This window comes from Rattus rattus, chromosome 9, assembly GCF_011064425.1.
Source record: "Rattus rattus isolate New Zealand chromosome 9, Rrattus_CSIRO_v1, whole genome shotgun sequence".
Lineage (NCBI taxonomy): Eukaryota > Metazoa > Chordata > Mammalia > Rodentia > Muridae > Rattus > Rattus rattus.
The window spans coordinates 55027346-55098114 of record NC_046162.1 but is presented as its reverse complement, the minus strand read 5'-3'; the positions used below and the strand labels follow the sequence as shown (position 1 = coordinate 55098114).

Genomic DNA, 70769 nt, shown 5'->3' with positions numbered 1-70769 from the left:
ATTTGTATAAGCTCCGAGTTTTCTCAGTAAATGAGGTCTCCTCCATATGGTTTAAAATGGATAAACGGACAGAAGCAGAGCAGAGAAGAACCCCCAATGGCCCGAGGAAAAGAGGGAGGTGCCAGGGTAGCTTTTGGTCTGTTTTAATTTGGCTCGACTCACTTCATTCTGAAGTCATCCGCCGTCAGTCGCGCGTTGTCATTTTGCAGGACGATGTTGGCGTTTTGTGCAGTTGCAGAGATTATCTGATGAATGGAGAGGTAGGTAAGAGGGAGGACATCGGTAAACATTCAAATTTCCCTGCAATTGAGTTGCACACGAGATCACACTAATACTTCTCGCACCCGGGATGATGATGATGAGAGTTTTGGAAATGGGGACTCGAAATTTTATAGTTTATATTTTAATTTTATATTTTAGTTTTAGTTTATATTTTAATTCCTACTTCATCACTTTAAAAATCCCCCCCCTGTAAGCTTATAAATATCTAGTTGGAGACATTGGGCAGTTCTTGATATTTCTGTGTTACTAAAAAATGTATACAGGCTTGCCTGGTTCCCAATGATGGGCGGGTCGTGCTCAAAGGTTATAATTGTAATATGAATTCTTATTGCTTTAAAAATTCACTTTTCCATGTGTATCAGTGTCTTTCCTCAGTGTATGTTTATGCACTATGTGTGTGCCCGGTGACCCCAGAGGCTGGGAGAAGACGTTGGATACCATGGAACTGGAGTTACAGATTTGTGAGCCATCATGTAGATGGTGGGAATTAAACCCCGCAGGGTTCTTAACTACTGAGCCACCTCTCCAGCCCAGAAATGATTTTGAATCTTGATGATGAAGTCCCTGAAGCTGGGCTCCATGTCCTGCTGTGACTTCTATGTCATTGGACTTCTTACCTGGGTCCTGAGGTCATCAATGATGGGGAAGTATCTACTGTAGTCATGATCGAGACCGCGGCACGACCCAGGTCCAAATTTTTCATACCAGTCCTTGATCTTCTGCTCCAGGTCAGCGTTGGCCTCCTCTAGAGCTTGTACATTCTCCAGGTAGGAAGCCAGGCGGTCATTGAGGTTCTGCATGGTCACCTTCTCATTGCCGGAGAGGAGGCCATGTTCATTCACAGTGAAGGCCCCACAGGAAGCACCGCCCATGCCGAGACCCCCTGCCAATGAGCTGCCCCCAAAGGCGCAGGAGAAGCCGCTTCCGATGCCCGGCACTCCGCAGGCATTTCCAGCCCCCAAGGCTGCTCCCGGGCTGGAGAGCCTCACAGAGCCCAGGCGTCTGGATGCGGAGGAAAAACGAACAGACATGGTAATCACTCTGCAGTGCTGCCCCGATGGTGAATGTCCTACTGGGTGAAGACTGCTTTATATATGCATCGTTAGGGTGTCTCTAGATGAACTCTGTCTCGCCTAGCAAAATGGTGTTTGCCAGCTCATTGAGAATTATCTGTAAGTGGGTGACATTTTCCCTTAATGAATGTCTTTACTCTGCTGTGTCCACTTCCGTAGGTGGATAGTTACCTTGATGTTTGTTAACCCCTGGGAGCGAGCAGGGTGGAGTATTATCAAGGTTATTATAGGGATGCCTTTCAATTTAGTGTGAGCAACCCTTCTTCCTGCCTTCTGGGCCTCAGCAGTATAAAATTCCTTTAAAGAATTAAAAAGAAGCGGGGTAGATACAGTTCTTTTTCCTTTGACTAACATCTGTAGTTCTCTGGCAAGTCAAACATTGCCAGCGTCGTTCTCTATCAGACGCATTGAAAATAATTTCAATACCATAAGCCCTAGTTTCCAGAGGAAAAAAAAAGTGGAGTTTAAAATGGAAAAAAAATCGATCGATCAATCAATCAATCAAAAGATCAAACAAATACAGGTTTCTGTTTTTGGAAACAGAAAGTTTCCCCCTGATCTTTATCCTTCTCGAATTCCCATTTATTCTGCGCAGGTTTTTACAGTGGTATCGCTAGGCAGGTCACGCAGGGGGATTGGTTAGCCTTTGAAGCCCTCAGTGTCTTTAGCTGTAAATGAAGGATCAAGGTTACTAATATTTTCATATATCTTCTTTTTCTTAGGCTACTTCTGCGCCGGTCTCTTCCACGTCTTACCTCTAACTTCTTCCTAAACTTTGGTTCAATTATCTTAGAGATTTCAGGTTTACCACACCTCCCATCCAGCCCTTCCCTCCCCCTCCCCGTCCCCCCTTCTTCCCCCTCCTCTTCTCTTCCCTTCTTCCATTTGACAGGGTCTCACTATGTTGCCCAGGCTGGCCTCAAACTTGTGGTCCTTCTGCCTCAGGCTCTGGGGTTCGGGGATTGTAGGTGTGGGCCTCCCTCAGTGTCCGCCCAGCCACTGTTTCTTGTGCTTATTCTCAGTCATCGCCTTGGTTCCACTAGCTACTGGTGACGTCAGTCAGCCTGAGTTTTAGACAGCTGACCCCTGAGAATCCCTCCACATCTCTGGCTGCCCCCTTTTCTCTTCTATTCATGTCTTGCCTGTTAATGCTAGATGCTTGCAGTGTTCTGCTTGCTGTCACCTGGCTGGCTTACCATCGTATTTCAGGAGATTTTCCCCTTCCTGTCTTTTGCCTTGGTTCATGTTCTTTGCATTGGTTTTCTTTTTGTGTTTGTAAGAATTTAAAATGTAAGATCTCACGTTTTCCAAGGACATTGGACATCGCTTTCAGTTGAGAATATTCGAAACAAACGAGCCAAGAACATACAATTTCATAACGGAGTAGATGGGTTAGCAGAAAAGGAAGCCAAAAAATTTGAATCAAGAAATCCAGTGACTGGAGAGGTGGCTCAGCAATTAAGAGCACTTGATACTTTTCCAGAGGACCAGAGTTCAAATCCCAGCACCCACACTAGCAGCTCACACCAACCTGTAACTCCAGCTGCAGAGGATCTAAAGTTCTCTCTGGCCTCTATGGTCACTTGTAATTACATGCACACGCACGTGCATGCACGCGCGCACGCACGCGCGCCCACACACACACACACACACACACACACACATGCGCACGCTCGAATAATTCAAAATGAGATAAATCCTTTAAAAAGGAAGTCAAAGAAAAAGTTCAGAACAAACCACTTCTAATTAACTTTAGAAGTCACTAAATATTGCACACTCAAAAGATGGCTAGACAATGAATAGCTAGTAAGAGCACCAGTGGAAGGGGAAGCCCTTGGTCCTGCCAAGACTGAACCCCCAGTGAACGTGATTGTTGGGGGAGGGCGGTAATGGGGGGAGGAGTGGGGGGGGAAAGCACATGAGGCAGGGTAGGGGGGAGGAGGATGTTGGCCCAGAAACCGGGAAGGGGAATAACAATCGAAATGTAAATAAGAAATACCCAAGTTAATAAAGATGGAAAAAAATGGCTAGAGTATATCAAAACAGAAGAGTAAACACAAGAAAAGCGTTGAAGTTATAAAAACGTGTCTGAGGGTTTGGGGTGAGGGGTATCATTTTTTCATTGCTACTCCAGCTTAGTTTTTGAGCCAGAGTCTTTTGCTGAAGCAGGGGATTACTCTTTTGTGTCCCCTGGCTGCCAGTAAGTAGCAAGATTCTACCTGTCTCCTCCTCCTCAGTTTTGGGGTGACAGAGTCCACTGCTGTGCTGGGGTCACAGGCGTGCCCTGCTGTGCCCTGCTACTACAGGGGCCTGTAGTCACAGCACTTGGAAGGTGGAGGCTAGGTGACCGGAAATACAAGGTCATCCTTGGTTACTTGTGATTCCGAGGCAACAACAGCAAATAAACAAAGAGATGATCAATTTCACTACATTTCCAAGATAAAACTCTAGTAGTGGGCTGACAAAAAACAAAACAAAACAACAACAACAAAAAGACAAAAAAACAAAACAAAACAAAAAAAACCCAAAAGAAAACAAAAAAATAAATTAAAAAGATAAAAAAGCCCTTTAAGAATGTAAGCTGATCCCCAAAACTGTTGCCTGTCTGTGGGATACGGTCTTCTACCTGGGCTGCCTTGTCTGGCCTCAGCGGGACAGGATGCACCTAGCCCTGCAGACACTCTAAGTGCCAGGGTGGGGGGTATTCCCAGGGGGTTCCCACTTGCTCAGAGGAGAAGGGGAGGGGGAAGTGGGAGAAGGGTTGTGGGACGGGGTGACTGGGAGGAGGGCAGTGAGAGGGATGTAAATGAATAAGTAAGAAAAAAAAAAAGAATGTAATCTGACTGTGGTGGTGTGCTCCACTTAGAAAGCGGAGGCAGGAGAATCATAGGTTCAAGTAGAGGCTAGCCTGTTCCAATAAACACATACATACATGTATACACACATGCATACATAAAGGATAACCTTGATTTAATAAGGGGGTGCTCTGAAAGTGAAAGGTTTTAGTTGGGATGGATTTTCTTCCTTTCTTTCCTTCTCTTTCTTTTCTTTTGTTCGTTCTTTCTTTCTTTCTTTCTTTCTTTCTTTCTTTCTTTCTTTCTTTCTTTTTGAGATAGGTTCTCTCTGTACAGCCTGGTTGGCCTGAACTTTGATGTAGACCAGGCTCAGACTATGGAGATCCACCTGCCTTTGCCTCCTGTATGTTGGGACAAAAGGTGTTGGGATAAAATGATTTTGATGCTCAGGAAGCTATAGGGAAGACAACATACTCAGGAAACCAGGTTAACGCCTGTGGTCTGAAAAAGCCCAATCCAACGAATTAACTTAGAATTTACGTTCGTAGCACCGGGGATCTGAACCAGTCAGTAAAGCAGCAATATGGCCTCAGTCTGAGACCCTGCACCCGTCTGAAGAAGCCAGGAGTGGCAGCATGTGCTGGTAACCTCAGGGATGGGGAGGCAGAGACAGGTGGATCCCTGGTGTTTGCTGGCTAGACAGCTTAAGTCTATGGGGAGTCCTAGGCCAGAGAGAGACTACGTTTCAAAAATAATTTGGATAGGGGGTGGGGTCGCACCTTTAATCTCAGCACTTCAAAGGCAGAGGCAGGCAGATCTCTGGGTTCCAGGCCAGCCTGGTTCTACAGGATGAGTTCCAGAACGGGCAGGGCTACACAGAGAAACGCTGACTTGAAATAAAAATGTGGATAATGTTCATAAGGAACACATAAACGCACTTGTTTACCTGCGCATGTATGCACACGTACAAAACAAAGTTAGTGGTGTTCTGTAATACTTGAGAAAGCATTTCAGCCCAGGTCCCACAAGGTCTTAAAGTTATGTTTCAACCAAGCTAAACAAACAAATGAAGGAGAGAGAAGGTCACATGACCAGGAGTCAATGTTAACTATAGTCTGTGGAACATGAAAGACCAACAACTGTGAAATTTCAAGGAAGTACATACAAAACACAAACACACACACGTGGCTTTAATGCCTAGGAAGCAAAGGAACTGGAAGTGTTCCCAACAAACAAATGACTAGCAAAAAAGACACGGGCCTGAATTCATTCCTGGTCCTGGACACCCTCATGCCTGGTTCTGTAAACCAGTCAAGAGCCCGTGGCTGGGGGAGGTCACAGGCCTTGGGGTGGATCTCACTACAGTTGTTTTGTTAAATGGCCTCGTTGCCAAAGTGCCTTCTAAATACTTCTATCTATCCCTGTAGATGAGTGTTGCTCTCAGCCTTCGTCAGCGAGGCTCCTTTATGCAATGCGTGACAGGTGATGCAGGGATTCACAACCGGTGGTAAAGCGCTAATACTAAGTGACTGAGTACCCAGCATCAAATGGGACCGCCATATCATCCCCTCCATGGCTGAGGGAGCATCCCGGAAGAGTGGGCGGGACATCTGAATAAGGAGCCAATAGGGAGAAGAGTGTGAACCGGTGTCTTCTGGAACCGACAGAGCTGTTATACTCGGACTCACTGCTGTTCTGGTTCCCTGCATGAGAGCAGAACAAGTCTGGGCGTAGCAGCATTTCATCCTATACAGCGAAGGGATTCACAAGACCTCATCCCTCCCTAAGGAACTATTAGTTAATGGCTGCTGGAGGCGGGGGTGGGGTGGGGGCGGCACAGCATTCAGCAGTGCAGCCAGGCTCCACTAAATAATCCTTCCCCCATGCTCAAGCAAGCAACACAAATTAAACTCAGTGGGCTCACACACACGAGACATCGAGGTGGAGACATCGAAGTTGGAGACATCGAAGTTGGAGACATTGAAGTTAGAGACATCGAAGTTGGAGACATCGAAGTTGGAGACATCGAAGTTGGAGGGGAACTTGTTGAGAAAGAGGAGGGTTGGGTGGCGTGATGTAAGAGGATAATGGAGAGCAGAAATGACCCAAATCCATTAGATGATGTATAAAATTGCCTTCCTGCCCAAGTCCAAGCCCTCAAACTTATAACCTGTCAAATTGTGAGAAACTGTGAGCCCTTGTTTTTTTTCCCATCTCCATCCAGACTGCATTGCCCAGATGGCCTGGAACTCACAGGGGAGATAGACTAAGGCTGATTTCAAACTCACAGAAATCCATCTGCTTCTGCCTCCTGAGTAGGTGCATTAAAGATAAACACCACCATTCTTGGTCCACCTCGACTTTTGATATATCATCTTTGGCAGGTCCAGTCTGCTGCCCTTTGGATCCTGTTAGGGCCAATTAACGTGTGAATTTTCAAGGACTTTGTGTAACAAATGGATTCATTGGATACAATCAGATTTTTTTTTTTGATTAAAAAAAGGGAGGGGGTCGAGGAGATGGCTAAGTGGATAAAAAGCCTTTGCCATGAAAGCATGAAGACCTGACTCTGAATCCTATGTAAAAGCCAGACTTGCAGAGCAAGTGTCTGTTATCCCAGTGTTTGTATTCGGACATGGTGCTGAGACAGGGAAATCCCTTGAGCTCTCAGGCCAACTATCCTGGTAGGCACAGCAGCACATCGACAAAGAGATCCTGACTCAACCAAGTTGGACCTGAAGTACTGACACTCCAGGTTGTCTCTTGACCTCTACAGGTGTTCCGTGACACCTGTATACGCATACAAGCACACACACACACACACACACACACACACACACACACACACACACACACACACACACACACACGCAGGTAAATCTGAAAAGTACATAAAAAAATATAATAACTAAAAGCGTAAATTCAGCTGATGGATTTAAAGAACGGATGAGGCACAACTGAGAAGTAAGTTAGGTGTAGGAAAGCTTGATGCTGGGCTGGAGAGATGGCTCAGTGGTTAAGTGCACTGACTGCTCTTCCAGAGGTCCTGAGTTCAATTCCCAGCAACCACATGGTGGCTCACAACCATCTGTAATGAGACCTGATGCCTTCTTCTGGTGTGTCTGAAGACAGCTACAGTGTACTTATATATAATAAGTAAATCTTTAAAAAAAAAAAAAAGCTTGATGCTATTTTTTCAGCATGTGTATAAAAGCAGGGGTTTTGTTATGACAGTTTCTCTCTCTCTCTCTCTCTCTCTCTCTCTCTCTCTCTCACACACACACACACACACACACACACACGGATATATTGCCATATTCCCTCCCTGTTGTTCTCTTTGGCCCTCTCCTCCCCCTGGTCTCCCTCCTCTTGTACTTCCATGTATATTTTTGATAATTATAGATAGATAGGTTATTCTAAATGAGACAGGAGAAGGAGAGAGAGGTGAGGGGAAGACAAGGGAGTGACTGGAAACTATGGAAGAGATGTTCAGAAAAAATAGGCAACGATGACAGGAGTTCTTAAAGCCATTTCATCAGAGTCCAAGCAGAACAGATAAAGACAGGAAAAAAAAATCTAGAATTCTGGGAAAAGGTGGCAGGATTTCAAAATCCTTCCATAAAAGTCACGCAGAACATTCATGTCAGACAACCAAAGCCTACGTACAGTGTTTATAACCGATCTACAGGTAACCATATTGGCATGAGTCCCAACACAGAAACATGTAGGACGGACTACAGAATTCGAGGGAAGAGGAAACACAGAGAGGCCTCTAAAGACTCTGATCATAAGACATCCCCCCCCCCAAAGCCAACCAGAAATCATAGCAGATCCCAGAGGAGGAGGGGGTGGGGCTGGAAGAATTTAGCTTTTCCCAGCCGAGTGAAGAGATCTTCTACGAGCTCCAATGGGAATGAGACTGTCCAGGGCTTGTGAGCTCTCAGAAGTGCCCAGCTTTGGCTCTTTGTCCCAAGAGCAGTCCCAGGTGAGGAGAAGCAGCTCAGGGAGGGGCCAGCTGACCAGGTCATTGAGATGCAGGAAACAGGAGGGCAAAGTACCAAGTGGGAGGGGAGATGGGAAACCTTAGAAATCAAACCGGCACCTCGTTAAAACGAACGTGTTTTAGTTTACGGAGGAAAGGGTGGGTTCCACGATCACATTCTCACACATGTGTGTTATGTGCTTTCCCGGCTCTCTTTTGTCCGTTCACTTTCTTCTTCCCCACTGGACACCTCTTTCCCTCACATAGTCTCCCTTCTGTGTTCCTGGTTTATGTGTTCTTTTGAAATGTAGATGCCGCATATGAGAAGGCATGCAATATTTGTTTTTCTGGGCCCATGTGTTTTTTCTTAATACCATTATATACATGATTTTCTTTATGAGTAAACCATACTCCAGAATCGAGTTTGTCTTTAGTTGTCTGTGGTGGTTGAACGAGTTGTCCCTTGTAAGTCTTGGGCATTTGAGGACTTGGTCCCCAGTGGGTGACTGCTTGAGGAGAATTAGGAGTCAAGGCTTTGGTGAAGGAAGTGTGCCCCTGGGGGTGGGTTTTGAGGTTTCAGAAGACTCCCCCCCACTTCTTGTTATCCCTCTGTGCTTCCTGTTTGTGGACAGAGAGGCAAGCTCTCAGCTACTGCTCCAACACCATGCCTGCCTGCCCGCTGCCATGTTTCCCGCCATGGTGGTCACGGTCTCTTATCCTCCTGAAACTGTAAGCTTCAGATAAACTCTCTCTTCCGTAAGTTGCCTCGGTCACGGCGTTTTATCACGCCAACAGAAAGGCGACCAATACGCCACCCATCTGTTGATGTTCATGTGGGTCGATTCCTTATCTTGCTTCTTGAGAACAGTACCTTAGCAGACACGAATGTGCCTGTGCTAGGTTGACTCCCCTGCCTCTGTTTTCGGGATCTGGACGACTCCCCATGCCGATCCCATCGCCTCACACTAGTTTACACCCCACCTGCACAGTATGAAGGACCTGGCTTCCCTCGCCTGCAGCAGGGTTATCGATGTCTGTTTTCTTGACGAAAACCATGCTGACTGAATGAAGTGGAATTGTGAATTTTGGTGTCAAACACCTTTCATCTGTCTGCTTGTTCTTTGCTATTTGTATTTCTTCTTTTGAGGATTGTCTGTTCAGCTCACGTGCCCATTTACTGAGTGGTTCCTCTATACACATAGATACACACATGCGTACACACACATACACACACACACACACACTTATATGCATTTATATGCATTCTCTCTCTCTTTCTTTCTCTCTCTCTCTCTCCCCCCTCCCTCTGTGTGTGTGTTTATACATTGTTGCTATAAAATTATAAAAAAAATTCTGTCTTTTACCTCTCCCCCCCCAGGTTCAGCACCGCAGTGCTCCAAGATATCCTGTAGATAGTTTCATCTCGGTCAGCAAAGCGTCTCACCCATTTTGTTCTATCCCATATCACACTGCCGATGACTTCTCTCTGGGCCTGGCAGCAATCCCTCTACCCATCTAGTTCCCAAGGCAGGCTGCCATCAAGCCAGAAACACACATTCCAACTCTGTGGTGGCCCAACGTCTCTAGCTGCTGCACGCCCTCTTAAACTTAAATCGCCACATGAAAGAACACACAACACAGTAACCTCTGATCCAATTGATAAGATATAATTGTCCACCTAGACATACAAAGCCCTGTACACATCCATCCCTTAAGAACATTCATAACAACCTGTAAATGTGCAGAGAGGAATCTTTTTTTTTTCCGGAGCTGGGGACCGAACCCAGGACTATCACTGAGCTAAATCCCCAACCCCTGCAGAGAGGAATCTTAACATCAACCTCCATGTTCTCTCCGTGGCTTCTTCCACAATCTCCTTCCGTTCCAGTCTCCTCCTCTTCCCTCAAACCTTTCTCCCGCCCATCCTTCCTTCTCGTCCAATGGCAGGCCTTGTTCTATCTTGTACCTGCCTTCACCTGCATAATGACATCATCTCACAATACTATGCAGCTTTTTTTTTTTTTTTTGAAATATTGTTTGTATTTTTTATTTATACTTTATATTTTTGTACATATTGTTAGGAGTCGGCCATTTTCTTTCTTTTTTTCGGAGCTGGGGACCGAACCCAGGGCCTTGCGCTTGCTAGGCAAGCGCTCTACCACTGAGCTAAACCCCCAACACTATGCAGCTTTTGCTGCCTGGAACTTGCTATGTGGATCAGAATGGCTTTGGATTTCATAGAGGTCTGACTGCCTCTGCCTCTTGAGTGCTGGGATCAAAGGGCACCACGCCTGGCATTTGCTTTGATCTCTGACAGTTATCGTTACTGAGTTCTTCACAGATTCTAGATGTTAATCTCCCATCAGATGTTCGGCTGGCAAAGGTATTCTCCGATTCTCTTGGCTGCTTTTCCTCCCCTGATTTTTCTCTCTGTTATGCAGGAGCTTTTGATTTTAATGGGAATCCCATCGGCAAATTATTTCCAACTGTTGGAGTCTTATCAGAAAAATCTTTTCCCAAGCTTAGACTTGAAGGTGTTTTTCCTAGGTATTTCAAGGTTTTAGGTTTGACGTTCAGATCTTTACTGAATTGGTTCTTTCCCAGAGTGAGACATAGGAATCTAGCTTTGCTCTACCTGGGGGATATCCAGTTTTCCTAACACAGTTCATCGAGAGGGCTTTCTCCCATATGTGTTGTCTCTTTGCCAAACATTGAGTGACTGCAGCTGTGCAGTGCATTCTGGGTCCTTCGTTGTATTTATTGTTCTATGAATCTGTTCTTAGAGAGGTTTGTTGTAAAGGCTTATTCTCTTTCTAGTTGTGTTTATACGTGTGTGCCTGTGTATTTGCATTTGAATGAAGATGCTCTTGGAGTGCACAAGAGGGCACTGGGTCCCTGGTGCTGGAGTTACAGGTGGTTATAAACACACCTATATGGGTGTGAGGACCAAATTCAGGTCCCCTGGAAGAACAGAATGTACTCTGAAGCACTGAGCCATGCTGGGTAGTTGTGACACACACCTTTAATCCCAGAACTCGGGAGGCAGAGGCAGGTGGATCTCTGAGTTCAATGTCAACCTGGTCTGCAGAGTTCCAGGACAGCCAGGGCTACACAGAGAAGCCCTGTTTCAGGAAACCAATAACCAAACCAAACCAAACCAAACCTAAACTCCCAAAACAACAAAACAAAAGCCCAAAAAACCCACTGAGCCGTATCTCCAGCCCCAAAGCCAACAATTTTGAATCCTGTATCCAAGCAAAAGAAAAGAGAATTCTGAGAAATTAAAGAGTCATTTGGAATGGCACCTCATTTTTAAAAATAAGGAATACTTGCTTGGAGAAAATGAGTCAAAGAAACCACGTGAGGCGAAACCCCACAAAATGTTAATACACAGCAAAGAGAAAATGTAGAAATGAATGTATTCCTGTGTAAAACATTTTGTGCCTGCTAATAGATTAAGACATCATCTATCCCTTCAAAAATCTCCTGAAACGCATGAGAAGTAATAGAAGAAAAAGAAAGTTAGCAATACCTAGGCACGAGTTAGTAGACATAAGACACACACATTCACAGGAAGTGTGACGTCCAGGGAGAAGCAGTAACCAGAGGAAAATTACAGTTTGCAACCACACCTAACATGATTGTATCAAATTACCAGCAAACACCATTCTGTAGCATGTGAAATAGCACAGAATGACTCTTGGGAGCTACTTCCTGCCCTTACTGGAAACCTGAGGTAATTCACTGCCTGAAAGGGCTTCCACACATCTTAGATGTCTGTGACAGTTTTTTGTTTGTTTGTTTGTTTGTTTGTTTGTTTTTGGCAACAACTAACTGCTGAAAGCCAGATGTGGTAGTTCATGCCTGTATTTCCAGTACTGAGACAGGAGGATTGCTATGTGTTTGAAGTCAACCTATGTTATATATTGAGTTGTAGGCAGACCTGGGATACAGAATGAGATCTTCTGTCTCTCTCTTTCTCTCTTCTCTCTCTTTCTCTCTTCTCTCTCTTTCTCTCTTCTCTCTCTTTCTCTCTTCTCTCTCTTTTCTCTTTCTCTCTCCTCTCTCTTTCTCTCTTCTCTCTCTTCTCTCTCTTTCTTTCTCTCTCTTCTCTCTCTCTCTTCTCTCTCTCTCTCCTCTCTCTTTCTCCTCTCTCTCTCTCCTCTCTCTCTCTCTCTCTCTCTCTCTCTCTCTCTCTCTCAGATTTTATTTACTTTATTTATGAGTACATCGTCACTGTCTTCAGATACACCAGAAGAGGGCATCAGATCCCATTACAGATGGTTGTGAGCCACCATGTGGTTGCTGGGATTTGAACTCAGGACCTCTGGAAGAACAGTCAGTGCTCTTAACCGCTGAGCCATCTCTCCAGCCCCTCCCCTCCAGGTTTTGTCTTAACGGCAGCAGCAGCAACAACACCCCCAATAAACCAACTAACTGTTTAAGCAGAGTGGTGGAATTCCTTATCCTCCAGATAGGTATTGATTCTTCAGAACCTTGAAGTCCACAAACTCACGACAGTAAAAGGCAGAGGGACTCTGCAGGGACTGGGGGAGAATATGTGCTTAGTCGCAGAACTTCGTCAGGGTCCAGTGCCCTAATTTCTGCTGACCTCAGGAAACCACAGAGCTGAATGGCATAGTCATTTTCTAGGAAGAACAGATTTACGACTCTAAAGTCATGATACTCCCTTCTACCCTGAGAACTCAACAGAACTTAAAGGAAATTCACTAAGGGAACCAATTCTATATCCACTGCTTTATGAATAGACGCCTGGGAAATTCTGGGTCATTTCTTCAGCAAAAGGTGCAGAGTTAAAGAATTTAGCTTTCCTGTGAGTCCTTCTCACTGATAAGTGCATCTCGTACTTGCTGAGCCTTCCTGGCCATCCCTACACAAAGGGAATCTCATTCAAAATGTTTTCAAAGGGCAGTGGCCCCTGTAAGGTAGGAGTTGCTTTGAGGGCTTCAGACAAAATTCTGTTAGAAGAGTCCCGTACTTGGTTCAGCGCTCTCTGTTCCTAACTTGAAGTTCCCAGTAACTGTGTCTTCAAACCTGTGCTCTGAAAAAGCGATTTCTGATGACCATGGGGCAGGTGGGTGCTTGGGGGTATATGAACTGTTTGTCTGCAGTGGTTTTTACTGCTTCTGTAGCACATAGCACAGGCAGTGCCCACGCACACTGGATTCTGGTCAACAAAGATGTATGGGAGTCCAGCCCTGGGTGAATGCTCGCTATATAGTCTCCAAGATGGAGTAGGCTGGGTCTGTGGCAATCCCAGGAAGCCCAGGCCTTCCATGCAGACTAGAATTTGCTTCCAATGTCACAAATGTTCCAAGAAATATGACTGACTGAAAAATGCAGTATACACGAACTTTTTTGAAGTCTACATCTGGATGTGGTGATGTTTGACTTTAACCCCAACACTGGAGAGCCAGAAGCAGGCAGGTCTCCGTGAGTTGGGTAACCAAGGCCATCTCTAAAACAGAACTAGACTGAAAAACAAAAACAAAAACCCCCAAACAAAAAAAAACAAAACCAAAAACAAACAACCAAAAATCCGCTTAAAACTAAACCAAACGACAGCAGCAAAGTGAAATGAAAATAGTTGAGTTTGTTTTGTTTCGTGCTTCTTCTGTTTGGTAAGAGAAAACTACGTAATCATATGCGAGCTAAAAAAAGAACAGATAATAAAACCGTAGTATTTTGATTTAAAACTGGCATTGCTGGGCATAAAAACAAGTGGTAAAAATATGTAATAACTTAATGGGTATTTTTTCCTCTTTACTTAGAATATTAGATGGCAAAGGCGGTAAATCAAAAGCCAAAACAAGAAAGGAAAAAAACGCTACAACCTCCCCCCCAAACAGCAACAGTAAAAAAAAAAAAAAAATCCCCAAAACCCCACCCCTCAAAAGAAAAAACCTCCCTAAAACAAAATCCTGAAAAAAAAATCCATGGTAAATCAAGAATACAGTTGAAAGAGCCTGACAGGAAGTTGCATATCTTTAACCCCAGCAGGGGCGGGGACGGGGGCAGAGGCAGAGGCAGAGGCAGAGGCAGAGGCAGAGGAGGCAGAGGCAGAGGCAGAGGCAGGAGGCAGAGGCAGAGGAGGCAGGCAGAGGAGGCAGAGGCAGAGGAGGAGGCAGAGGCAGAGGCAGGAGGCAGAGGCAGAGGCAGAGGCAGAGGCAGAGGCAGAGGCAGAGGCAGAGAGGTAGGTGGATCACTGAGTTCCAGGACAGCCTGGTCTACAGAGTGACCAACCAACACAAGAAACCAACCAACCAACAAACAAACCCCAAACCCCAACCAAAAAAAAAACAAACCAACCAAACAAAAAACAAAAACAAAGCAAAACAAAACAAACAAAACAAAAACAAAAACAAAACCAACCAAGTAAGCGAACAAAAAGAGAACTATAACCGAAGAAGAAAGCAGAGTCATCGTATTCTAGAACCTTCTGTGCTGTGAATTTTGAGCATGAGGACCTGATATTTCTATCTTCTTTTCACACTGAGTCAAGCAAGTTATATAGCTGGTCCCGTGTGTTTGGAAGTCATCCCCTCATAACGATTAGAACTTCCTTCACGTGGTGAACTTGGCAGAAGATTAGTAAGTATTTGTTTGTTTTCTCCACTCCACAATGTTCCGTTGTTGGGTGGGAAGCCCACCCTTACAGGGGTTTCTCAGTGAAGTCAGGAAGATACTTAAGAAACAAAAGAGCAATTCTCCCAGGGCAGAACGACCAGTGACCTCGGAGATCACCCGCTTCATGAGATTTTGTACCTTAGCATGTGACTCGGTGTGGGGAAGATTGAAAGCCGACTTGTGTTTTTGTGCAGCTCCAAGTTAATGTCTTTTACATTTTATGTGTGTGGGGTTTTGCCTGTTTGTATGATTGTGCACCTCATAAGTACCTGGTGTCTGAAGGACCCAAAGAAGAAGTTGAATGCTCTGGATCCCGAGTTGCAAACACTTGTGAGTGCTGCCCTGGTCTTCTGGAAGAACAGCTAATGCTCTGAATTGCTGAACCATCTCTCCGGTCCCTGGCTTTTACATCTTAAACGGTTGAAAACATGGGAAGAATAGCAGTTCATGAAACGTTAAATTATTTGCAATTAAAAAAAAAAAACAATCTCAGCGTCTCTAAATAAAATTTTATGGGAATGTGGTTGTGCCCATCAGTCTACTGCTCTTTATGTTAACAACTTCAAAGCTGAGTATTTGCAGTGGACCCTATGGTTGGCAATGCCTAAATTTCTGACTGGGGCTTCCCGGAGCAAAGCTTCTATAGTCTTTCCTGGAAAAGCCATCAACATGGGCTTGGTTGCGGTAGATCTTTTCAGAGATCTTTTTTTTCTGGTTAGATGGGGGTATCCCAGAAGTCTGTGTGGCAGCTTGAGATAGTTTGAGCCATTTTAACAAAAACACCAGACGTGCGCCATCTAGTGGTAGAATGTGTCAGTTGCAGGAGAATTTTCTGACAGTACCCTCGACCCCCGTGTTTACTTCATGCAGATGTGGTGGGATTTGAAGATTATGCCTAGTGAATATTTATTATTAAATACCGTGTGATCGAATTGATAGTTGTTGTTGAAAACTAGAGTGAAGGGGTTGGGATTTAGCTCAGTGGTAGAGCGCTTGCCTAGGAAGCGCAAGGCCCTGGGTTCAGTCAGCTCCGAAAAAAAAAAAAAAAAAAAAAAAAAAAAAAAAAAAAAAAAGAAAACTAGAGTGAAATTCGATAAAGACGTTTTCCATAAAGGTCTACCTACGGGGGTGAAAAAATCACAACTCGTTATTAGTCACCAGCAAGCAGAAGTGTATTGCCATCAGTTATTTTATTTGGACACAAACACTCAGCATCCTTTGACAGTCACTAAGAAAGCAGGTATTTTGTCTAAGGTCACTTATCTGTAATAGAAGAAAGCGTTTCCATTCTCCCTGAGTTTTAGAACTGTGCAGCCATGCTGGCTCCGCCCCCAAATTATCCGCCCCCCCACCCCCAGCGTGGCAGCTAGAAGGGAACCCTCTGCTCAGCCTTGCTGTTGCTTATCTTGGTCATCTTTTCCTCGATGGAGTGGATCCTGGAGGACAGGACCTTACCACGCGGATCTATTTCTTCAACCACCGTCTTCACCAGTGTGGTTTTGGATACATCTAGAGAAGAAAACACAGGTGAATGGCCGTATTCTGCCCCGAGAGTTTACGTGAAGAAGGACACCACTGCTTGGCTCCTTGCACTGCATTGCACATATTGGGGAGGGTTATGGGCTTAAAATAAGAGTTTGGGGTATTTGGAGAACATTTCTAGTACAGAGCACTTTGCTTAAAACTTCCTAACTGTAGACATTGCTACTATGCGTGAGAGCCATTGATGTAAAGGGATTTTCTGCTATAGAAATCAAACGAGGTTTTTGTTACCTTTGGATGAATTCCCCGAGCTTCCAGATTCAAAACCCTTTGAGCTAGAGCAGGAACTGGAGGGAAGAAAACTTCGTTATTTTATATTGGTGTCCATTATCACTTAGGAAACTTTCATTGAACTAATGACTCAACAGATCTCAATTTTACTTTTGAAAAAATATGATCTGCATGCAGGAGCAGGAAGTGATTACAAGTTATCTAAAGAGCAGATTTAAAAATATTTCCATTTTTTTCTTTTTGGTAGTGGTAGTGTTGGTAGTATGTGTATGTGAATGTGTATGTGTGTGAGTGAGTATGTTTGTGAGTGTGTGAGTGTGTTTGTGAGTGTGTGTGAGTGTGTGTGAGTGTATTTGTTGAGTGTGTGAATGTGTGTGTGCATGTGTGTGAAAGTGTGTTTGTATGTGAGTATGTGTATGAGTGTGTATATGAGTGTGTGTATAGATGTATATATGTGTGTGTGTTTGTAAGTATGTGTATGTGTGTGAGTATGTATTGAGTATGTGTATGTGTATGAGTGCGTGTAGGTATGTGAGTATGTAGGTGTGTGAGTGTGTTCATGGGTGTGTGTGAGTGAGCGTGTATATGTGTGTGTATGAATATGAGTGTGTATGTGTATGAGTGTGTGTGTTTGTGTGTGCTTGTGTGTGTGAAATGTGTATGTGTGCATGTGTGGGTATATAAGTGTGTATGTATGTGTGCATATGTGTGAGTGTGTGCGTGCGCGTGTGTATGTATATGAGTGTGTGTATGTGTATGAGTGTGTGTATGTGTGTATGTGTGTATATGTATGTGAGTGTGTGTGAGTGTATATGTGTGTGAGTGTGTGTGTGTATGTGTGTGAGTGTGTATGTGTGTGAGTATGTGTATGTGTGTGTATGTGTGTATGTGTATGTATGTGAATGTGTATGCGTGTGAGTATGTGTGTATGAGTGTGTGTATGTGAGTGTGTGTTAGTGTGTGTATGTGTGTGAGTGTGGCTGTGTGTCGGTTGGCATGAGGAACCTTCCTTCATTGCTCTCACCCTTTGTTTTAGAGAGAGACTTATTAATTTTTATTCTACATGCATGAACATTTCACCTGCATGCATGGGTTCGCACCATGTGCATGCAGTGCCCTCAGAAGCTAGAGGAGGGCATCAGTTTCCCAAGAACTGGAGGTACAGGCTGGTGTGAATCCTACAGGTGCTGAGAACTAAACCTTGTCATCTGCAAGGGCAACACGTGCTTCCTAACCTCTCAGCCATCTCTCAGTCCTTCTACCCTGTTTAAGACAGGGTCTCTCCCTGAACCGACAGCACACATATCACCTCGATTGGCTGACCAGGGAGCACACAGCATCTGCAGTCTCTCCCCTGACACCAAGTACAGCCATTGCCCTCAGCATTTACAGATGTGCTGGAGATCAAAGGTAGGCTCTCGCCGGACAAGCACTTCCCCCACTGAGCCATCTTCCCAGTCCCTCCCATTCGATTTTTTTAATCCAATAATTAGAAAAGTAAGTTATTAGCTTAAAAGCTACACATAAAAATACGCAACAAAAATATCCCAGGAGCCACACATACATATAGAATGTGTCCTGGGGCTTGTTCAGGGACTGGGGGCGGGGACAGGGGTCAGGAGAATCTTCAAATTCCAAGGCTTAACGTGGACAGTAGTGGGGAACTTGTGCAGGAATGACGGGAGTCATCCGCAGTAGATAAGGGGACTTTGTGATGTACAAAATATAGAGGAAACGGTTCCTCTATTTAGAGGCAGGAGAAGGACGTGCGTTTTTGTGCAGTGGGACAGAGAAACCAGAGTATGAAAGCATTGAACGCTGAGGGGTAGAGCACGGTTGTTGTTGGGGACTTCCCGCGGATCTTACTTCTCGTCTCCATCTATGAGGCGGCAGTAGGTCTCGATCTCCTTCTCCAGGTGGGCCTTGATGTCCAGCAGCTGCTCATGTTCCAGCTTCTGGCCCTCGGTCTCCGTCCTCACCTGGTGCAGCTGCTCCTCCAGGGCGCTGATCTGAGCCTGGATCTGAGCCAGCTGCGAGCAGTAGTTGCCCTCGGTCTCCGCTAGGGTGCACTCTAGAGAGTGTTTCTGAAACATCAAAGGTCACAATAAGGGATGAAATCACCAGAGGAGCACCAGGTCCTGGGTTTCTCAGTACCCTGCAGGACCTCTCCCCAGGCAGGTTAGGGGCTCGTCACCGTAATACAGGAGGTGGAGCCTGTTATTAACCTTGGGTGAACAAGCCCTGAATGGCCTGAAAAGGGATAAATGATCCCCACCCAAGACTTTATTTTAATATTTATGTGCGCCGCGTGTATATGTGTGTGTGCGTGCGTGCAAGCGATTGTGTGTAAGCATGTGCCACAGCAAACGTGGAGATCACAGGACAACCTGCAGGAATTGATTCTTTCCTTCCACCATATGGGTTCTTGGGATCAAACTCTGGTTGAGAGCCTTGGCAGCAAATGCCCTTGTCCCCTGAGGCATCTCACTGCTCCTCCCCCAAGATGTTTGACTGTTAAGATTTTGTTAACAGTTTTTGTTTAGACAAACACGTATATAAAAGCACTTTTGGGGCACAGCACGGTAAGAAATCTATAAAGGATAATTTTTTTCTTTTTTCTTTTTTTCGGAGCTGGGGACCGAACCCAGGGCCTGCGCTTACTAGGCAAGCGCTCTACCACTGAGCTAAATCCCCAACCCCAATATAAAGGATAATTTATATTTTAAAATAGCTTTGGAGGGTTGACTGTTATACCAAAACTTCACTTCTCAACAGCTCTTGTCCTATCCCTAGACCCACTGGACTATTGGCTTCTTTTGTAATCCATTCTTGATTTTTCTGTCATTCACCACAGTCCTCTTTTTAAAGCTGTTCAGACTGAATAAATCCTTTAGCAGGGTGGGCGCTCAAGGCCCCGGCGCTCATTACATGCAGGTCATGGTGTCTACACTATGTCCTAAGAGTACCTCTCTCCTTAGACTGTAATTTGTCCTGCCCCATGATTCCTCCTTCAATTACGGTAATTTCCCTCTTTGTCTTATCATACGGAAATATATGTGTCCGGGCAGTTACTACCTCTGATATCAATCATTATCAGAATGTCTACTGCCTCTTCCACTCTCTCATTTCCCTTGTCTTCCTGTGGCATGACTACTGCTCTTACGTCACAGGACATAACGTCTCTGTTAGAAGGAGGTGCAAGCCTCTGCCTGGCATTTTTGGGGGCAGTTGATTCAAGCGTTTACATAATAAATGCATTTGAATTTTAAATGCCTCTCTCTCTCTGGCTGTGTGTGTGTGTGTGTGTGTGTGTGTGTGTGTGTGTGTGTGTGTGTGGAGAGAGAGAGAGAGAGAGAGGAGACAGAGAGAGAGAGAGAGAGAGAGAGAGGACAGAGACAGAGAGAGACAGAGAGACAGAGAGAGACAGACCAGAGGGCATTCTTGGGTATCATTCCTCAGGTAATACTTTTTTCTTTTTCTGTTTCCTTACCCTGTTTCTTTCTTTCTTTTTCTTTTTTCCCTTCCTTCCTTCCTTCCTTCCTTCCTTCCTTCCTTCGACAGCCTGGGCTCACTGATTAAGCTACACTGGCTGGTCAGTGAGCCCCAGGGATCCTCTTGTCTCTATTTCCCAGCACTGGGATTCCAAGCTCATGCCATCATGCCTGGCTTCTTTTACAGAGTCCTAGAGATCAAACTCATATCCTTATTTATGTTTGCCCGGCAAGCCCTTTCCCAGCAGAGCTGTCCCCCAGCTCCCTAGCTTACTTCCTTTTTGCATCAATAGCATTCTAATTTTAAGGATAAGTTTGTGTATCACCAACATATGATGAAGCGACTCAATCCTAGGGTTGCAAAGAAGGAGTTATGTAGTGAGATAATCATCACAACAGGCAGGCACTCGAGGGTATAAGGGGGCTGAGACCCTTAGGATCCTGATTTACTCTGGTTGTAGCATTTGGACAGGTTCCTGGGCTCTCCAGGAGCAAGCGAGCAGAAGGTGACGGAGATGGTAATGAGAAAGAAAAGGTGCAGGCTAGCAAGGTGTCAGGGAGGGGCATAACCGCAGTTCAAAGCCTCAAAGCCTTTCTTCCCTAGGATATTTTATAAGATGGCTTATACCCTGGGAAGCCGGAAGGGGGCAGCATCTCTCTTAACTGCCTTCCACTGGGAAAGTTGCTGATGAGAAAGAACCAGATGAACTTGGAAGTTGGCGCAACACAGGAAGCAAACACGTGGGTGTTTACACAGAGCTAACCTCCAACCTGTAATTGACTTGTGTTCTCCCTGTGGGAAACTGAACTTGCGATTTATCTTGACCAAAGAATCTTGGGTATGGAAGCTAGGTTACAAGTATTACTTTATAGCTTGGTTGCACTGGCTGTTAAACGGATTTTGCAGGGTGGGTTATTTCCTGACCCCAAAGATTTCCTGACCCCCGCGATGGGTGATCTGAGCCGAGAATCTAATTGCTTCACGGCAGCATTGCTTCTATGTGAAAATGCTTCTAATTCTGATGAGGACATTTGAGAGTTTATTTCCTATCCTGTTTTTTCAGAAACAGGGAGGCTTCATCCCTGCAACAGCATAAGATCATGCGGAGTTCTGATGCTTTTAGGGAAGAGAGAATACAGAAGGAAGGGCTAGAGAGGCTGCTGAACGGAGAGTGAGGGGAAGAGGGGCATGCTGGGTAAACCGAGGCTCAGCCAATGGTAAATCTTCTGTCTAAATACTAAGTGATAGAACACTGGGACCCTGTTTTCAGGTTGGCTAAACCAAAAGGTCTTTCTAGCCTACTGAGCCGTGATTTCCTTTGTGGCTGACTCACTGTTCTGGTTTTTATAGTAGCACTTTCTTTGTTCATGTGACACCCTGGTGTCTTCAGGGATTGCAAAACCTTTTGTAATGGGGATGGGGAATCCTTGGGCCACCGGCTTGCCACGCTTCTCAAAGTCAAGCCTTACGGATGCTGCCAGCTCACAGCCTTGACAGAAAGTAGGTTTCTAGGTTGTTTCCATGGTAACTATCGAAGTCGTCTCCGTGGCCCAGATATTCCTAAGAGGCTGAGTGCTAGGCTGTGGGGTGTGTGCCGGGGTATGAGAACTTTACTAGAGTAGGTGAGAGGAAAGATAGACCCCACGTCTGGGTTGACGTGTACTTTTCTTTAAAAAAATTTATGCGTTCGGCTGTTTTGCCTGTATGCGTGTGCACTCCGGTATACAATGTCTGCAGAAGACAGAATATGGTATCAGATACCGCGAGACTGGATGAAGCTACCGATAGTTGTTAGCTGCCTTATGGGTGCTGAGAATTAAATTTGGGTCCCCTAAAAGAGTGGGTTCTTTTAACTGCAGACCTACCTCTCCAGCCTTGTGTACTGTCTCTTAATATGCCTTTCCGAGTAGTCGGAGATGATGGCCCGTGTGGACAAGGAACGCTAGTCCTGTCCCTTAATGTTTTAACTGAAACAACACTGCCCAGCATGCTCTGGGGCGCTGAACGAACCATATACAGGGTGGAGCTGGGCGCCAGATTTTTTTTTAACCACAATGAACTCTGGGCGCCGTCCAGGAAGGAACTTAGCAGTATCAAGACGTCTGCGAGGAAGACACTGCCTCTTTCTGTCTCCTAAGATGCTTTTACTGCCGTTCCTCCCCCAGCCCCCGTGCGCCCCTTTCAGGAAAGAAAAGAAAAGCTTCTCTTCGGTTTTTGGGAACCAGAAGTTCAGGCGATCTGGGGTCAGCACCTACCGTTGCTGAAAGTGACTGCAGCTCGATCTCCAGCGTCTGCAGGGAGCGCTTCAGCTCTGTCAGCTCAGTCCTGGCTGAGGTGGCTGCGCCCAAGTCATTGGAGATCTGCTGCTGCAGCGTGGCGCTCTGGAAGGAAGGGTACACAGGGTCACACTGAGTCTGGCCTGCTAGGGTACCATAGACAGAGCAGGTCTAGCTCCCCTCACCTTCTCTTGGAACCAGGCCTCGGCGTCCCTGCGGTTCTGCTCAGCCAGGGCCTCGTACTCCGCTCGCATGTTGTTCAGCAGGACGGTGAGGTCCACACCTGGGGCTGCGTTCATCTCCACATTCACATTACCTCCGGCTGCGCACTGCAGAACCTTCATTTCCTAAAGTGAAATGCAAGTGACTGTCCACATGCCATCTGAGAAGGGTTTAGAGGTCCCGAAGTCCCCAGAGTAATGAATAATTTATGGGTGCTATTTAGTTTGTGTTCAAGGCTGTCGTCCATCCATTCATCCATCTTCCTTCCTTCCTTCTTTCCGTCTATCCATCCTTGATTTTTATGAGACAGAATCTCACTCTGGAGCCCAGACTAAGCTGGAATTTACTATGTAACCCAGGCTGGGCCTTGAATTAGGGAATTATCCTGCTTCAGCTTCCAAAAAGCTGGGATTATAAAGTTGAACCAGCAGGTAATGGCTCACGTCTTTAATCCCAGCACTTGGGAGACAGAGGAAAACCCAGCCTCCGCCTGCCCCCAATCCCAGCCACTGTGGAATCTCACCCGAGGGACGCTAACAGGCATTTATTTGAATGACCATTGCTCAGACGTTGCTCTGAGCAAGTGCTACAAGTCTGAGCATCCTTATGAGACAGGCACTCCCTTCACAGAGGAGGGGAGTGGAGCACAGAGAGGAGAGGACAGTTGCCTAAGTTGTTCACTGGGATCTGGCCAGAGGCAGAATGGACAGGGCTCCCGACTCCTGTTCTTAGCGGTTACACCCTTCAGCTGTGGCATCCATCCCAGTCCACTGAGTAGCTGATCTTTTCATTTGGATTTCACAGTGTTAATATCTCAGATTTCTCCCCTATCCCAGGACAGGGACTTGCTATGTAGCCCAGACTGGCCTCCAGGTCCCATGCCCCTGCCTGCCTCCACCTCCCAAGTGCCCCAGGTATGTACTGCCTTGCCTGGCTGACTTTTGTTTCCTTAAACTAGAATCTGACTTCTTAGTTAAGATCTCTCTCTCTCTCTCTCTCCTTTCTCTCTCCATCCATTCCTCTATCTATCTATCTATCTATCTATCTATCTATCTATCTATCCATCCATGTGTATAGATCTCCCCTAAAAAGCTACTATTAATGTATTTCTGTATTTTAAAGTTTTCTGTAAGATTCCATACAAAGGAAAATTCTTGTCGCTGTGGATTTTCAAAAATCATCAAACTAGTTGCAGTTAGACTGATGGCACCTGCCACAGAGAGTGTGGTAAATGCTCTCAGGGTGGCACAATGCAAGTGCTTTTTCTACCCCGCCCTCAGTGCAGTCAAAGCTGCCTTCTTTCCGTGGCTGTGCCTTTAAGAAGACATGGATCCTGCAGTGTTTCCAGTCCTTCCCCGGGTCTTGTCATTCCTTCCCTTCCCTCTCCTGGTTTCCTTGGTGTGTGTGTGTGTGTGTGTGTGTGTGTGTGTGTGTGTGTGTGTGTGTGTGTGTTCACTGTCCTGCCAAACACCCCTGGGGCCTTCCAGTGCTGTGCTGTACAAATCCCCCTCCTTCCCCTCTATCTCTTATCTATGTCTGTTTCGTAACTCTTCTCGTTCTCTAGCTCTCTCTTTCTGTCTGTCTCCTAACTTTCCTTCCTCTAATGTTCTCGTGGGAGGCAAGTAGATTCTGTGTGTGGTCTCCTGAGTCCGGATTCGTGCTGGAACAGCAACAACTTCCCTCCCTAGACTTTTCACGGGCTGAGCTGTGTTGGTTAGAGGGAAGCTTCTCCTACCTCCTCGTGGTTCTTCTTGAGGTAAGTCATCTCCTCACTCAGGGATTCATACTGCAGCTCTTGGTCCGTCCTGCAGAGCGTCAGCTCGTCCAGGACGCGCCGCAACCCATTGATGTCGGCCTCCACATTTTGGTGAAGGGTGAGTTCGTTTTCATACCTTGAGGGGAGGGAGTGGATTTAGGTGAATTTCAGTGCACGCTAGACCTCTTCAAGAAGTCGAAGATGTCAGCTGGAAATCTGAAACCAGACCAGGACTCTAAATATAAAAATCCACAGAGGGGTTGGGGATTTAGCTCAGTGGTAGAGCGCTTGCCTAGCAAGTGCAAGGCCCTGGGTTCGGTCCCCAGCTCCGAAAGAAAAAAAAAAAAAAAGTAAAAAATCCACAGAAAAATACCCCTGTGGGGTAGCTCATGTCTGTATTCTAAGAACTCAGGAGCTGGAGGCGGGAGGATCGTGAGTTCCAGACTAGCCTGGGTTACAGAGTGAGTCCTTGTCATAAAACAAAACAGCTATGCCTAAAGATCTGTCCCTCCAGCTCTGGGCAGGACAAGGAGCAGCTAACCAATCACAGAGATGGAAATGCCCGTTAAGTGACAGCAGCCATTTCATAATCCTATCTAAGCTAACATCTTAGAAAAAGTTTTACTTATTTTTTATATGCATTGGTGTTTTGCCTGCATGTATGTGGATGTCAGATCCCCTGGAACTGGAGTTACAAAGAGTCGTGAGTTGGGTGCTGGGGACTGACCGTGGGACCTCTGGAAGAGCAGTCAGTGCTCTGAACTCCTGAGCCATCCCTCCAGGCCCTAGGTTAGCATTCTTAGGGAGTGGACAGTAGTCCCTGAGTCTCTCCAGCCATTCACCTATCTATCTATCTATCTATCTATCTATCTATCTATCTATCTATCTATCTATCTATCTATCCATCCATCCATGTGTATAGATCTTCCCTAAAAAGCTACTATTAATGTATTTCTGTATTTTAAAGTTTTCTGTAAGATTCCATACAAAGGAAAATTTACTGAGCATTTACTGCGTGCTTCAAATTACTTTAGGCAGACGTGGAGAAGCAAGGGCAGTTTTTCCAAGGACGGAAGGCATAGGTAACATTCTCACTTGATTGTCATTTTCTAACAGAAATCCTTTCATTCCTTTAGGCTGTAATTTTACTTGAGATGAAAATGAATTTTTTTTTTTTTTTTTTTAGCAACATTAACACATAGGGACTCAGTTTTGGGGCCACGACTGTCACTGTCACTTACTTTAGTCGGAAATCGTCAGCAGCCAGTCTGGCATTATCAATCTGCAGAATTATATTAGCGTTAGCAGCCGTGGAAGAGATGACCTAGAGGAAATTAAAAGGAAGTTAACAGAAATATCCTTGCTTTTGTTATTTATTACTTAGAACATAATCAAGCCCCTGCATCCGTTTTTTAGACTTATGCAATTATCAGAATGTTTATAATTTAATTTTAAAAGAGTAATGTTTTAAATTCACTCTCAGATAATTGCATTATTTTTAGAATATAATGATTTATTATCTATAAGTGCATTTCAAAGTACACAGTGGGATTAGTCTTTTAGCTACATTGAAAGTATTGAATCAAGGCTCCTAATTTTGAGTAACGGGAAGAATTATTTGTTAAAATTAAATGCAAGTTAGAGAACAGCCACGAAGCATTTCCCTTTGTGGTTTTATATACTTTTGCCGAAAGTTATTAAGTTTTAACTACTTGGCCAGTTTCAAGTTTGTGACCTTACCTTGCTTTTAAGGTCCTCAATGGTTAGATGATAATTGCTGTAGTCACGGTCAAGCCCACGGCAAGATCCGGGTCCGTATTTCTCATGCCAAGTCTTGATCTTTCTCTCTAGTTCAGTGTTCGCTTCCTCCAGAGCTTTCACGTTATCCAGGTAAGAGGCCAAGCGGTTGTTGAGATTCTGCATGGTGACCTTCTCGTTTCCAGAGAGGAGCCCTCCTTCACTTCCAGCGAAGCCAACACCAGTGACATTTCCCAGGGCACCAGTAGCGTGGCTCCCACCAGGAGCACTGCACAGTGTCCCTCCCAAGGCCCAAGAAAATCCACTACCAGCAAGTGAACCGCCGGCCGCACTGCTCCCAGCAAAGCCTGCGCCTCCGCTGGGCGGCCTGAGGGATCCCGACTGTAGGCTGGCGTGCCTGGATCCGCCAGAAAACCGGAGAGACATGGTGCCGGGCAAACGTTCCACGGGTCCGCGGGCAGTTGTAATTTCAAAGGAACGTTGCCTGCTTGTGGGTTCTTTGAGCTTTTATACACGGTTGTGGGGGCCGTCTCGAGTTGAGTGGTGTCTGCTGAGAGAGAAATGGCATCATTTAGATTAGCATGAAATGATGCATAATTGGGTGATTTAAAAAGTAATTAATGCCTAGCAACCCCCCCATAGCTTCAGGCTATTTGTTATCGTACACAAAGTAGGGTTTAGTTCTATATTAAGCTTATTATTTTGACTTTTAATTTTGAATGACTAATCCTTTTCTTTCATCTAGAGACCCTGTGAACACGCTGTCATTATCCCGTACAGGGGCTGATCCAGGATCACAGGCTAAGTGAGACAGAGACAGGCCCTGTCTTCCTGCTTTACTATGCAGGTGGATGAAGGACTATTAGCTACAGAAACAGGTATTTTATCCCCTGAGAACAAAAAACCGTGTCATTTAAATAAGTACATCCTTGGTAATTCCTCCTTTCTGTAGCTGTGACGCGTGGGCCGGTGACACAGTCCGTGGCTACCATGTCTAGTATACTGTGGAAGAGGTGGAGCTCAATACTGCAGACACGAAGAGACGCTGTTACAGTCCTTTTATATATATATATAAAAAAGAAAAGAAGAGGAGGCCAGGAACCTAGTAGGGAGTAGGAGTGAGGCGGGGGAGGGGGAGGGGCGAGGGAGGAGTTGAAGGAAAGAATTGAATGGCGGGAAATGATGCAATTATATCTTAATAAAAATGTAGCAAAGGAATCAAGCTGAAACGAGTTGATAAGGCAGAGTACAGAAATAGAAGAATGGCCAGGTGGGAAAGAGGAAAATGGTACAGAAGATGGGGGAGTAGGGAGGAAGTGGTTATCGATTAGCTGGGTCTGGGTCTGGGTCTGGGTCTGGGTCTGGGTCTGGGTCTGGGGCTGGGGCTGGGGCTGGGGCTGGCTCTCATAATTGATTTCATAGCTGGGAATTCATAATGTTGACTGAGATGGGATTAAGGTGGGAACACTAAGCTTAATTTCGGACTAACTGAATTTGAGAGGTTGCTGGGATACCCCAGATACAGATGGCTGCCAATAGGGAGAATCAATATTTAGAGTAAGCTCATTGCTCTGGGCAAATGCTTGGCCAGCAAGGTGTGAAGGGGTTGTCGTGCAGAACTGAGGGCACAGTTCTCATTTCAGTTGATGCTCGATGATGTATTTGGAAGGAATAGTGTGGTGGAGTAGACAGAGTGATGTAGGTTTCAGGGGATCTGAAGGAAAAGACTGCCAAAGAGATTCCTGGTGCTCTAGAGAAAATGACCGGGGTGTCTGGCTACATAATTATAAAGAAGGAAGGATCAAAATCAGAGAGACAGATAAGCTGATGAAAGAGTTTGAGTCATTGGATGTCTTTGTGTCACAGAGGAGGCCAGAATGAGCGTGGCTTGGATAAAGTTGAGGGGAGGTTGGTTCAATGTTAATCGACTTCTGTTGCTTTAACAAGACACCCGAGGCCGGCTGTTTTATAAAGAAAAGAGTTTTGGAAATTGAGAATCTGCGATTGGGCAGCACCATCTTTTCAGCTTCTGGTGAGGGTTCCTTTGTCTTCATCACAATGTGGTGGAGAAACGGGAAGGGAAAAGCTTCTGAAGAAGAAGCAAATACTTGGGGAATGGCCTTGCTTTAAAACAGCCCTTCCACAAGAGCTGACTGGGTCCCACAAGCAAAGCTGTGGGAGTCTTTTTTGAGGCAGAGTCCCTAATGAACACTGAGCCATTGCCTTCCGCGGCGTGTAACCTCTGAAAGGTTCCACTCCCTCAAAACCATCACCTGGAGACCAAGTTTCCAGCACAGAAACCTCAAGACATACGCAAACCACATTCAAACTCTAGCAACTGGAGAGGGGAGACCAATGTACAGAATTTTAAAATAGGTAGATGCCGTTCAAATCCAGAAACCAGCCACAGGGACTGGGCTCAACGGATCTGGGCTATGGAACGAGGAACAAGTGGACCACGATGGTAAGTGGACATGGAGTCGTGGTGTCGGAGGTGAGAGAAATGGACCAGCAGCCAGTTGCTGATATCCTTTGATGATGGGCTGACAAGAGTATGTGGTAAGGGGCATTTGGGTGCCATCTTCCGTAAAAGCATTGTAGCATATCCCAAAACAAAACCAACGAGACCCTACATCAAACAAAGTTGAAGGTTAGGGTTGACACTGGAAGTTGTCTTCTGATCTCTATATGGAGGGCATAGCATTGCACAGATACAGACATAGACACAGAGACACACACACAAATAAATTAAAAAAGAATTAAGCGTCACAAAGCTGGACGTAGCATTGTGGATGGAGGGAAGATGGGGTTATTTGTATTATCTGTCTTAAAGTCCATAGATGGGCGTGTGGAGTGGAAGTGAAAGGAAAGATTCAGGGTGACATCAGAGGAGGGAGAGAAGACAGAAGCTGAAAACTGGGAGGAGAGAGTGCACCGGTAGGGAGAGAGACAGGGACGGGGCTGGGAACCAATGAGGGGCTTCTGACGGATGTCACTGCTAGGACATCTAGAGGAAAGACACATTGAATAGTTAATGCTGTAAGGCAGATTCTCCATTAAATGCTCTCTCTCTCTCTCTCTCTCTCTCTCTCTCTCTCTCTCTCTCCCTCCCCCCTCCTTCCCTTCCTTTCTTTTATCAGAGATGCTTTCAGAAACATTTCAAATAAATTGTCAAAATGTACTTTAAAAGTTTCCATCTCATCAGTCTAGAAAGTGGACTGATTCAATAAATGGCAGCCCTACTGATTGATGGTGGGGCTGGGTGTGTGTGTGTGTGTGTGTGTGTGTGTGTGTGTGTGTGTGTGTCTGTGTCTGTGTCTGTGCACACGCTGGGGAAGTGAAGCTGAAAGTGAAGGAAACTTCCCTGGGGCAGTGGCCCAGAAGGGTGGGGTGAGGATGGTTGAAAGGACAGGAGAAAGGAAGGGTTGGGGGGACTTTGAAATGACCGGCTTCAGTTTCAGGTGGAGACATGGTATGGTCTTGGTGTCATCTCCAGGATACTGACTGTCCTGATTGGTGTTGCCAGGACATGAATTACCACCAACCTGGCCGGCTGGTGCTGTGGTTAGCATTGGTATGGTCTTTAAATGCACGACCTGGCAAAGCTGCAGGACATCATCACAGTTATGAAGAGCCCCAGATACCTCTTAACTTAGTTCCTTATTAGTAGGTTAGACAAATAAGACTCATAAAGACCCAATAAAATGTCAAGCATTTTATTCTGGATTACCAGGCACATACTGGGCGTAAACTTGTCTGGTCACGGTGACTTGGAGATTCACTTACTCTTTGAGAATTTCAGCGGTGAATGCAATGTGCTTCTATCACGGCCATGCCCCTCTCCAAACTCCTCCCAGACCTAGGTGCACACATCCCCTTCCCAACTTCTTGTTTTTCTATTTTCCTAAACCCGGTGTGTCTGAGGTATCAGTGCCCGAATCACAGACGTGGGGCCATCAGCTAGAGCACAGGCAACCTAGCGGGGGACCACACCCTTGAAGAAAAGTGACTCCAGGAGACTATTTTACCTGTGAATAATTACTCGTGATGCACGCTGATTTGCATACCTACTTTACATATTGGCATCCACAGTCTGAATTGTTTATGCATTGTAAAACCATTCTTCTGATTGAATTGTTGAAATCTAAACACTAAAGGAGCACATTAGCATATATTAATAATTAAAGTATTTTCAGTGCTTGATTATTAATAAATGGCTACTACTACTATTGCTTCTAATTATTATAATTAAAATTATGTAATGAGCAGGCAACTAAACTTTGTTTTATATGATTCACATACAAATAAAACATTTCCAAGAGAACATTTTGTGTCAAAATAAGAGGGAAAACAACACATTTTATACAAGTAGATTTTAAGTGTCCCTATCATAAAAAAGGTATGTGATAGGTCAGTTTAATTTAGTCATTTCTCAATTATACATATTTCAAGACAATACAGTATATAAAATATATGTGTGTGAGCATTATTCACCAATTAATAATACAATGGCACACATACAAATCAAAAACTCCTAAGAAGCACATGTTTAAATAAATAAGCTCTCTGACCACCCGTTGGTGGCTATACTTGCCCCTACCCGCTATTTCCACCAGGGGGCGGTGCTGCCCTTCAAATGGATGTCACTGGTCTTTAGGGCAGAACCGTGGCCCTCAGCTGGAAGAGATTAAGACCAGACTGCCTTGTATTGATAGTGTGCTGTACAGATTCCAAAGGAGCTTCTAGTGTATCATCTCGGATGAATCTCGAGAAAGCTGGAAATAAGAAAAGGAGAGGTTTCCTTTTGTCAAACTAGTGCCACCTGGGAAGAAGGATCCTAGACTGAGAGAATACCTCCATCAGATTAGCCTCTAGGCAAGTCGTGTGTGTGTGTGTGTGTGTGTGTGTGTGTGTGTGTGTGTGTGTGATTGATGTGAGAGAGCCCAGCCCACTTTGGGTGGTTTCACCCCTAGGCAGGTGGTCCTAGGAGGTATAAGAAATAGTTGAACCAGAGCTTGAGAACAAGCCGGAAAGCAGCAGTTCCTCCATGATCTGGCTTCAGTTCCTGCCTCCGGGCTCCTGCCCTGCTACTGTGATCAGGAGCTGTAACACGAAATAAACTCTTTCCTCCCTCAAGTTGCTTTTGGTCACAGTGTTTATTTTGCAGTGGACCTGAATTCCCAGCACCCACATATGAGTTGCCCTGTTTTGGCCTTCAAGGCACTGCATGAGTGGCATGCTCAGACACATGGAGGCAAAACGCCCATACTACATAAAATTAAACAAGTCTTAAAGAAATGGTCAGTGAGCATTTCTGAACCAGGCTCTGTGTTAGCAGCAGGTAATGCAGAAAGAAAAACAGACACATTCTCAACTTTATGGAGTGTGTGTGTGTGTGTGTGTGTGTGTGTGTGTGTGTGTGTGTGTGTAGAGTTGTTTTAATAACCATAAAATAGAAATTGTGTTAAAAATTTGGGAAATAAACATGTGTACCTAGTTTAGGTTGGGGCAATCTTTTAAAGAAATAACATTAAGCACACAGAAGAAACATGAAAAATTATTTTCTAGGCTGGCACATGGATGGGGCAGTCTTAGAGGGGAGTTATTTTATTTTATATAAATATAGCAAGCTACCAGAAACCCAATACTTTATATTGAAGGGAATATTTTTAGCTAACAGCACTGGAGGTTCATGAACATTCGTGAACAAAGTCCTGTCCTCAGCCTCTGTAAGAAGCTCACGCTGGGCGTTGTGGAGGGGATGCTGTGAAGGGAGGGGTCGCATGGTGAGGTAAGAAGCCAGAACACAGACAGAGGGGTCAGGACCGCTCTGACACAGCAGCACCCTAGGGGACTAACCCAGATCTCACAAGAACTTCCTCAGTTCCCTCCACGGTGGTGCTCACAGTGCCTTAATCCACTCCAGTGGGAGTCAGCTCTGAAAGACCCCTGAATGAGAAGAGTCAGCTCTGAAAGACCCCTGAATGAGAAGAGTCAGCTCTGAAAGACCCCTGAATGAGAAGAGTCAGCTCTGAAAGACCCCTGAATGAGAATTTTGGTTTCTTTGGAAAAAAAACCCAAGTATTATAAGAATATGTTTTCATTTTAATCCCGGGTGTGGGATATGGGTCTGCTTCAGATTGTCCACAATTGCTGACTATGATTTGCCTTATACGCTGACAAGGGCATGGTTTTGTGTGTGTGTGTGTGTGTGTGAGTGGAGAGAGGAGAGGGAGGAAGAGAGGGAGGGAGGGAGGAGAGAGAGAGAGAGAGAGAGAGAGAGAAAGACATTTGGAATCATGGGAGCTCTTCAGAGGATATACAAATGATAGGTCTCCTAGAGGCAGGGTTGCTGTTGGTGGATTGTTGGTTGGCGTTGGCTGAGGGTTGTTAAGCAGTCGTGTGCAAAGAAGAAACAACAAGAGGAAATTAGCTATCCTGACGGCGAAGATCAAACTTGTCCCCAAAACCCCAATGCCCCATAATCAGCAGGAAGTAATCTAATGTAACATCACCCTCTTCCCCCCTCTATTCTTTCTTCTCTCCACTCTAGCGTTAGCGTCTATTGAAAGTGTGGATGAAAAGGGATGAGGGAGAGTGGAGGACAAAGATCCTACAGAATAGCCAAGAGTCTGGCTACATGTCCCACTACTTCTGAGCATAGCCATCCTTTCACGTGTTAGCCCAAATTTCTAACACATGAAACTTTGGGGGGAACACAGTCAAAGCACAACCAAACCGTAGCAGGAAGGAATAGTGGGGTGCCTCCAAGGGACTGGAGGAGGTATGGATGTCAATGTGTCAGGAGGAAGCTGATCGAAGGGTGTATTGAGCTAGGGGAGGGACTTGAATTAGGTTCTGAGCATTAAAGGTGACTGTTGAGAAGCGTAAGCAGTTTTTGTTCAGTTATTGTTCTGGCTGGAGTGTAGGGGATGGCCGGTGATGGAATAAAAGTCAGTAGAGAGATCACCAGAGAGCCAGCCACAGTAATTTGGTGGAGACGTTAAGGTGACCTGAGTCAGGGCAGAGCTAGATGGCATTGTGATAATTTTGAAGACAGTCTAACTAACACTTAGAAGTGACTAGCTGGGATATGGATAGGAGAGAATGGAAGAGAGAGGAACCAAGAATTATTCTTGTAGCAGTGAAAATAAAGGTTCCTTATAGAAGTCCACATGGTCAGGAACTGTGGCTATATTCCCTTACGGAACGAGATGAACTTTAGGGAAATGATTAAGTCAAGGACAAGCAATCAATCATGGTTCTAAGGAAGTTTTCTTGGCACAGTAGCAGAGGGGAGCTTGGGTGCTGCTACACTGCGCCACTGCAAACATGTCTCTGGCTGTCCTAGAGTTCACATTCTTTCCAATTAGCCAGCTTCGGTCCTCTTCCAGGTAAATGCAAGGCTCATATTTTCTAGTGACCCTTCCCTGACGTGACATTCTGATTTGAACGCCTTAGTGTCTCGTCCACGATCTCTAGTCCCTGATGGGCACATCCGTGCCAGGAATGACAGGAAGCGGCTATGTCTCGATTTTGTTTGCTTTCAATGTCTAGCATGTGTGTGACACAGCTTGCACAACTGTGCTTGTCGAATGACTGGATGCATCTTAGCCACTGAATCATGTTCTTGGGCACTCTACAGTCTCCTTTGCTCCTGGTAGATGTCACATGGACAAGAACCTCAGGACAAATGGCTAAGGTGCCTATTAACCTAGCAGAGTGGATGCTCCCAGCATCCCAAGTATCTGTTGCAGACTCCTGGCTCCTCTCAGCACTTCGCACCCCAGCCCTGGAGCCTAAACCTCTCCAGACCCTGAGCTTCTCATTTCTCAGCCTCTTTCCTATACCACGCAGTCATTTTTGCTCTACAGTCTTTTGGTCCTCTCTTGGCCTCTTTGTCCATACGCTCCCCTTGGCTCTTCTCCCTCTCCCGGTCCCATCTCTTGCCCCTCTCTCTTCTCTTCCTCTCTTGTTCTTCCCCTCACCTCTCATGGCCCTGCCTATTCTGATGGCCATGTTCAGGCTGGACTTTTCCAGATGCTTCTGGTTGTTCTGTTTCTCATACCTACAATAAAAACCTTCTCCTCAGCCATACCTAGGAGTTGCCATGGCCTCCCTTTTGTTCAGCAGGATCCTGGCATTTGTAGTTGTGGAAAGATTTTCGTAGCTGATACTCAGATGTGCAACAAACCCTTGACGTGTACTCTCAGCTTTGTCCTTTCTCAGACAGCTGTTTGTGCTGCCACTGTCCTCCATCTTCTTCGTGCTTGGAGGGTTCTCTCTGCACTACCACTTAGAACGTGTCTTGCCTCCTTAAAGGAGCCATTCGTTTCACCCCCTACCCTTTCTACCAATGCCAGAAGAACAGGGAGACGTCTCCAGGGCTTTGATTTTTTGGCGTTTAGATGGTTTCCTCCCCCACATTCACATTAGAAACATCCTCACTAGTTACAGTCCAGTCCCTCAAACTTCTACAGCTGTCTGCCAGGACGGGGGTGGCTGTTGCTGGAGGGTAAGGGAAGAAGCATGAAGGCAGAGAGCTAGTCAAGCTGTTAGCCCATGGAAGGCCCTGGGCATCACGGATACTCTTTACCTTTTTGGCTCAACAGAAACATTTCCAGTTTGTCTACAATGTGTTTAAAATAATCACATGTTCATGGCGCAGAAGAGTTGATCTCATGTGCGTTGTTATACAGGGACAGCAAGTACGCTCCTTTTGATTCTTAGCCCCCAGTACCTCTGGGTTCACTTTGGGAGGTCAACTTACATGGACGTGACTTACTGATTTTGCTGCTCAACCAGTACTTAACAATTTATGCTAGAAAAAAAAAAACAACTACATTAGGGTGGGGTTAATCAATGTGTAAGGCAGACCCTGTCATTTCTCCAGTATTATAGTCTAGCTTAGATTGCACTGGGGTATGATTTAATATCCCAAAGGAATCTCAAAGTACTCAAAGACAAGGAATCTCAATGCGTATAGATTGAGAAAGTAATTTTTTAAAAAAAAATTAATTTAATTCTTGACATTAAAAGAGAGCCTGGTTCTCAATGTCTGTGGAGGGGCACTGCCCCCTTGGCCACATTCTGAAGTGTGTTATACATAAGGGTAGGGTTTATTTAGTATCATCCCACTGAAATGGCAAGGGATCAGGGCTCAGATCTTGAAATGCACTAGAGTTCAAGTCAAGAAGGATGCTGATGTTGCTAGTCAATGGACACAGGCAATCCAAAAGCACATAGGGCTTTCCCTCTTTCCCCCGAGTAGAGTACTGAGTAATGCCCGTTGATGTCTTAGGGTTACTTTTGTTGTCGTGAAACACCCTGGCAAAAGCATCTTGGGAAGGAAAGGGTTTATTCAACTTATGCCTCCTCATCACTGTTCATCATTGAAGGAAAACAGGGGAGGGACTTGGAGGCAGGATCTGATACAGAGGCCATGAGAGGGCGTTGCTTATTGACTCTGCCCTTGGCTTGCTCAGCTCACTTTCTTACAGAACCCAGAACCACAATGGGTTGGGCCCTTCCCCATTAGTCACTCATGAAGAAAATGCCTACAGGCCTTCTTGTAGTCTTAGGGAGGCATTTTCTCAATCGAGGCTCCCTCCTCCCAAATGACTCTACCTTGTGTCTACGTTGACCCAAAACTAGCCAGCACGGTTGGGGTCTGGTTGAGAGATATAGTTAAGTGTATACTGAAAGAACAAGGTCTTGAGTATTGATTACAACAAGAGTTGGGGGAAGCAGGAGGTTTAGGGGTGTCTGTTTGGATGCACTGCTGTCATCTGGCAGACACAAAATAATTTTATTTTGATGATTTCTGTTGGGCTGGTTGACTTTGTTGGAAGATGTATTATAAGTAGCATATAAGACTTGAGAAGCAATATTATAATTGGAAACAGAGTCAGAAAACATGAGAAATAAGAAAGAGAATACGAAACTTCCTTTTATATTGGGAATCTTATTTGAGATGGTTTCAAAATTTCCAAGACTGAAGCAGGTTACAGCCAGAGAGCTGGGAGTTCTCTACTCACTGTGTATCTTTAGAAAAACGTAAGCTTGGGGGAATTATGGACCTTTTCATGCAGACAACTCGTACTGCTCCAGGCGTACCCACCCAATTAAATAATAATTCTGACAAATTTTCATAGTTTGCATGAGTAAGAAAGTTTATTGAAATTCATTAGTAAATGAGAAATTCATTAGTAAATGAGAAAGTTTTCTTTTTTTTTCTCCACAAAAGAACACTTTCTGATAAATGAAAAGAAGAAATACAGAAACCACAAAACACCTTTTAGACCCTTAATTTCAAGGAGCGAACCTATTTCCATAGACCATTAAGACAGAAGTGTTTTCCTGGACATTTTGTTTTCCACACGTCTGTGCAGTTGGCCTGTGTTTAGAGACTCTTCTAAGCAGCTTAGTAGAAGTGTTTCTTGGTTTCTGATTCAATCATAGACGAAAGGACTCTACCCTCAGGTGTCACCTCCTCAATAATCGTCTTGATCACTCTGGTTTTATTAGTATCTGCGAATAATAAAAAAATAAATTAGAATTTAGATGAAAAGATTTGTAGGGATCCTAGCCACTAATAAGCTGTCACAAAAGGAAGATAATACAACTTTTCCAAATTGTTCTGAAAAAAAGAAAATACAAGCTGTATTTGGCATTTTCAAATACTGGTGTCTATACTATGATTAAAAACACAAATGAAAATCTAACTCAAGATTTTCATTGTTTTAAAATCAGCTCTTGAGTTTAAAGAGCAACAAAACCGTTGGAGAAAGTTAAAACTAATTCAGATTACCCCAGCTAGTTTCTGCTGACCTTGGGCCTTTAGACGATTGGTCCCCGCCACCGGACCCGGAAGTCTTGAACCCTCCGCTTCCGGTCTGGCCTCCACTGGAACTTCCGCCGCCGTAGCCACCACCGGAACTGCCGCCGTGACCACCGCCGCTGGAACTTCCGCCGCCGTAGCCGCCACCGGAGCTGCCTCCGTGGCCACCGCCGCCGGAGCTTCCACCACCGTAGCTTCCGCTTCCGCCGCCGCCGCCGGTACTTCCGCCGCCGTAGCTGCCGCCGTGGCTTCCGCCACCGGAGCTTCCGCCGCCGTAGCTGCCGCCGTGGCCGCCGCCGCCACGTCCGCCGCCGCCGTAGGATCCGCCTCCGGAACTAAACAGAGCGTGAAGGGTCAAATGCGGTCACTTGTAACGTGGAAGCGTCAGGTTGCGCTCCAGTGCAATATTAAGAAAGTATAATCCAGTCAAGTTTGTCTATTAGTTTCCGTAACATATTTATACACACAGCCCTAATTCCTGAAATCATCACTGCTCCCCTTCCGGCCTCTGGTTTTTCCTTGGGTTTGGGTAAGCTTTGCTACGTGGAATTCTGAAGGAAAGCAATTGAGGGTGTTTGCGGGTTTCCAACATACCCTCCTTCTCCTTCTAGCAGACTGCGGTAGGTTTGGATCTCGTTCTCCAGGCGGGTCTTAATGTCTAGGAGTTGTTGGTACTCGGCGTTCTGGCACTCGGTCTCAGCCCGAATCTGTTGCAGTTGTTCCTCCAGGGCGGAGATCTGGCTTTGAATCTGGGAGAGCTGCACGCAGTAGCGTCCTTCTGTTTCTGCCAAGGAGGCGTCCAGCGATTGTTTCTGAGAAGAAGGTTTTATTAAGTATAGTGAAACATGGGAATTATTCAGCAAGAGTAAATAGGATTCATGCTTAATGGCAATACTGCCAAAGTTTGAGCACGACTGACTCTACGCGAACAGCTCCTTTTCCCGCGCAAAGCTGCAATTTCGATTCTAATTTCTTGCCCCCAGGTCATTCTTAGCATAAACAATGGCAGGATAAAATAGAAACCAGTTTATAAAATTTAACATACCAGGGCCAGCTGGGACTGTAGTTCGATCTCCAGACCCTGAACAGTGCGTCTCAATTCAGTGATTTCACTCTTATGGCTGGACATTTGTTCAATGTTGCTGTCGATTTCTGTGGTGAGTTCCTTGCTCTAGAGGATCAAAAAAATGGGAAAAGATGAGAACGTTTGGGCATGCTAAAAAAAGTCTCCATGGGCTTCGCTGAGAAGGGCGATTAGTTTACCTTCTCATTGAACCAGGCTTCTGCGTCCTTGCGATTCTTTTCTGCAAGTTGTTCGTATTGGTTTCTCATGTTGTTGAGCAGCTGAGTCAGGTCCACCCCTGGGGCAGCGTTCATTTCCACGTTCACATCACCAGTGGACACATTTTGAAGGTCTCTCATTTCCTGTTTGAGGGACAGTTAGATTTAATTAATGAATGCACCATGACCGAGATGAGCTTTTTTTCTTTAAAGGCGGGGGAGGAAATGTAATTGTGTAATTTTGTGTCACCTCTTCGTGGTTCTTCTTCAGGTAAGCCAGCTCTTCAGTCAAACTTTCGATCTGCATCTCCAGGTCAGCCTTGCTGAGGGTCAGCTCGTCCAGCACCCTGCGCAGGCCATTGATATCGGCCTCCACGCTCTGGCGCAGGGCTACTTCATTCTCATACCTGAAACAAGCAGGATACAAACACTGGATATACAGGAGGGTGAAGGTGTACCTGGATAAAGGCTGGCTAACAGTCCAAATACAGATTTGATTTCATGCCACAGCAACATTTCGTAACACATGAATTCATGTGGGAATATTAATTAATAGTTTGATATGAAGAAAGCTGTCACTTTCAAATACATCTTTCTTTGATAATTGCCCAAAAGATATGATTAGAATTAATAATTTTTAACAGCTCAGCACTGTTTCACTCTGGAGAGTTCAGGAAAACGTAAAAGCTGTCGTGGGTGTCCAGGGGCGTCATTTGAAGCCCCTGTTCTATTTGCACCACATCCACGCAACTTACTTCAGCCTGAAGTCATCAGCTGCCAGTCTGGCATTGTCAATCTGCAGCAGGACATTGGCATTGTCAGTTGTCAGGTTGACGATCTAAAGGGAGAGACACAAGTTATTGGAAAGGTCAGGTGGGCTCATGGCTTTTCAGGCTAGCATAGGTGAGTTGTGTTTTTATACAGTTCTCTTCCAAAAATCTGGAGGGAGGCTAATTTAAGCCTCAACTTTCGCAACTTTGCCCATACTTTCCCCCTTGAGTATGTTTTCAGTAGCCCCGATTCCTTTCTGAGCACCGGCTGGGGGTGTGTTATTCCTGCAGCTTCCCCTTTACAGTGCGGGATTTGTTTGTGTTGCAGCTAACCTTTGAGCAACTCACGTCGGTATTTGTTTCATTTGTTAATAAATACTTCTAGGGGTGAATTTACACATGTAGTTAACAGATTCCCCAGAGACGGGGTAGCTCATTTCTATGCTGGAGAGTTGTTATTGCAATGTTAGTGCTGGATATGGCTTGTTTATAATTGTAAGCCATATATATATATATATGTATATATATATATATCATACTCATTTAAAATTGTTTTAGCTCCCACATTTATATATGATCTAGCATATTTAACTGTGAACTCATATATGTTTGTTAAAACCTATAAGGTTCTCAGTAGTCTGTCATCCTGGAAGACAGGCAACACACATGCTAGAGGAAGGTTGACATGGCCATGCCTTCATAAATGACTTGGTTACACTAGACAGGAAACGTTACCAGGTGGGAGACACTGGTCAGCTGTGCTTTGCTTAGCTTCCTTTCATCCGTCTGCATCACACGCATGGGACGACAGAAAGCTGGAGTTTAAGGCGGCTTACCTGCCCTTTAAGGTCTTCGATGGTTTTGTAGTATTTGCTGTAGTCCCGGGGTTCTCGCTGGCTGGAGTTGCCGTGCTTCTCGTACCACTCCTTGATTTTACCCTCCAGCTCATAGTTTGACTCTTCCAGATCCCGGACCTTGTTCATGTAGGAGGCCAGGCGGTCGTTCAGGTTCTGCATGGTCACCTTTTCATTTCCAGAGAGAAGGCCACCACCATCTCCTCCAAGCCCACCGCCAAAGCTTCCTCCACCGAAGCTGCCTCCACCGAAGCTGCCTCCACCGAAGCTGCCTCCTCCATAGCCTCCACCGAAGCTGCCTCCTCCATAGCCTCCACCAAAGCTGCCTCCCCACAGCCTCCACCAAAGCTGCCTCCTCCATAGCCACCCCAAAGCTACCTCCTCCAAAGCCTCCATAGCCACCTGATGAGCCCCCAAAGCAACCTCCGCTAGAGCTCCCACGGCTAAAAGAGCCACCACTGAACCCCCCTGAGCTGTACCCTCCACCAAGGGAGCTTTTGGTGCTGGAAACTCTGATGGATGATCCACCACCACCACCTCCTCCTCCTCCTCCACTGCGGGCGGAGGAGTACTGCCTGCTGTTGGCGCTGAATCGAACAGACATGGTGGTGTAGTGTAGCCCGAGGAGTGCTTGCTACCAAGGACAGTGCCGAGCCTTTATATACGGAGAGGGCGTGTCTCACAGCACCTGGGCTTTGCTTACCTGTATGGTTTTCTTTTTGCCAGCTTAGCATCTTTGGCTTATGATTGCATAAATTATCTTCAGTAATAACCAATACCTTCTCAATGCTCTTGAATTTGCCCTGAGTGCAAATGGGAAATTTGCTGTGTTGAAACTGAAAACGGGTGGAGTTCAGATGAGTACATTGTACCACTGGAAGACCATTGAGTAACCAGTAAAAATCTAATTTTTCTAAAGTCAGTTTGGCTTGTACTTAGTATTTGCTAAGTTCAAAAAGTAAAAGAACTTTGCTTATAGATTACAGTTGAAATAAGAATTTTCTCAAATTCCTATTCTAGATAGCTTTAAAAATTGCAGTAAATAGCAAGTGTGCTGGGATTGTGCTATAATAAGGATCTTGAAGTAAGTAAATAAAAAAATAGAATATGCTGACCTATATTATTAGTGTTAAGTTGCCACATTTAAGAAGCACAATTTAGGAAATTGTATACTATATACGTATACATAGGATATATAATATATATATTATTACATCTGATATATATCACACACATATATAATCCCTTATGTGGAGGGTTTTTTTATTTGGCAAATGAGGGTATATTCATATTTTTTACTTAGGGAACTGGACACAGGAACGACTATGGGATCTTCAAATTCTTGACATAAAGTCATGAAGTGTTAGTTTATGTCACTTCGTACTTTTAAATTCGTGGTTCAGGTGCAAGGAAGACCACAGTGCAGAAATTCTGAGCACAAGAAGGGAAGAACTAACCTGAACTGCTTTAAGCTCTGGCTGATTACAAAGGGAGGTTTATTGCACGAAAAGTTTTCTTGTGGCAACATAAATCCAGATTACGGAATGGCACTTGCTTCAGGACTTATAGCTAGACTTGCATCTCTGTTCCAGAGACAGATTTTCCTTCTCAGTAAACAAGAGAAACATATTTCCTCTGGATATACTGCACTCAGGTTCAGTGGGACAGTATCCAGTGAAGTATTTAATTGGGACTTTACGTGACATAAAATTATTTTATAACTACCCATAGGCTATGGCATTGTCCTTGTTAAAATATATTACACATATATTTATATCGGTATGGATTCACACATGTTTTAGAATTACGTAATTATGTAATGCTTTTTGTGATAGGTGGCTTTAAAAATCTCCAGAGTAACCCACTGACATAGGGCTAGCTGTTACTGTCTCAGTTTTGACAGGAAGGTGAAGCTAAGGCATGGAGTGATTTTTCCTACGCTAGCCGGCTGGATCACGGCTGGAAGTGTGCTTGACTCTTGGGTTTGCCTGTTTTCTATTCTCCCACCTTACATATTCCTCTCTTCTGTGGTAGATTTGATGTTAGAGAAACTAAAGCTCTGAATTTCACCACTTGCTTCTTCCCCTGGGAAAAAAGCAAAAACAGAACGAACATAGAAACAGGGGTATATTGAAGACACAGGCAGTTGGCAGGATTCCATTAGTAATTGCTTTTTCAAATAAATTCGTGGCTGCACATTCCGTGGAACAGGAGCTACAGAACTGGTCTCTTCAGAGAAAGGGGGTTTTGGCTGAGGCGTCTGTGAGGTGCAGCTTGTGAGGCTGCAGCTCCTCCAACCTGTCAGAACCTGCAAGTAGGGCAGCAGCTGAAAGAAACAAAAAAGCCCTAGGCATGGGAATTGATTCGTGCGTAGATAACATGTACAATCAATGGAGACTCACTGCAAGGAGAGAAGACTTTGGCTGGTTCAGAGAGGTTAAACCTTGCTCTCAAAACTTGATGGAAAGAGAGAGCAGAGAGCTTTCAATGTTACTGACAGCCACCATGGCCATCAGTGTTGATTTTCCTAGGTTGTTTTTTAGTGTTGTCTTTTAGTTTTCTGCACTGGTGAAAAACAGAAAAACCTCAATCTACTTTAAGATTGGTCTAAAAATAGTAGGGAGAGATTCTGCGGGAGTAAACCTCTGTCTGTAGTTGCTCTTACTGTTTGAATTGAGCCTTGGGCATGAGTGGGATCACAGAGGTGCCGACGAGAATGTGATCATGGTTTGCACGTGTTTGTGACAGCCCACCCCACAGTCTCTCTGCTTTCAGAGTTTGTCGTGTTTCTGTGTAAGTCATGAGATGTTCAGAAGGATGTGGATGGCATCCTGCTCCTGTCCTTAAGATCTCTCCAAGTCATTGCAGTCGGACTGAAGGGAAATGCCAAGACATGCGATTTAAGTGGTACATGCATGGTAAAGGAGTGTGGGGCACACATTTCCCCCCACGTGCGGTCTTCAGACGGTTTACTTTCAGTCGTCCCCCAGTTCGCTAAGGACAGGTAACATTTGCCTAATTTTATAGCTGGGGAACACTAAACCTTAAAAACGTATAGGAATGATCCCAGAGGCACACAGCCCGTTGTGCTGCAGTCTGGTTTTGCTGTAGCAACAGAGATGACCGTTTCCATGACATTGGGCTGATGTTGCTGAGGTCACTGGACTGAATTTCACAGCACAGGTGGAATTGAGCTGAGTCCTGTGAAGCATGGTTCAGAGCCTTCAGTATGTGCAACAGCAGAGAGAGGATGTCCTGGGAAGTGAGGACTAAAACAATACCCAGCAGGCGGAGACTCGAAGTGAACCAGTCTGGCTGGAACGTGCCGTCCATATTCATTAATTTATTCATTTCTTCAACAGGTTGAATTGAGCACCTGCAGTATGACCTGGGCTCACATAGGTGACTAAGATATAATTCCTGCTCCTCCAGGGACATAGTGTGTCCCTAGAGAGGCGAACAAACATCCCCATGAGTCCAGGAGACTGTTAGAACAATCTAGGCTACAGTGGAGGGTACGGACAGAGTGCCAAGGGGGTGCAGATTCCAGGAGTCATGTGAGAGACTGATTGTGGGGTATCGATAAGGTCCATGCATGTTCATTGGAAAACCTGTCCAATTCAGTGATCCTAAGTCTGCGTGATCTTATACAATCCACCCCTCCCAGTATCTTCGCCTGTACTGAGATGGAAACTGCCTGGGAGCCCTGAGGAAGCTGTAGTGCCTCTGTGGATGGGCTCTAGGGTCAGATGCACTGTTTACTGGGAAGCTGGGTCCTCGTTTCCTCTCTAAATTCTAAAGTAGGAATTATATCTTCGCTAACTCTAAGGTGCTATCTTGGGAGACTCGTGAGTTAACAAATGCAGAGCATCAGGACAGCAGACAGCAGGCAGAAGAGCTGGGAGGATGTTTCTGTGGTCGTCACTGATCTCTTTTCTTACAGCCCAACCCACTTAGGGCTGCAAAATATGAAAGCATGGACCACGGGAGACAGCTTAGTGGCTAAAGTGCTTTTACTTGCTGAGTTCAGCCCCTCAGAGCCCGTGTGAAAAAGCCCGAGCCTGATGATCCCTGCCTGGAGTCCCAGTGCAAGAAGACAGAGACAAGAGGCCCCCTGAGGCTGGCTCAGCAGCCAGCCCAGTTTATTGGTAAACTTTAGGTTCAGTGAGAAACCCTGTCTCAGGAATATGGTGGACAGCAAGGAAGATACCTGACTTTGACCTTTGATCTTCACAGGCATGTATATACACACACATGTACGTATGTACACATGAACACACACACACACACACACACACACACACTGAAAGGTTGGGGCTAGAAGGCGAAAGTGGCCAGGGAGAGCAGGGTGAGGGAGTATTGAGCCTGTTTACTTCACAACAAGCCTGTCATCCGTTTTCCCGTGAGCTAGCCTTGCTTCCATTTGATTTTAAAAAACCTATCCATTTTCTGCCGACCAGCAGCCCACTACTTTTACCATATTTTGCTGCCAGTACTCTAACCCTGCCTCTCGAATGTTTTCCCCAGGTTGGTTTCACCAGCTTCTGAAGTCTTACTTAGTTTTTTGGCTCCTCGTGTCACTTGAGATCCAGTCTTCACCGTGGCATGACTAATGCTGTGGAAGCAGCACTGTCATCGCCTCATCAGCATGCTAGCTTCTGTGATGGATTGAGTCTTTTCTATAACCTGGCTCGCCCCTGTCCAGCCAACCCTATGCCCCCTGCGGTGAGGGTGGCAGGGCTGAACACGAGCTGCGTTCTCATAAAGTAATTACATGGCCTTGGGCAAAACACTCAGCTTTTCTGTGTTTCAAGTTATTATCCTGTAAAATATGGAGGCCAATGCTACTAAATATCAAAATACCAGTACTATATAAGCCAGTGAAGTATGATGGCATTTACAAGCAAGCCTTTCCATTTCACTCTCGGCCAAACACTGCTCAGTTCCACCTCGAGGACCTCGCTTACTGCCAGCCCCCAGTCTGGAATAGCTTCTTCCCTGTGGCTGGCTTATTCCACTCACCCAACCACAGCTGCAGACTGCCTGAGATGTCATTTCATTTATGAGTTTTTCACCGCTAGGCCATCTCGTGGCTGTCTCTTAGTTCTTATGTTGCATTGAAGTTTGTGACATGGAGTGCTGGCCGCCTCATTATTGGCCATTTGACCTCACTGTAGAAGAAACGATGGCTTAGATTCTCGGCACACCTTGTAGATAGTGATTGTTCTTTGAGGGGTTTTCAGTGGCTCCCCTCCCCCACTTTCTTTTCCTTGCTTTGTCCCCAGGACATGTTGGCACTCTTGCAAGTTGAAAACCGAAAGGCTAGTCAAAAGTTGATTTTTCTTGGAAAAAAAAAATATAACACTTGTGGATTTGAAAATGTTTTATAAGGATAAGACATTCAAAATTCTACATAATATTCCCAGGATAGCTTTGGGTGATGTGCAACCGAGACTAGGTAGACCTTAAGCCTGCATTTCCCTCTTCAATCAAGTCATTTGCCGAGATTGCCCTGGTACTACTGAGATAAGGACTTGTATTATGGAATTTGAATTTACTGGCCAGGTGGCCTTCTCCTTAAGTACCCCCGTGAGTATGGAGTACAATAGGATTAGATTTAGCATGATTTAGCCTTTACATTTCCCTCGTGTACCCCAGGTTTCTTCCTTTGGTCAAGTTGACACCGTTCTGTGAAAGACAGTTGCCCACTGTGAAGCAACTGCCTCTGGAAGGAAACAGTGACACAGGGTAGCAGTCAAAAATGTAACTGCCGGTTACATTTCCTGGTTCCCACAAGGAAAGAGAAAGAATCAACTAAACCAACCTGCGCACACTCCAGTCTTAAAGGCCGACGTGAACAGCGTCCAGTTCTAGCAGCTGGCTTTTACTCTCACAAAGCTACAGAATTCTTCTTCACCCAGGTTGATAATTGAAAGAATGGCTGGGTGTAAATCATAGTACTACTGGGTATAACCTCTTTCTCTCTCTCTCTCTCTCTCTCTCTCTCTCTCTCTCTCTCTCATGAAGTTTATGTAAATCTAAATAGAATATTGAAGATTTTGGCTCAGAAATGGGACATAGAAGTTAAACTACACAGTCATCATCACCTCCTCTAGCTATTCTAATTAAGTATACAATGTATAAACTGAAGGGAAGGAAATCATACGGAGTAAAACGAATCTCTTAATGTTATTCAGGAAATTCTTAGACTGGCTTAAAAAAAAATGACTAATTTCATAGCGATGTACTTCTTTATCTGAGTCACGTGTTTCCCCTGAGTGGATAAGAATGCAGGGCGCTAGACTTTAGTAACTATTTCAGTGCAATGCAGTTGTATCAGGGAAATTGACCGTGACCATTCTGGCTCTGCAGGCTTGGAGACTGATCACATCCCGAGACTATTTAATTTCTTGGATTAAACCATTCATCTGCACCTTGAGAGTCTCCAAGTTTAAGGCCTTGTGCCGAGCACTTCACCTGCATGTTTATCTCACCAAATCCTAACAGCAACGTTACGTCGTTTACCCAAAGGTCTCCTGAAAAGGACTTTGCTGGCATTTCATCAGGTTTATTTTCTGAGCAACTCCTCAGACTCCCTTGAAATGACTTAAAACTGTATTTCCTAGCATTGAGATTTAGCAAAATAATGATTACACAGGAATTCTATATTTATTTTTTTTTCAAACTGGACAAATTTTCAAATGGTGCTGTGGTGGAAAACACAGACTTATTTGGAGGGAAAAAGAATGGGTGAGTGAGAGCTTCCAGGGACTAAGCCACTACCTAAAGACTATACATGGACTGACCCTGGACTCTGACCTCATAGGTAGCAATGAATATCCTAGTAAGAGCACCAGTGGAAGGGGAAGCCCTGGGTCCTGCTAATACTGAACCCCAGTGAACTAGACTGTTGCAGGGGGGGCGGCAATGGGGGAGGGTCGGGGGGAACACCAATAAGGAAGGGAGGGGGGAGGGGATGTTTGCCCGGAAACCGGGGAAGGGAATAACAACCGAAATGTATAAAAAAAATATTCAAGTTAAAAAAAAAAAAAGAATTATTAGGAAAAAAAAAAAAAAAAAAAAAAAAGAATGGGTGAGTGGAGCTGTCCTGGAAGAGGTCAGACCTGCAGCTCTCCCCTGTGCCTGGCTCTGCCCGCGCTCGGGAGGGCCTCTCCTGCGTTGGTTTCTGGAGGTTCTCAAGACCGTCAGGATTGTGCTTAGCCCCAATACAGTCATTAAGTCGATGCAATTAGCCACCGTGCATAATCGTGACGTTAATCCTTTTACACTGCTGGCTTTCCCAGAAGCTGCTAGCTCCCATTTGGCTTAATCCTCTCCTTCAGGTTTTAACTCTTTAAGTCTTGCGGAATACAGTGCTCATCTGACCTAATATGCTAGCAAACCAAACCAGAGCTTGCTGGTTTGGAATCCCCCAGCTTCTGTAAATTTATTTTGGTTAAAAGGTGGGGCTAAGTAGACCTTTCTAGTTTTTCATTCTTTATAAAAAGGCAGTTGAATTTGTTCTTTGACAATTTCCTACTTGTATATAGTGCCTGATCCCTCAGCCCAGGCCTCTGTTAGCTCCATTCTACCCTGCCACTGCCCCTACCCTGCCCCAAATCCCTTCCCCACAGTCTTGTCCTTTTGTTTTGTTTTGTGACCCCACCAAGTTTAACCAGGGCTTTCTATGTGGCTATGGGTTTGGAACCATGTGGTTCTCCATTGGAGCCTTGTGGGCCCATCAGTTGCTCGACAACCTGTACGTCAGAAACTATTATTCTCCACTCATAGAGGAGGAGACTGAAGCTTGGGGGATAATGAATGATGAATTAGTGGCCCGGCTAGATGGACACAAAGCCTGCCACTAGATTGCATAGTCTTAAGCCCAACCTTTCTCGGCACTGAATTAAGCTATGCTTCGTGCTTTCAAAGTCTCCCCCAGTAACACCAATTGCTGTGGTAAACATGGACTTTTTTTTTTTTTTTTTTTCACAGGCCTGTTTTAGGAGAGGGTGGCATTCACTCCCTGTAACTGAACTAAGTGGAGATTTTAAGGTAAGAAGGTTTGATGAGTATGCCTTTTGCCTTAGATGATTCTTTTTTTTGAAGGAAGGCATGTCGGTAGGGACATAAACCAGCAGCTCACTCTGCGTCCACAGCCAGGAAGCAGAGGTGAATGAATGGCTTAGCTATGTTTTGAAATGCAGTCTTAGGAGGCTGTTCTGGACCCTGGTCCTGTGGACGGATCATGGATGCTTCTTTATTGATGGTCCTCCCAGGCCCAGAGCCGAGCACACACTGATTCTAGGTATCCATTTGTCCTTAAAACCGGATCAGCAGTGCACCCCAACGGGTGCTGTGGGCTTTCTTGTGATTTAGCTTCTCATTCTTAGAGGATGTGGTGCCGCTCATGCCTCTGGTAAGCACTGTCTACTCACGGGATGCATTTCAGAGCTTCCGCCTCTGTGTTTCAAGCCCTTTAGTTCTGAAGTGAAAGGCTGTTCCTTGTGACAGGAATTCTAGACCTTGGTGAGAAAGAAAATAGCGGTGTTGGGCAGAAGCCTGCTGAAATCACACTTTGCACACTAAAAGGCTAGTTTTAAGCAAAATTATGACTTCCTTTTTTAAGGACCCATATGGGTGGACTGGGGAGATGCCTCACTCTGAAAAGTGCTTGCCACACAAGCATGAAGATCCAAGTTCGAGTCTCTAGTATGGTATGAAAAGCAGGGCCCGGTGGCACGTGGCTGTAATCCAAGCTGTGGGAGGGAGGAGACCAGAGAAGCCTTCGGGCTTGATGGCCACCGAGTTGGTGGTCTCCAGGTTCAGTGTGACTTTGTCTAAAAAAAAAAAAATTAGAAGGCGATTGAGGAAGATACCCTCACATACATGTGCATATTTGTACATACATGTGCACACACACACAGACACACACACACACGAATACATACACCACACACACACACACACACACACTTACATCCAAATAAAAAATTAAAAGGAAACAAAACAAAAGAGTGTAAATGGTGGACGCGTCTCACACTTTTGCCCCTCCTGCTCAGTACAGACAGCTCTGGCTCCATGGGCCAGTCCTCAGCGTCAGCACCCAGGCAGCTTTTTCTCCTCTTTGATTTTTGTCTCCTCGTCAGATTTCTCTGTCTCTTCTTCCTTACTTATCTTCCAGTGTACCCCAAGAATCCAAGATATCTGTGCACGGAGGCTCTGGACCATCTCCCTCCACCTCAGTCTGAGGCAGCCCATTCCTGCAGCCAGGGAGTTCTGCCGTTTCTGTGTCAGACTGTGGTGGTCCTAAGAACCCATAGTTTTGCTACACTTGAGTAGACGAGATCCAGACGGTAGCAGTTACATGCACTGTTGATCCCCTGAAGCACGAGGGGAGAAATACAGGGAAAGACAGACAAGGCTCAGCTTCTGTCAGGGAACGCCGACAAGTGTCTTTTTAGTGCTTGTTGGCGATCGGGCACCTCCCTGGCCAGCCTAAAAGGGACCCCATGACAATGTTGGCAATCAGGAACCTTCCTAGCCAGCCCCTGAGGGACCCCCTGACAAGACATGTCAATACTACTTGCCCAGAGGTGACACGTTTCCATTGTTTCCCCTGTTGTAGGATGTGGGTGCACCACAGCCCTGATAAAAGGCCATGTTTCTTTCCCCCCAATTCCCCCCATCGCCCAGGCAGCCTCTGTATCTCTTTTAATAAACCTCCCACATGAGACCTGTTACACGGTGTAATTTTGTCGGAACCTAGCGCTTAGTTCCAACAGTGCTGGTGTATATTTATGTAGAAGAGAAACTTTCTTGTATCAGAAACACCTGCCAACAAACCAGTTTAGTGCTCCTTGAGAACTAAAAATACCGGAGGAGAGGAATTAGGAACCAGATTCCATAGCAACGTAAGATCTAGCTGTCCATAAGTGCGTGTCACACAAGCATGAGGACCCGTGTTGCTCTCCAGAACCCACGTATACGAAGCCAAGTGTGGAGACCTTTGTAAGTGCAGTGCTGTGGAGGCAGACAGGTAGATCTTTGGAGCTCACTGGCCAGCTCTCATAGCCAGATTTGCTAGCTCTATGCCAAAGAGAGACCCTCTCTCAAAAAGAAAAACAAACTAACAAACACCCTGAAAGAAGAAAAAAACCAAGTAAGTGTGGATGGCATTGAGGAGAAGCAATCACAACACCCAAGGTTGTCCTGTGGCCTGTGCACCCCTCTCTCTGTCTTTGTCTCTCTCTGTCTCTGTCTCTCTGTCTCTGTCTCTGTCTGTCTCTGTCTGTCTCTCTGTCTCTGTCTCTCTGTCTCTGTCTGTCTCTGTCTCTGTCTGTCTGTCTGTCACACACACACACACTCACTCCTCCTCTCAAGCAGGCCATCCTTATGGGATATTTTTGTCCTTCTTTTGTCCTTTTGGGCATGGAGATAATTGCTACCCATAGTCATCCTTCCATACCAAACCTACACCTTGCAAATAGTCCTTCACTGGTCACTCTCCACGTGTGTACTTCCAGTTGGTTTGAAAAGGTCTGGGGCCAGTTCTGGAGTTTAGGCACACCACTATGGCCGCAGGTGTGTCGGGCAAGGGCACAAAGTGATTCCTCCATCTTGTTTTTTTTTTTTTGGAGCTATTCTTGCTCTACCACTGAGCTAAATCCCCCAACCCCCATCTTGTATTCTTGCTGAAGCTGTTTCAGATTCATCTAGAATCTGAACTCCTCGATGGAGAATCCCGGGGAAAGCTTCTTCTTCTTCTTCTTTTTTTTTTTCATCTTTATTAACTTGAGTATTTCTTATTTACATTTCAATTGTTATTCCCCTTCCCGGTTTCTGGGCCAACATCCCCTAGCCCCTCCCCTCCCCTTCTCTATCGGTGTTCCCCTCCCCCATCCTCCCCCCATTGCCCTCCCCCAACAATCTAGTTCACTGGGGGTTCAGTCTTGGCAGGACCAAGGGCTTCCCCTTCCACTGGTGCTCTTACTAGGATATTCATTTGCTACCTATGAGGTCAGAGTCCAGGGTTAGTCCATGTATAGTCTTTGGGTAGTGGCTTAGTCCCTGGAAGCTCTGGTTGCTTGGCATTGTTGTTCCTGTGGAAAGCTTCTTAACTCTACTGTAGGAACCGAAGGTTAAGATGTCCTACTTAACTTGCCTTAGCCTCTGTTAAGACTGCCTGTTTGTGCAGAAGCCCCTCCAGCCAGCCAGCTGCTCATCTTCGCCTCTGTTGAAACTGCTTGCTCCAGCTGGTTACTTCTTGAAGCCTCTCACTGCATCTGCTGACTGAGAGGCATCAGCGAGGTCTCTGCCCTTCAAAATTTTGTGCTCTATACACTTGGGGCCACACGCAGGTCCTTGAGCACTTGGTTGTGGCCCCAGCCATCTGGAGTAAAGGCTTTCAGTTGGCTATGCTCCGTGTCTCAGTGGTCATCCCTTCTGGGCTTCCTATAACATAGGGAATGAAAGTCTGAAAGGTTCGGGAGTTCCAGGGGACACTGAGAAGGATTGTTCTTTTGGATAAGAGGTTTATTAGAAAGACTATTAACACCGTGGAAAGACAGACTTCATAGACAGACAACTCAGAGAGGGATCCAAGTAGAGTTGAGGGTTACTAGACAGAGTGCGAGCCTCTTCTTACAGGTCTTAGACGAAGCGGGCGATTTCATGTTGCATGACTAATGAGAGTTCATAGTACTATGTATGTCAAACCATCTCAAATGGTATAGGTCGTGGAGGGAGAGTTCTTGCATTTCCAGGAAGGGAGGAAGGAATCATGTTAAGCTGTAACTTTGAGGAGGAGAGAATTGGGTAGGAGGGATACATTTAGCCCCTAGCTCCAAACACAATAGCAAATTAACAAAAACTATTGCTACAGTGCTGTTGTGGACAAGGCCAAGAGGGTGGCGGTCCGTCTTTAGGAAAGGCTGGAGGAAAAATGGCTACAGTGAGATCTGCCGACTCCTACTCTTGGAAGTGGTGCATCCTTTTCACAGGTTGACTTGGATTTCTCAAAGGTACGCTGCTGCCGATCTTGCAAGGCAGAAACAGCCTCAAGTGCATGCATGGTGTGTTTGTTGTGTGGAAACCTAGACTCCTTCCTTCCTTTGCCTGCTCACTGGTGCAGTTAAGGTGGGAGGTAAGAGAATGTCTCAGGTGGGATCAGGGTGAGCAGAGATAGAATCGCCTCTGGGGCTGATGTCTTGGGACTGCAGAAGCCACCTTACAGTCTTCTCTTCCCTTCTTACCAGAGGAAAGGAAAGATAATGGGGGCAGAGGGTGGAAACCACCGCGCGAGGTTACAGGAGTTAGCAGGAGTTAAGTAACAGAGGACAATGAGCTCTTCCCAGGCAGAGCCAAGCCCGTGTGTAGAGGTGGGGCTGCGCTGAGTGTGAGAGAGGGTGTTCCCTGCTCTGTGGAGGAAAGGAGCCAGCATCTACCTGAGTTTCCATCCTACATTGTACATATTTGCGTTGCTGACTTCTTACTTTCTACAGACCCCCTCCCAAGGCCCCCGTCAGCCATTAATCCTGTGTTCTGGTGTTGACAGCCCAAAGCCACATCCCAGTTTAGTTTGTCCTCCCTGGACAGCCTCCACTTCCTGTTTCCTCGGCATTAACAATGCCGTGAGAAGAGGTATTCTGCAGATTACCATCTGGCTAGTCTACTTGAGGTTGAGGTGTGATTTACGGGAGAGGTGGGAAGGAGTGCAGAGGTATTCACTGTTTAGATTAGAGCATGCACCTTTGATCTGAGTGGAATTTGGGCACAGTGGGGGTGAAAACTTGGAAGATGACATTTCTCTGTCTTATTTCACTTAGTTCAACTCGACAGTATGGTTGGCTGTGACAAAGGTAAGGCAAGCCCTTGGTTGTCTGCAGTCCCTTGTCCCAGTTGACTCCAATTTCCTTGAACTTTTAACTTATTGATTCTTTGTGAATTTCACATCACGCACACGAATTCCACTCATCTCCCTGTCCCTTCATCTGCCCTTGTAACCTCCCCACCCCCTGGCTTCCTGTTTATAACTACTTATGACATAATAGTTATTCTTACTCTCCACACATATATGTTAGACACCCCGCTGGAGTCTGTAGAGGCAAAGGTGAGTGAGACATCCCCCTGGACCTTTAGGAAGCCAGCTCTTCCAGGAGAAAGCAGGGCATGAAGCACAAATAAATGCGGGTCGGACGAGAGTTTCCTAATACAGATTTGTATAGAACACGTGCACTGCAGCCTAAGAGAAACTAGTTCCTGGGCGGCTTAAGGAGAAGCCCCAGGAATGGCACCTTTGCATAAAAACAACACAGTAGACAAAGAGGCCTCATGTACAGAGGAGATGGAGACAGCCGGGACGGAGAACTGAGAAGTTTGGTTTGGCATAAAGCAGATGTGCATGAGTGCCAAGTGATAAGCCTGAAAACAGGTTGGGGCCACCCTGGGAAGCTCCTTCATGCCATCTTAAGGAATTTGGACTTGAGTCCAGAGTCATGGACCAGATGAGTGAGAGCCATCAAATAGGAGATGAGCGCAGCCCCAACATCTGTAAGCTCAAGTGTGCACTAGAAGGATTTTAGGGGAACTGGAGGTAGGAAGGCAAGGTAGGAGTTTCAAGGGTCTGAGGTGGAAAAAAGGACAATGAGACACCACGAAGGTAGCAGTGGTGCGGGAAGGAAGGAGAGGCAGGAGCTGAACGGTGGCATTCAGCTGCGGCCATTTACAGACTGTTTGTGGGGGAGTCAAAGATGACGAGGTTTCTAGGTTTGGGCTTTGAGGAACCTCATTAATTGATATGAATACAAAGGAGGGGCAGTCTGTGTAGGAAAGCCAGTGAATTTGGGATAGGAAGACTGGAGATGAGGCACCCAAGAATAGCTATCTCATGGCTCTGTGTATCTTGGGATCCAGGAGAGTGTATCTGGCTGAGTTTGCATGTTCTTGGCAAAGAGGAAGCATGGATTGTGGGGAGAAAGGAAGAAGACCAAAGATACCACAGCATATAATATATTAACAGGCTTGATGGGGGGAGGAGGGAGGGAGGGAGGGAGAGAGAGAGAGAGAGAGAGAGAGAGAGAGAGAGAGAACCAGAACCAGGAGACAGAAGTTAGAAGAAGGTAAGAGAGAAGAGAATTTTGAGATGGTGGACTGGCCAACAACATCTAAGATTCCAGCTTGTGTTTCAATTAGGCTGTTCCGGAAAGAGCCTGTAAGTTGCCATTGTCTTCTGTGACTAGAGAGTGAATCATTCCAAGGTATTAACTGAAATTGCACTCACAGCCCCAGTCTTCATAATTTACAGATTGTATAATCTGACAGCTTGTGCAAAGGAAAAGAACCACTGAGGTTGATGGGAGTTTAGGGACCCACTGACGGTCAAGTCGATCCATACCATGGTAGTGGGGGAAGCCTTAGGACACCTGACTTGTACAGAGAAGAGCAAGCTGAAGGTGAAGCCTGAAGGCTGGGGGACCCTCCAAGTCAAGTTTGTCTCAGAGAAAAGCACCCAGTAAAAGAAATGAATGAGGAGTGGTCTGGAAGCCCAGGGAAACTCAGGAAACCATAGAATGGATGGAAGCAAGGTGATTCACCTGGCACTCTCCAGACGAAGGTTCTTCAAGGTTGTGAGTTTCATATTCTGGAGAGAGAGAGAGAGAGAGAGAGAGAGAGAGAGAGAGAGAGAGAGAGAGAGAGAGAGAGCGCGCGGAGCGCGAGCATGGAGAAGTAGTGCTAGGAGAAAAACATCTATGTTATTGCCACAAGATCCTTGGAGATCCAGGAACAACAATTTTCCAGATAATTTAGGGCACAGAAGCCAGACCATTTATCATCAGGGAAGGAGAGGGTAGAGAGAGAATGAAGTCATCTACATCTTGTGTTACTAGAACATTCCAAGTGAGCATACAAGACAAAGGAATGACAAGGAGAAAAGCAGGTGTCATTAGGACAATGTATGGGGCACACTGACCAATGAAGGAGGCTAAACTTGGAGTCTTCAGGGTATTTAGGAAATGTTTCCCTCCAGGAACCAAAAAAGGAAGACTCAGGGACCCTAGAAGTGAGATGACACAGGCAGGATCCTGAAAAAATGAAGAACATTCGAAGTAATAGTGACACGGAGCCCCTCACGAAGGTTTGAGAATAGCTGTCTATATCTACCATCCCATGTAATGATGACTGCCTCTTGGTCTCTTAGCTTTCAAACCCTTAAAGGCATGACTTCTTGTAAGGATAGGGTGGCATTTTACCTCTCTTTGTATCCCCTAAGCCCCAATGAATCTAAATTTTGGGTGGATAATTTAAAATTTACCATATGGAATTTATAAAAAACAGACACGTGGTGTCATTGAAAAGAAAAAGCCAACTTTATATTTTAGAGAAGCCAACCGTGGCCATTGTTGGGAAATTGAGTCCTCAGGAAAGTGTTCTTGGGTGACTGAGAAAATATTGCCTTCCTTGTTAAACTGGAACTACCATCTAGACATCTGTATTGTGTGAATGTAGTTGGCATAGCCTGGTAATCAAATGTCGGATGACTCCCATGTATGGCAACATTCCGTTTCTGGACCCAAAAATCTGCAGAACATGGACCATGACAAAATTTCCGAAGTGATTCCAATTTGTGTCTTAAGACTCTCTTGATCTAGTCTGTGAGCAACCCTTTGCTTGATTTCATATTTTGCATACTCCCGTTAGTGGGTTTAGGAATGATATTAATGAGCATTGTTTTAGCTAGCCACTTGGTAAAAAGAATTTATTTCCTATATGCACTCAAGAACTGATAATGAAAAATAGAAAGATAGTTTCAGGGACTTTGTAGATCAGAGATAACAAACGCAAAACCTCAAAAGTCCCCCTCCCTCCTCTTTCTCCTTCCCTTTTGCCATTTCCTCTGACACAGCATCCCTATGTTCCCCGGGCTGACCTGAAGTTCTCCATCCTCCTTTTCAGCCTGCTGAGCGCTGGATTGCAGGCATGGGTCGACACATCCTACACAAAATCTCCCGATGATGTGTAGATGTTAATTGATTGTCCTAATTGATGAGGACACAGCTTTTTGATATAACTAGACCTGTCACAGAATTGCTCTTAATAACCGTAATCAAGGAAATCACAACTGGTTTTCTAGGTTTGATCCGTGTGAGCTAAAACCGTCTCCCTTTCCAGTTTCAGATGGTTTGCCATCATCCAATGTGTTCATGAAATACACAGATGCAGCCGGAAAGGACCTAAGGAACGGTCTGGCTTTTGAGTTTAATGGCACAAAGAAAGCTAATACCTTCTTCCTGCTTTCTCTGGATAGTTTAACATAAAGAGTACCAGAGTACCAGACATGACCACCAACACATTCGCTGCCATGGCTCAGGCTGGAGTAGAGCTACAAAGGACCTCAGAGGCTATCACCACATTTCAAATTTCTGCTGTCTCTCCAGGGTCTATGCTACACGATGCAACCTCTCTTAATCCCTGCAAAAGAAATGCTATCAATTCTTTTTAAAATCATTTATTTTTACTTTATGTGCATTGGTGGTTTGCCTGCACGTGTCTCTGTGTGAGGGTGTTCGATCCCCTGGAACTGGAGTCATAGACAATTGTGAGCTGCCACGTGGGTGCAGGGAATTGAACTCAAGTCCCGTGGAAGAGCAGCCAGTGCTCCTAACAGCTGACTCATCTCTTCAGCTCTCTAATTCTTTTTTAAAACGTATTTTCTAAAGATCTGACAGAGGCATGTGTTTTTTTTGAGATCAGTAATCTAGATAACACGAAACATCTGTACACAGAAGACAGTCACTAATATTAATTTGCTTCCTTTTTGACTTGTTAAATATTCAACATTAAGAAGATCCCCTTATCAATATCAGCAATCCCAGCTTGAATATTTCAGGTGTAGAAGAAACTCACTGACTTACAAGTGTTATTTGAGGTGTTACAAATGACTCTCGGAAATCTTTTTTATCTTGGCTTGAAATCTGTTAGACAGATACGGCCATGCAGCCGGAGAGTCTCCTGAAGTCTTTTCCACCAGCTCATTCGCCTGCTCCTCAGACAACATGGCTTCCCTCTACCGCATCGTAGGAGCCGTCCTAACCGGCATCACTTGTATATCTGGAGTTATAATCTGCTTCCCTCCCGGACTGCTTTCTGTTTACAGTATCATCTCAAGGAATATTGTCTGGGGAAATGTGTGCTGTGTTGTATGCCAGTATGCCCATCTCCAGAGCAACACTGTATCCTTTGGAGATACAATTCAAAACAGAGTCTCTCCTTTTCTTATCTAAACTTGTGGAAATTATTTAAATGCAGTGATCACTAGGAACATAAACGCACCCCCTCCCCCCAGTTTCAGGGCGTGGCTCCAGGGTGGCTCGAGCACATTTGTAATGGAAACTTGCTTTACTCACTTTCTGGGTTCAACCTTTTTTCTTGGGTGTGGGGCCAACGTTTGTCACTAAGACTGTTCTGATTGTAGTGTTGATTAAGTAGTTGGCTCTTAAGCAGTAATTATCTTCCTCTTCAATTAAAATCACATTTCTTTATTGCAACACAGCCATTGCAAAATCTAATAACACATATTGGGGTTTTTGTTGTTGTTGTTTCACTCCAAACAAACTTTCCCTGAGTATCCATATTCTGTTCTCCCCGGTTGCTGAGCTGTTAGAGATCGCTCTTCCCCGAGCTGCTCAGAATGCTCTTCCTAATACCTTTTGCTCAATCCGCCCTTTAGAATGTAGTTAGCTCCTTAGTCCCTGCTGCAGAGTGCTCTACCGTCAACTGCTGAGGGGCGGTGATTAAAACATTATGATTGCTCCCAGATTTTATAATTTTGGGTGACTCATGGACTGGAGCCACATACATAAATGACAGCCTAATTGGTACCAAAATGAAAAATTCAATCAGCGTAAGCTCTTATTGGAAAATGTGCCAAATGACAGACCAAATAGTTTGATCATTGGACTTCAGCCAATCTTGTCCTCTAACCAAAAATAAGAAAAAAATTTTTTTAAATGAATGAATCGATTTGGGGGAATCGCAAATGGTAGGCGTGGGCTCTCTTAGTGAACTGTGCCCCGAATTCGCTTTCCTGTGAGCTTTTCAGTGGGATATACATGATGTGGTATTTCCAATTCCCACGTGTGTGGCTTACCCACTGCCTCCTGGCTGCGTTAAGCACTGGGGATTTGTTTTCTAGACAGGATTTGTTTTTAGACGGCTAACAATACACGGCGCTACCTTTGCCCTGGCATCCAGAAGACCGAGATGATGCCATTTGCAGGGAAATGTGTGGTATTGGAGGTCAGCATGCCAGTGAGGTAAGGCAGACCAGGAAGACGGATATTGCATGTTTTTGTCATGTGCCAAATCTATATTAAAAAATGCAAGAATTATTTGGGAGGAAGGATGTGGATCAGTAGTGGAAGGCGGATGAGAGAGCATGAGGCACGCGTTTGACTGTGACCAAAACCATCTATATAGGCATGACATTTTTATAACGAAGCCTGTTATATAATTTGATATGTGCTAATAAAAATCCTTAACGAATCGGTTGGCAGTCTCATGGACTTCATGGACTGATTCTGGGATGGCCATCCTGAGCTGTGCGTCTGTGTGTTTTTGTGCGGTGACATTGTGCTGTGTTACGGTGGCTTTGGCTGTGTGACATTTCAGTTTTGTTTGTTTTAATGACTATAGCTTTGGCCATGTGACTCTCCCTTTTTTTTCTATCTGTATGAATTTTGAGATTGTTTTCTCTAGTCCCCTGGATGACTTCGTTGTAATTCTGATGGGGATGACATTGCACCTCTAATCGTCTGACTCCCTGAAAAAGAAACCATCTGAATAAATGATGGCGTATTCATTAAAATCAATCACCTTTGGGCTGAAGGGATGGCTCAGCAGTAAAGAGCTCTGGCTGTTCTTTCAGAGGATCAGTGCTCAATTCCTGCTACTCACATGGTGGCTCGAAACCATTTGTAACTCCAGTCCCAGAAGATCTGATGCAATCTCCTGGGTTCCATGCACACCAGGCTCACACATGGTGTAAGTAAAGTTTTTAAGAGTTGTTTTCTAAGACTGAAGTCTGGATTGCTGCGGCCGAGGAGCTTGGGGCTCTATGAGTCGGATGCTTTGGTTTCAGTCTTGCCCATCACCTGTCCTTTGCACCGTGCAGGGAGATGTCACAGTGTTGTAGTCCTCTGCTCAGATATGGAGGCTCTGCTGAGGTGCTGCTCCGAGAGAGCGGCTCTTAGTCAGCCCTATGCAGTTTTTCTCCATCTCCAAAGGTCTGCAGCATCCTGTCTGCATCTTCTCTCCTCGTAGCTTACTTTATACCTCAAGGTAAGGTGATCTGCACCCGTGGCTGCCCACAGTTGCCTCTGTAAAACTGGGTAGATATTCATTTGACAGGAAAGTAAATTCTAGAGTAGCCCCAATGACAAGGGCCCATTCTATTTTGATCTAGGTTATGAGGAGTAGTCTGACATTAAAACCACGTTTTTCCTTCTTCTTTCCTATAAAACTAGTCTTCCCTCAGTTGCTTTGGGAGAATTCTCTTTTATGCCCACAGTTGAGTTGACTGTACTCTGTAAGGCCAACATTGCTTCTATAAGTGAACGTCTATGGGCATAGTTTTATCTGATAAATACGGACTAGAAACCAAGTTACCTTATTTTGTCAAAACAACTGACTGGCATTCTTAGTATGTGTGGGAAGAAGTCTTCAGGTTGCTTTCCTCAGAAAATGTCATGAGTTAAAAGCCTGCTTGTTGAAACTGAAGAGCCCTTTCTACTGAATCACCAGATATTGAGTAACGTGATTTCTATCAGTAAGCTTGAGAAAGGACCAAGCTCAGGTTTTCATGCTCTAGGGAAGTTTTCTGTCCCCACAGAGTGCAGGGAAAACATTCACCAAACCCAACCAATACCTCAGTAAAATGGAAACGCCTTTCTCAGCGCCTTTCAGTCTGCAGCAGTCAGTCAAGTTGTTTGATTAAGAATTAAAGAGAGCAAAGTAAGAATAATTAATTTCCAGGGGACTGAATTGAAATATTTAAGCATTAATTTAAATAAATCAGCATTGCATATTTAATCACAAATAACACATCTGGGTAGAAGATACTCACGGCGTCCTCTTAGCGCCGCATGCTGCTTATCTGTTGTATCTTGATGAGCTTGGGTTGCTTCATTCAGCATCACCAGAGGTGAGTGGTGGAAACTGGAGAAATAAACGCAGCCTCTGTTCACCGTAGCCTCGTCAGCGGACAGCGTATCACGATAGCCATGTCGGCGGACAGCACATCACAGCACTACTTCAGCTTTTATGTTTGTTCTTTGTGCCTCTCTTCTTCTGGGATGGTCCCTGAGCCTTGGTGGCGGGGTCATAGAGACATCATCTAGGGCTGAGCACTCGGTCTCTTATTCTCAGCACACTGAGCGACTGGGCATCTCTGTACTGACTGCTGTCCACTGGGGGGGACAAAAAGCTTCTCTGAGCCTCCTAGGGCTCAGATCTGGTGGATAGTCCTAGAAAACAACATTCACCGTTTATGTAAGAAGTGTTTACTGAGCACTTTGAATGTGGCAGCTCCATGCTAAGTACTGGAGCTCCCTAGAGAGCGACACCGGTATTCCAGCTTTAATTCAATAGTTTGACACTTGTGCATGACTTCGTGCCTGTGCATCCAGCAAGTCCTGACCACTTCTTGCGGTGGGCTGCAAGTGCTATTTTAGTCCCTGTTCTGGGTGTCAGTACTGTGCATGTTTGTACATATGTATATGCGTGTTCATGTGTGTGTGGTGGACATGAGCGTGTGCATGCAGATGGGAGTGTGTGTGTATATGTGGAGGCTAGAGGTCCACTGTGGGAGTTGCTCCAGGACTTGTTTTTTGAGACAAGGATTTCTTACTGGACACGAGAGGGTGCTGGAACTATGTTCTTTCTTTTAAAGATTTATTTTTATTTATTTATTTTTAAATATTTATTTATTTTACTTATATGAGTACACTGTAGCTCTCTTCAAAGACACCAGAAGAGGGCATCAGATCTCATTACAGATGGTTGCGAGCCACCATATGGTTGCTGGGATTTGAACTCAGGACCTCTGGAAGAGAAGTCAGAGCTCTTAACCACTGAGCCATCTCTCCAGCCCTATTTTTATTTTTATGTATGATCGTGTGAGTGTATATGCAAATGAGTGCGAGTGTCCTTGGGGGCCAGAAGAAGGCAGTGGATCTCCTAGATTGAAAACAGATACAGCCTCTGTACTTAAAGATCTTGCTTATATTGTTTCAATTGTCATACAAATAAATATAGAACTGCAAATTGTGCTAAGAGATATAAAGGGAAATATATACGTATATATGTATGTATATCAAGAGAAACTGATTTGATTAATGGTGATGGAGAAGGTTAATCAAGTCTTTCCAGAAGGATATTTGAGCTAGACCTGACTGATGAGCAGAGTTTAGTTTGACCACAACTGGGCAGAAAATACCCCTTTAGGAAATGTCTGACAGGAAGCTGAGTGGGAAGGAAAAGAGGGTTATATTTTACTGGACTGTAGTACTCACTACACGTATGTGTAAGTATGTATCGTCATACCATGTTCTACACCTTAAATACATATGGGTAGTATTTTAAAATCACTAAGCAGGCCAGCAGAATTGGTGACTATAAAAGAGATCCCCAGTTTGAGAAAGTACAGACTTGATTGGGATGGATCTTTGGTATTTATCCCAAAGACACTTGAAGTGTTTGAAGAGTTTCGAGCAAGTTTCGAGATCAGCTGTGAGCTGGGAACAGGAAGGAGGGGGTAAAAGGGAAGCTGCCTGGGCATCCAGCTTGGATGGGGTGATGATGGTCATGGTAATGGAGAGAAATAATCAGAGCAAGCTACGTAGGAGACACAGGCAGATGTGCTCATGGTGAACTTAGTGTGCTGTTGGACGAAGGGATCTAGACGTCTATAGTTCAGGTGGTACGGAGCATGATCAGGGTAAAAAGCCTCAGCAGAAGGATGTTAGAGAGGATGTATATATGTATGTATATGCATATGTATGGTGAAAACACACAGATTATTTGATTAAAGGTCCCTTTCTGTAACAGTGGCAATAAAATATCTCCTGTCTAAATTGACAAATAATTGCGTAACTTGCTATTTTGGTGTGTCTTGGGAAAGACAGCCCGACACGTATTGTGCCTTCACTCCTCAGAAACAATCCCCTGTCATGCAACTGTTCCTCAGGTACCCTCAAGGTGACGGATAGTCACGATAACGATGACTCAGGTTCCCATTGGTCTCCTCCCTGCTGAACCGTGCCTTCCCCTTGGGTGACTCTCAGCCTCCCGTTGGCCGGCTTTCAGCTTTCCAGCTCCTGCAGCCCTGCAAGCTGTGCAAACACTGTTCAGGGTCACACAGGGGAGAGCTCTGCCACTGGGGACTCCAGTGGGGAACCGAGTGTCTCAGGCCAGGTATGCTGCCCTGGAAGACTTTCGCTGACCCCCAGCCTCTGAACAAGGAGAACAGGGAACCAACACATACTGCTGTGTTTTTATACATAACCAGGCTGGTGAATTCTGATCAGTGTGGATGGGATGCCACAGATTTTGTTCCTGGGTTATTTCTTGCTTGGGTGCTGACTGCCTATGTGTTTTTTTTTTTTTAACTGATAAAAATTTATCTGCCAGCTTACCCAGCTGCTCTTAGATAAGATAGGACATTTTTACATCGAAATTACTCTGTCATCCAGCACACAAGATGGCTTAGAATAGAGGTCCCCCAAATGTAAAGCATCCTGGGAGTCCTTACATATAATGTACAATGTAACAAGACATTTAAGGGTGTCACACCGTTAGAAAACATGCCCTGGGAATTTCCGTTTCATCGTATGAGTTGCTCCTTTTAAAAACCAATAGAAAAAGGAGTAAGAATTGTATCTTCCGCATGGAGAGGCTCCTCCTCATACCTTTGCTGAACAGGCGTGTATACGTGTGTGGGACTGGGACATGGCACTTGCCCATGAACAACAGTACCGCCTTACTCCACCTGTACCAGGTAGATAAGGAGAGCAATGTCTGGTGCTGGGTTCTGTATTTGTATGTAGGCCATGCAGATTGGCGTTATTTCCAATAGAATAGATAGATACTTACAGGTAGGTGATGACAAATCAATCTGTTGAATCAATATGCAAATAAGGGAATATATAATACCGTTTAAAACTGCACCATCTGGACATTGCTTAAAAATACAATTTACACTTGAACTGGCTTAAACGCTACATTTGTAGCTCTGTTCACTGGAAAAGTGAAACTGTACCGTTAACTGAATTCTTAAAATCCCATAGCAGGTCCCAGTAAATGGAATATTTCAAAACAGATACACTTTTCTTAGGAGAAACATTATATATATATATGTGTGTGTAACTGTAGGAGGTGGGTGCCCAGCCCGTCACAGTGTCCTGTGCTTATGGTGTTTTCCCATAGTTCCAAAAATGCTGAACTCCTGTGAATACGCATCACGTCATGACTGTCCTTTTGCGAAGAGTGGGCCATCTTGAGTGGAGTAGCATGCTCAGGAAAACAATTCCTCCCTGAACAGAGCCCAAAGTAACAACTCCTGTCAGCGTTAGAGCCTGCTGCCCTTTGTGGATTGTCCCATTAAACAAAGGTCTGCTTCTGAGCCATGTATTTGTTCCCATGATTTTGAGGCAGAAAGTAGCATCTCGTTAAAAGTGTATGCATAGGGCTGGGAGACGGCTTAGCGGGAAAGTGCTTGCTGCACAAGCAGGAGGACCCCAGCTTGGATGTCCAGCACCTATGTACAAATGAACGAGTGAACAAACAAACAAACAAACAAACAATCAAACGTGAGTACAGCATTGTGTGCCTGTAAGTCCAATGGCTAGGTCCAGTTCAGTGAAGAGACCTTGTCTCAAAAAAAATAGTAATAATAGATATAAAAAAAATAAGGCAGACACACCAACCTCTACACTATGTGTAGCAGCATGTGTGCATGCACGCACACACGCACATGCATGCACACTCACACACATACATGCACACACACACAGAGAACATATGTGGAATACGATATCAACAGTGACATCTTTTAGCAACTAAAATTCACAGTGAATTTTAAGGACGATCCGGGGATAGAAATGACTTCTGAATTGCCTGAGGCCCATGCTTCTGCTTCTGATGAAGCTTAAACATATCTATTCTGAGTTTTGCAAGCACACCATTGCGTACCTGTAAAGCCGTGGATTTATTCATGACTTTACATTATACCGTGAGCTGGAATATCGCAAGGGCTAGGTCCCCGAGCGCCTGTTTTATAGGTCACAGGGTGTGGGGATCTCTCCTTCAGTGTGAGCAGCTGCCTTAAGGCAGCTATGGTTCTCAAGAGGTTTGCTGCTCACAAAACTCCTGCAGGGAAATTGACTTATCCGATGCTGGCAGTAACCTGGGGTACTGGAAGGCGAATAGAATTGACCCCCTGCCTGGTTATCAGGCCCAGAATATATCAGATGCACAAGAACATTGCATATTTCTTTTCCAACATCTGAATTGTTTCAGAGTGCCTATGAGGAGAAGGAAAATCACAAGTATCAAGGGGATGATATGCAAATTAGCTGGTGTTCTAGTTTCAGAGATACTGTGTTTTTTATTTTCTGATTGATAACGATTAACATTGAGTTAGTGCCGTAAGTGAATTATCTCCCTCAATTCTTATAATAATTATGGGGGGTAGGCACTTTAAATTTTTCCGGTTGTGGGGATTGAACTCGGGGCCTGGTAATACTACATAAGAGTCACCCACTGCGCCATGCCCCCGACTCAGTAGGCATTAGTCTATACCAAGGTTTTATAGATGAAACTGATAAATAAAGCCACCAGTAAGTGATAGAGCTGGAACCAAACTCAGCCCACTGGCCATTGACTCTGTTCTTACCGGGCACAGTGGACAGCAGGCGCCCGGTGTCTTTGACATCATGAATAAGGACCCCCCCCCGAGCTTGAGCCATAATATTCCAAATCCCTGACGAGTCAACAGCCAGTGCTCAGAGCAGGTACTGGCTCTCTCAGGCACACCCCTGCTCATCCCACGTGGCCCCCCTGCTTCCACCGCTGATCACCATGAAGACGAACCAACCCTCTGGCTACCATCATTTTAGGATTGTATCTGCAGACTACATTGCTCTGCACATACGGAACAATGAGTCCACTTAAAGCTCCTGGTCTGAGAATTAGATATACCGATGTCACCGTCACTGTCATCAGTAGGTCCGTCGATGTCAAAGGCTGTCTTGGGACCCCAGTAAGCCAGTTCATTTCTTCTCCTTGACCTTTCATCCCAGGAGGCCACTGACCTGCTGCCACTGGGGAGGAGACCTGGTTTTCCTAAAGCTTCATATACATGGGATCATAGAAATGTATTCTTTGGTGTTGGGGCTTCTCGAGCTTAGCCACTGGGCTGACTCCAAACTCTGGGGCTCATAGGATCCTCCCGTCTCAGTTTCCAGAGCAGCTGGAATTCCAGTGGCATGTCCTGCTTGCCACAGGGTTTCTGTATCATTATTTCTATTCTTTATAAGTTGGTGGGCTGTATTCTAGTGTGTGAACTTCACCAGGCGATTAGGTTGGACCATGAATTCTGGTGGTGATAATCTTCTGTGAATTTGTTCCAAGATGATTCAGCCAAAGCATTGGGAACTAGCTGCGGTGATCAAAAAGATAGATAACACAGTATTTTTCAAGTTCTTGAGTTTATAATACCAATCTCTCTGTGCACGTGCGTGTGCAAGCATGCATGCCTGTGTGGACATGTGCATGTACATGTATGTGTTCATGCATGAGCATAGGTATGCATGCCTGTAGTGATCAGGGGTTCACCTTAGATGTACTTATTCAGACTCTGTCCACCTTGTATTTTGAGACAGGGTCTGACTTTGGACCGAGGCTCACCATTAAGTTAAGGCTGGCTGACCAGTGTGAGCCCCAAAGATCCACATGTCTCAGTCTCTGAGATTCTGGGTGTTGGACTCAGGTCCTCGTGCTTACATGGCAAATACTTTATTGACTGAGCCATCTTCCCAGCCGACAGTATTAATCTTAATAAAATTTAATATTACAGTCATGTTTAACATTTAAGAAACATTTTACTCCACACAAGGTCATTTATTCAGGAACATGAGTGTGTTATCTCTTTATTTGATATTTTAGTACATTTTGAGGTGCTCAAGAAGATCAGCTTGCCTGTCTGGTATTCTAAACATTAATTACTAACTTCATTTTACATCACAGAATCTGTCTAGTAGACCTGCTGAGTGATTACTAGCTAGACAGTCATAACTTACTAAGTTGATAATGAAAAAAAACCTATTCTTCCAACTCTCCTCACTCCTCTTTTCCTCTCCCGACTTCCTTCTTCCTCTCCAATAAAGAAATAACCTAATATCCTAATCTCAAGTGACTTGAACAAACAAGGTAGTTTTTTTAAAAGTTCTCCTTCTGAGGTTCCAGCAGGTGGCGCTGTCACCAAGCCAAACGGAGTCTTGCTTTACACCCTAAGTGGTTCTTTCTAGGTAGTTTCCACTCTTCAATTAAACTTTCACCAAACACATTTGTCTAAATGACTAAGTCTGTCTTCTCCTTGATCACTAGAGTAATAATGTACTTGTTAAACTTTTAAGGTACACACAAGAGGAAAAGTAGAGCATACTTTTGAAACCCTTAGCAGTCCCAAGAGATTGCTGTAACAATGTAGCATAGCCCACATTTTCCAGACCCTTCTTGAGTTTTATACAAAACAACCGCATACACAGTAAGAACTTACATTTGTAAACTTTTCCACGTTAACATAATTGTAAACAACATGTTATTGTTTTTATTTATTTATGTGTGATCCCAACTTGAGTGTCTTATTTCCCCTAAGGACATTTTCCCAATATGTGTCTTGTGGAGTCCCGAAGGCCCTTCACACCCTTGCTGAATCAGGGACTGGGATCTAGTGGTAGAGGCTGGAGTCTCACTAGGCCATTGCTGTGGCCTGAAAAAGTTCGTGTTCCCCTCAAATAAAATCTAATCACCTGTGTGGTGGCATCAAGAGGTGCAGCATTTGGGGGGCTGTTCAGGCAGAGCCCTTGCAGATGGGATCAGTGTGTTACAGAAGTCCCAGGGAGTGGCTTTCAAACTCTGCCCTCTGTCCAGAAAGTGGGCCCTGACCAGACACCCTGCAGAACTTGGAGGAATCACTTTCTGTCCTTTGTTTATGCTCCTTCCCACTGGTCTGAAGTATCCTCTCATAGCACCCCAAACACTAGGGTGGGTGCCGTGCTAACTGCATCTTGCCTGTGAAGGCAAGGATTTCAGTATTTCAGACTTTCGATGCTAAGTTGAGACTGGAGAATATCGCACAAAGATTGTGGGGGGCTGGGGGAGAAGGCTGTGATTTTGGAACCTGGTGCCAGTCTAGGAAGTCTGAGCCACTGGAACCTCAGTGGGAGAATTTGTGAAACCATGCATAGACAGTTGCTTTTCCTCGTAGTATAACCTTGTAGGCCTCTGATATTTTCCGAGACCACAGCACTGCACAGCAGCGTTCTGATCGCTGTACATTACTTACTCTGACCACATTCACTTCCACAGTCCTCTCCTAGCTTTACCCACCTCCTCCTGCCAAGGTAGCTTTGCACTGGGGTTAGGGTTAGGATCAATGTTGGGAAGAGTTGGCGTTGGGTAATATCAGGGGTTAGGGTTGTCCCTGGAGGTCATGTCTGTCACTTCCTTCCATATGAGTGCCAGGAGGTGAGAATACCTGGGGTCATTCGTGGAGGCCACCCCAAGGCGTAATCGACGTATAGACAACATTTACAAACACAGGACCAGATGAAATTACTAGGACGTGAGTAGAGAGAGAACCTGGGGGTTGGAGCGAACATTCATGGTTCACAGAGAAAAGCATAAGAGAAGCTTCTAGGGAGAGTGGTGTCTTGGAGCCATATTGCAGGCGTTGGGAGGGCATTTCCAGAGAAGGGGAAGGCTGGGTTTAGACTTTGGTTATCTTCTATGTCAACTCAACCTGACTTCTGCCATGGGCTTGTGGGTCTGACTCTGACTCACTCTCATAAAGCCCCACCCTAGTCCTCAGCACCGCCAGACGGGAGAGAGGAGAACAACACAATGGAGGTCCCCACCCTTGGCATCTTGTTCCATGGATGATCTTTTTCTCTCTCCACCGCTTGTTTGATTTCTGAATGAGACAGTTGCCCTCAAATAACCTGATCCCTTCTTCCTCCATTCTTCTTCAGAACATCTGTGTGTCCCCTGTCAAGGTGTCACTGTGCCTGGCAGATGTCTACCTCGATCTCAAGAGAAGAACCAAGTCTTATTCACCATTGAATCTCCTAGCTTCCATTCTATGGCATCAGGTCAACATGGCTGTCATTGTTGACGATGGGCTTGCCACCGTGGGACCTAGGTGGTCCAGATGGCTATGATTGATGCATAACCCCTAGCATCAGGTCATCAAGTGTATGAAATAAAGTGGATAGGAACCCATTGACTGTATGAAAGAAGGTTCTAGAAAATGAATGGAATAACTGTTCTCTCCTAAAATGGAAAATAAAAAAGTTTCATCAATCTCCAAGAGGATGGCGCCTTAAAATAATCAACTTAATCTCCAACCTCAGTTTTTTTTGTCTGAATATTTAAGTGCTTCATTATCAATATCTTAAAGATTTGTGTCTATGTTCTTGACATTGTTATTGACATTGTTATCAAGGAGAGGCACACACTTCACTTCATTGCCATGAATCTTTAATTCAAATTAGCGCTGTTAAACCCATACTGTTCCATCAAAGCTTTGGGATGAAACAAATGGTCCAGGAGACCAGAAAAAACAGTGGAAAAGACCCCTTCAGGCCCAGAGAGTTAAGGCGATCTGGGGTTGCAAGGAAGATCTGCACAGCCACAGAGACGTGGAATTGGATATTGTTTCAGAAATGCTAACAAGGCCCAGCGTGAATAGAGAATCCCAGGGAAAGGAAACGGGCCAAAACAGATGCTGAATGAGTATAACACACGGAAGCTGTAACTTCTAGCCATAAACTTCGCATTCCAGAGGAGCCCGAGTGAGGCCTTACATCGCTTCTTCAAGTTCCTGAACCTGGGATGAGACCACTTCGCCATTCACTATCTCCTGCACGACTGTCTTGATTTTTCGAGTTTTATTTGGGTCTAAAGGGAAAAAGCAGAAAAGAGGGTAATGATTTTTTTTTTAATCGTCTTTCCGATTGGACTCAAGGTATTCAGGAGGCTTCCCTCCAGGAAGCACACGTGGCCAGCTGCAACGCAGCTTATACTGTGCCCTCTACAACAGTCGGGCTTCAGTATCGAGAGCTGATGGAGGGTAATGATCATTACTAAGCCATTGTCAACCCTAAGTTCATTCTTGGTCAACTTGAGCTTTTCATCAAATTCAGACTTTCTGAAGTGACTTCCATTCCAAACCGAATGAGTCTTACTTAGTGGGAATGAAATTTCTTCGGGACTGTCCTGTGCACAAATCAAAATATTCAACGTCTCCCTCCTTTTCCTTTCAGCTCAGGATCTTGCTAAATATTAGCCCAGGATAGCCTGGAACTCACTCTCCCTTTTTTAAAAAAATTTTTATTAAAAAAACAATTAGCCTTCCAAGAGATAGGATGGCAGGCAAGCACACTGAGCCTGGTGTATATTAAAGCATTTAAGAAGCGTGCACGGTAGTGCATGAGTGTAATCCCAGCACTCAGGAAGCAGAAGCAGGTGGATCTTCATGAGTTCAAGGCCAGCCTGGTCTTCAGAGGGAGTTCTAGAACAGCCAGGGCTACACAGAGAAACCCTGCCTCAAGGTGTTCATTTCGTCTTCTTACGTAGGGTTTTCTTACTTGAGCTTGCCGAGAGTTCAATACCCCACTGCTCAGCGTGTTTGAGTGGAGACAGTGATATGTCCCCTGCTCAGAACACAAATACATTTTAAGTTACTTACGCTCAGTGTTTAGTGAGATCGAACAGTTTAGTCATTCATGACTGAGATGCTGACTTATTTCGAATGACTCTCGTGTCCATACCTTTAGAGGAGTCGACTGATGGTGCCTGAGGTTTGGAGACCGTGAGGGATAAGCTTTCATCAAGACCATCACTGTAAAGAAATTGAAAGCTGTGCTCAGTGATTGTTGGGATGAGTAAGGAGACCCCGCTGCTTGAGTTTAAGCATTAGAGAGGTCTACAAAACCACGGCAAAAATTAAAACTGCTATTGCAAGTTCCTTGGCTGAATGATGCACCACGAGGGCAGCCAATTGGGTCAGCACCCATTTTCATCTAAACCACCTACAATGGGCTCTGAGGGGAGGGAGTTGGGTCTCAGAATCTTAATTTACAATCTGGGGTTCTCCCCTCCAGACTAGGCTGTTATGGTTGAGGGTGGGCTTGCTACCATGGGGTTGGGGTGGTCCAGGTGGCTGCTGTCGATGTGTTATCTCTGGCCTCAAGCCACAAGAACCCTTCTAGAACGTGTAGGCACTCATTTTCAATGAGCATTTTATTAATTAGTATCGAGTGAGGCGATGGCTGATTACATCCTATCTATTTTTTTAATAAGTTCTAGGCATGCGTTTTCTACATTTGTCGTTTTATCCTTCTCCCCCTCCTCTTCAAAAATCTTGTGTGTGTGTGTGTGTGTGTGTGTGTGTGTGTGTGTGTGTGTGTGTATGTGTGTGTGTGCGCGCGAGTGCATGTTCATTGTTGGTTCTGGACTACACCTTGTTTGAGACACACTGGGCCGCAAACTTCTGGGGCTATCCATGCCCCCACCTTCCACCTTCAGCAGGAGCCACGCGGGGAGAGACACTTCAGGTGGGTTTTGGGGCTCTGGACTCAGTTCTTCACCCTTGCCAGCTCTTTACCCACTGAGCTCCTCCCCAGCCCAC

The 70769-nt window shown here is 45.2% G+C and overlaps 4 protein-coding genes across 5 annotated transcripts in view; all 4 read right to left on the bottom strand.

Annotated features, from left to right (window-relative positions):
- Nucleotides 1–1313, bottom strand: part of LOC116908976 (keratin, type I cytoskeletal 27) — a 5320-nt gene extending 4007 nt beyond the window's left edge. Inside the window, exons 1-2 of the mRNA XM_032912441.1 lie at nucleotides 900–1313; nucleotides 163–245 (exon numbers count right to left, since the gene is read on the bottom strand). Coding sequence (XP_032768332.1) covers nucleotides 163–245; nucleotides 900–1313 — 497 coding nt within the window. The remainder of the gene's footprint in view (nucleotides 1–162; nucleotides 246–899) is intronic.
- A 14833-nt stretch (nucleotides 1314–16146) lies between these two features.
- Nucleotides 16147–26547, bottom strand: Krt28 (keratin 28). Of its 2 annotated transcripts, none has more exons than XM_032912427.1 (8): nucleotides 26040–26547; nucleotides 25541–25623; nucleotides 24279–24435; nucleotides 22507–22668; nucleotides 22301–22426; nucleotides 18420–18637; nucleotides 16554–16624; nucleotides 16147–16289 (listed from the first exon to the last, which is right to left on the bottom strand). In XM_032912427.1, exons 1-8 carry the CDS (start codon nucleotides 26481–26483, stop codon nucleotides 16147–16149), a joined length of 1404 nt encoding a protein of 467 aa, XP_032768318.1. In that variant the 5' UTR covers nucleotides 26484–26547. The 2 variants fall into 2 exon arrangements, with proteins under 2 accessions (XP_032768318.1, XP_032768319.1); XM_032912428.1 differs by having other exon boundaries at nucleotides 16554–16609.
- Nucleotides 26548–36202: 9655 nt separating this feature from the next.
- Krt10 (keratin 10) lies at nucleotides 36203–40718 on the bottom strand. The gene is given in 10 exon segments (XM_032913340.1): nucleotides 36203–36587; nucleotides 36868–37232; nucleotides 37492–37709; nucleotides 37943–38068; nucleotides 38161–38322; nucleotides 38429–38585; nucleotides 38934–39016; nucleotides 39785–40137; nucleotides 40140–40172; nucleotides 40175–40718. Coding segments are annotated over 10 exon segments (1836 nt in total). The 5' UTR covers nucleotides 40407–40718; the 3' UTR covers nucleotides 36203–36480.
- A 28033-nt stretch (nucleotides 40719–68751) lies between these two features.
- Krt12 (keratin 12) overlaps nucleotides 68752–70769 on the bottom strand; it is a 7032-nt gene continuing 5014 nt past the window's right edge. Inside the window, exons 7-8 of the mRNA XM_032912372.1 lie at nucleotides 69910–69980; nucleotides 68752–69037 (exon numbers count right to left, since the gene is read on the bottom strand). Coding sequence (XP_032768263.1) covers nucleotides 68940–69037; nucleotides 69910–69980 — 169 coding nt within the window. The 3' untranslated portion in view covers nucleotides 68752–68939. The remainder of the gene's footprint in view (nucleotides 69038–69909; nucleotides 69981–70769) is intronic.

What these genes read in the sequence shown, in the direction of transcription:
- Krt28 (XM_032912427.1), bottom strand. Translation starts at nt 26,483, where the DNA reads ATGTCTCTCCGGTTTTCTGGCGGATCCAGGCACGCCAGCCTACAGTCG. An exon ending in GCTGACGATTTCCGACTAAA is followed by an intron (nt 24,436 to 25,540) that starts GTAAGTGACAGT and finishes CCTCCCCTCAAG; the next exon opens with GTATGAAAACGAACTCACCC. An exon ending in TGCAGTCACTTTCAGCAACG is followed by an intron (nt 18,638 to 22,300) that starts GTAGGTGCTGAC and finishes TTGATGTTTCAG; the next exon opens with AAACACTCTCTAGAGTGCAC.